This window comes from Parasteatoda tepidariorum, chromosome 10, assembly GCF_982258835.1.
Source record: "Parasteatoda tepidariorum strain Cologne lab strain chromosome 10, Ptep-v5.0, whole genome shotgun sequence".
NCBI classification, from domain to species: domain Eukaryota; kingdom Metazoa; phylum Arthropoda; class Arachnida; order Araneae; family Theridiidae; genus Parasteatoda; species Parasteatoda tepidariorum.
The window spans coordinates 31,299,083-31,371,171 of NC_141764.1; the positions used below are offsets into that span (position 1 = coordinate 31,299,083).

The 72,089-nt window shown below is 29.0% G+C and overlaps 2 protein-coding genes across 5 annotated transcripts in view; both read right to left on the reverse strand.

Annotated features, from left to right (window-relative positions):
- Positions 1 to 4,735: 4,735 nt before the first annotated feature.
- LOC147802484 (uncharacterized) lies at positions 4,736 to 37,867 on the reverse strand. 2 transcript variants are annotated; one of them, XM_087153605.1, is made up of 2 exons: positions 37,709 to 37,867; positions 4,736 to 7,021 (listed from the first exon to the last, which is right to left on the reverse strand). In XM_087153605.1, the coding sequence occupies exons 1-2, from the start codon at positions 37,719 to 37,721 to the stop codon at positions 4,875 to 4,877; spliced, it is 2,160 nt and encodes a 719-aa protein (XP_087009731.1). In that variant the 5' UTR covers positions 37,722 to 37,867; the 3' UTR covers positions 4,736 to 4,874. The 2 variants fall into 2 exon arrangements, with proteins under 2 accessions (XP_087009731.1, XP_087009730.1); XM_087153604.1 differs by having other exon boundaries at positions 37,691 to 37,866.
- Positions 37,868 to 57,828: 19,961 nt separating this feature from the next.
- Positions 57,829 to 72,089, reverse strand: part of LOC139426282 (uncharacterized) — an 18,070-nt gene continuing 3,809 nt past the window's right edge. For 2 of the 3 annotated variants that reach the window (XM_087153606.1, XM_087153607.1), the window contains exon 2: positions 57,829 to 60,111. In XM_087153606.1, coding sequence (XP_087009732.1) covers positions 57,965 to 60,111 — 2,147 coding nt within the window. In that variant the 3' untranslated portion in view covers positions 57,829 to 57,964. Of the gene's footprint in view, positions 60,112 to 68,807; positions 68,940 to 72,089 lie in introns of those variants that run through there. The other variant, XM_087153608.1, reaches the window with a different exon arrangement.

Consider the following 72,089-nt stretch of genomic DNA (forward strand, 5'->3'; position numbering starts at 1 on the left):
TATCACTAACACAAAACTCGCAGAATTGGATTGTATACCATTTTTTCAATTTTCGATGGTTACGGTTTGACGTGCCAAAATTTCGCGACAAACTTTAAGTGTTTGTAAACGTCAATATTCACGAAAAATATCATTCAAGAAAATATGATAGTACAGCTGAGCTACTAAATTATGTTTTTAGTGATTTTGAGTTTTTTTTAAACAGAATACTTATTGAAAAAAAAAATAAAAAGTTTGATAAACACTCTAAGCGACACTCATGAAAAGTTGTCAAATGTAGGATTGAAGTAAGAAATGAAAGCCAAAAGCAAGTCACTCGCGATCAAAACTGTACGTATCTTAAAGTTAGTAATGCGTAGTTACTCCTGTAATTTTATTAGAACTAATTTTTCCTTATTATGTTATATATTTATAAGAAAAGTTTGAAGACACCATAGGTTAAAGGTTCTAGAGATTTGCCCATATACAGTCCCTCGCCAGATTATTAGACACAGCTAGTAAAATCTTAATTATCAGATGATACTATACAACTTTATTGTTTTTACGCAGATCTAACCGTCCTGCACTTGTTTCCTTTCGTGTATCAATTGGTTAACATTGAAATGCAATACGTTAAAAATAAATGCAAATAGGAAGTATATAAAAGGCCTCCTTAATAAAAACCCATTACATGCATGTTTAAATATAAAAGTACAGCATATAAACACGTGCAAAACATGTATTTATTAAAAAACAACAGTGTATCGAATAATTTTGCCTAATTATTATATTGTACTAATATAATACCTGATATAATAAGTAGTCTATATTTATATTATATACCATCTAATTTATCGGATCGTCGAATCGTCTAGTTTAACAAATTGATACACGAACGTAAACAAGTGCAAACCGGTTTCTGTCATGTGACAACAATAAAGCCGCATCGTCAGATGGGTTTACTTTGTGCAACGAGGGGTGACATTGTGCAAACTGTCATTTTTTCAATTTTTGCATAGTGCCATCTCGGGGTATTTTTTGAAACTCGGTATCAACTGATTTGAGTTGTCAACGTAACGAACTAATGGATTACCAAGAACTGGCAATGTAAACATCATCGTTCTTGGAAAATTGTGAGCCCAAGTTACAAACAGTTTCAAAATCGGAGCCTAGAAAGTCTGTGCGGTTGGAGAAATTCTAGTTATTCTGGCCAGGAAGGTAGGCTATACTTTGAGACTTAGTAATTGAGATAACAAATCATGCATAATCTTTTGTTTTTAATTATTATAATGTTAGTTATTTAATAATTAGTAAAAAATTGCACCCTGGGGTGACTTTGTGCAATTTTTTTTTCAGAGAAAAACATGCCAAGGACATATAAAAGAATGCCTGGAGCAATAAATTGTTGTAATTACTACACCAAAGAAGCGTTAGAAAAATGTTTGGCAGAAGTAAAGAATGGTTTATCCGTTGCTAAAGAGTTAAAAAAGTTTGGAATTCACCGAAGCATGATTTCGAACAAAATTCATGCAAAGCATTCAAAATCTCACGATGAATATTATTTTTCATTTTCATATCGTTATTTTTCATTTCAATTTCCATCTGTTAATTGTTTAAGACATTTATTAAGAGACTGTTAATAAGAGAGGATTATTCCGAGTTGCAGAGTTGGAGACAATTTGGGGGCGTTAAATGAGGGAATTCATTCAACTGTTCATTCATGTCAATAGACAGGGACAGTGATGACGTATTTTATGACGTCAAACCCCGCCTCCTTCCAAACAATTTTTCGAACGAACCATTTCAATGGCATTTCCTATGTGAATTTAAGACGGCAAGATTTTTAGTTTATTATTGAAATAAATAAATTTATATAGCGCTTCTAAGGGACTTATTCCTAATTTAAGTAGTTTTCTTTATACGGAGTATCAGTAGATTTTACGAGTTAAGCGCATTAAATGCTATAAAAAAAGTTTCAAAATGGTCAAGTTATCTTTAATTTTGATGTATAAAAATCTAAGCGTCAATATTTTAACTCTTGTTTCATGTTTAAAATAATGTCTTATTTTATTTAGAATTTGTTACATATTCTTGACCTACATCTAATTTTTTTCTTTAGTTATGGATAGGCATGCATTGTTTTAAAACGTTTTGTAATTAATTTTCAATATATAATTAGATTGTATTTATCAATACTAATATGTCTGTTTATTTAATTATGTCTGTTTATTTAATTATGTCTGTTTATTTAATTATGTCTGATGATAAAATTTGTAGTTATTGTAAACTTTGTTTGCTTAAGATTTTCTGATTATTGATGCTAATTCTCATAAGCTTCAGTTTTTAACTACTAAATAGGAATAAATTATGTAACTAACTTATTTAATTTTAAATCTGCACAGAGTTTTAGTTTAAACTCAGATTTATTTTGACTTGAGATTTTATCTTGTTTATATTTGTCAACATAATCATTAATTAGTTTTTAATTATAGTTTTAATTTGAGAAAATTAGGTTACCTTATTATTAGATAATAAGGTATCTATTATCTAATAATAATATTAGATTATTTCTTAACGTTAGTAGTGTAGTGCTATATTAATTTGTAGTGTTATCATAGTACAGTGTAGTGGTATGTTAAAAGGGTCAATATTATGTTTAGTTTCCAAAATTTTAATATATAGAATAGCTGAATTATTTTAGAATTTTAAATTTCTAATTTTCATTTTAAAATATGAGAGGAACAATTTTTTTTAGGCGTTATATATGAATTTATCTTAAAATCTCAGATTCCTATTTTATTCGATAAGAAAGTGCAATATGAATTTTTTTAGAATTCTTTAAAACATACTTATCCCATACATAAACTTTTATTTAACATTCATATTTATTAATCTATGTATTCACATAGATGTTTAAATTTTACTTATTTAATAATATTAATTTCGCATGCATTTCAAATAAATATAATTCAAATTTTTAAGAATTTTTTTAATTTAGAAACTTAATTCTTTAATGTATGTATGCATATTTAGTTATACAGCTTTTATTTTGGCAAATGTTACTGTTATCACTTTTTATAGAATAAAATTTGCATTTGACAGTCTAAATCAAATTTTTTAAAATTACCTTCATAGTAATATTCTATTTGTTGCAGTGAACGTAACATTCAAGTCATCCATATTTATTTCATAATTTGGTTGTAAATATGCTTTAAGACCTGTCAACTCTTTTGTTTATATAATTTTTTTTTTTTACTTCCTATCATTTTAGTAAATTTACCAATTAATTTGAGCTATTTTAAAAACGTGCATCTAAAATGCTTTATAATTTTCACTAATTTATCTGACTTTATTCATGCTTCTTACATAACTTTTTAATTTGTTTTAAAATTCTCATAATTATTTACAATTAATAAGTTGTCTCAATATTATAAAAAAAATTGATTTAATATAATATACATATTTTAAGAAAAATTAAACATAAATTAGAAATAACTTATTCCAAATAATAAAATTCACAAATTTCCGAATTCAGATTATAAATACAATTTATATGGTAAATATTAAATACAAATTCTCTCAATCATATATACAAAAAGTTTTCATAATCATTTGCAATTAATAAGCTATTCCAATTAATATCATAAAAAGAGATTAACGTAATATTAATATATGCAACACTTTTTCTTGCCATGTCAGTGGTTAAATTCGACTCTATATTAATATATTCAAAGCTTTAGTTGACCCACTTTTAACTACATGAGAAACGCCATATTGTTTGCTCCGTTCAAAACTTTGTTTGGAACGAGGAGAGCTTGTGACGTCGTTGATGACGTAGGACTAACCCTGTCTATTCATATCAAATGTTTGATTGCACCTGAAAATCACAAAAAAAGTTACCGATGATTTAATTAATAAAGCAAAATCTAAAATAAGAGACTGTTAATAAGAGAGGATCATTCCGAGTTGCAGAGTTAGAGACAATTTGGGGGTGTTAAATGAGGGAATTCATTCATGTCAATTCATATCAAATGTTTGATTGTACCTGAAAATCATAAAAAGAGTTACCTAAGATTTAATTAATAGAACGAAATCTAAATTGTTACAAAATCTAAAAATTAAAGTTTTTATGTTCATCTTAAGTAGATTTGTAATACATATTTATATGTAATATACTTGTATTGCACATTAACAATGTTAAAAAAATTTTATTAAACGATTTTAAGTCAAAGTGAATGAAAATAACTGAACTAAGTCATTATTTTATTGCATTGCACAAAGCCACCCCATCCCAGGTTAACTTTTTGCATTCGACTAATTGATTGGTTACAATAATAACATTTCAAATCAGGTCTTAACTACGTGCAATTGCTTCCCAGATGGCTAACAACAAATTTTAGATCAGATGCTGCACAATTCAAAATCTTTTATCTGTTTTTTTATTAGGTCAAAGTTGGAAAACTGAAAATTCAAGCACAAAGTCACCCCATCTGACGGTATATAATTAAGATTTTACATAGAATCTTTTAGTGCGACTAATAATTTGGCCGGGGACTGTGTATATACATATATCTACCTAGTAATTGTTCTTTTGGAAAAAGGGATGAAAAGTAAATCACGTAAAATTGCTGGTTTTTCTTCGGGTATAACGAATATAAAAAAATAAAGTTGTTACACTTAAATTAATTATTTAAGTTGTGGCTAATAATATATAGCGGATATTGTTTCATTAACATTAAACAACTAACACTAAAAATTGGAGTTACTGGAGTTACATATTTATTATAAGCCAATTTATCGTTTGACAGTGATTGCGCAGTGCACATGATTTGTCTTTTGACAGAGAATATGATTTTATTTAAATTCATTTTTGATCGCAAAAATATGTACAACTATCATGTAGTATCTTTTTCAACAACATTCTCCAGTAAATCAAGGAGAGCTGAAATCTGTGGATTCAACTCATCTTGGAAAGAGTGGCTAGTCTTTTGCTCCAGAATTAGTGACTTTAATTCTGTGACTGTATTTAGGGATAGAGGTGACGACCACATTACGATTTCTTTCACGTGATTCCAGTCAGCATCAGTTAGTAATTGCTTAAAAATTAGATTATTCTTAATTCCTTTCTCAGATAGTATAAGTTCATTTTTGTATAGCTTCACTTCATTGATATTATCAAAAGATGCATCCAAAAGTAAGGTGGCACTTTCAAGAAAACCTTTACTCAGTGCATATTCTATACAACTACGACAAATAAGTCGAAATTCTGCAACATTTTCAAGAGAAGACAAGTTGTAGTTTATAAATTTTTGTAACACATCGTCTACAATGAACGGCATGTCTATGAATCGCTTGAAATAATAACTATCCCATTTTCGCAAAAAGTCTGCCTTAAATAGTTGAATTTCCTCTTCCGTCTGGAAATACCAATTCAAGAACTGGTCCACGCGCTCATGGTTGGGCAAAAATATTAATGTTAAATAGATAACATCCGGAGACGAAATAGCTTTCTTAAATGTTTCAATTCCCACAGATTGATAAACCCATCTCAAGAAGGACTCAACTGCTTGGATGTTACCATCACATATCCACTCAATACAAATATGCCAATTTCTAAATTCAAAAAGCCACGATATTATCAGTCGATCGTTCTCTCTTTGCTCCATAAGATTGATTTTATAGGGATAACATTCTGCTGGCAAGGTAGATTTTGATAATAACACGTGAAGCGAATTGAGATTGATTGAACAAATAGCACGCTTAAATTCTCTCCGACCAACCATAAAGCAGATAAATTGTTTAATCTCTTCTTTGGAACCATGGTTTAATATCCTATCAGCCATGCTTATATTTTCTAATTGCACCAAACGCAACAACACTTCGCAAAGACATTTATTTTTCAGAAAGGATCGTCTTAGTCTTAAGGGACTGGCACTCCATATTTCTTCAAAAATCATCATTTCATTTCCCCGGGATCTCATCTTAGAACTAATATTCTCCATTATACATGCATAAATGTCTTCTTGCAGATTATCTAATAGTTCAAAAATAGTGGACAAGAATATTCTTCGATATGGCCAACTTTCGAACAAAACTTTTAATACATCAGAATGATTCCGAAAAAATTCGGTCATTTCAGTTAAACGATTGACAAGAGATAATAAAAAACATAAAACATCTAAGGCTTTTGAAGAATTATCATAAGGTACACAAGTCACACGTTGAGTAGCTTGCAAAAGCCACTTACTCAAATGATCGTTTTTCTCCTGCTCCGACAATTTTTTCCAAAAATACTTTAGGCCAACTATGTTACCAATTCGAATCGAGCATGTAATCATATTTACATCAATACTAGCCTTATTATCGTATATTTCATAATCCACCACTCTAGTTAGAAAACTCTCTAAATTATCGTCGAATACACATGTCCAATATCTTATCAAACCATTCCAGTGCCTTCTAAAGCTGTTTCTGTCTAGTTCATGAATTTTCTCCCACAAAACTGAAGCATATTCCTCGAAACAATGAGAGCAGGCTATCTCATACAAATGACAAATATTTAAGCTTCCTAAGCTTCCAATATCGAATAGTTCCTTAAAGGATTTCACTATGTCAACTGTCCCCTCAACTGTCCAATAAATTGTACCACGCTTCATGTAATACTCACAGAGTTTTCTTTGATATCTTGTCCAGCTATAGAAACTACTAAACACTTTCCACAACTGCCACGATAGAGGTCGAATAACGTATGAGATTTCCGTCTTCAGCGATGAGGGCAAAGAGCTATTGGACAATTTGTTTAATATTCTTTTCTCCAACTCATCCATGACTATGACATAGTTTGAGGGTGAATATAAGAAAGAAGATGTCATTTCATTCCTTATATCAGGCTCCGTCCATAGCCCAATTGCAATCGACACTACTGCTATATGCTGCAGGGAAGGAGGCTCAGAAAAATTGTTTATGAAGTTGATTTCAGTTGATTCTGTTTTAGAAGTTTTGAGTGTCCAGCTTCCAGATCTCTTTTCTTTGCGGACTCCATCTGTAAAACACAATTTTTAAATTTAGTTTTGAATTAAAGATTTGAATAAAAAGAAAGAACGTAATGCATACGTAATTTATAACCAACCTAAGTCATATATTTAATATGCATGTTACTAGTTAAGGCGAAATGAAATATTGTTTACAATACTTAGGCTAAGTCAAATGCAATTTAGCAATTTTTTGCTTTTAAACGCAAATTTGTATACTTTTTTTAACTTAAGATATTTTTCAAAAATTCGTTTTTGATTACATTTTGGATTACAAATTATTAACTTCTTCTTTGGAGTATCACGCAGTGGTAATTTCGTGTAGTTCAATCAACTGGTAATTGTAGGTGGTTAGCATAAAATTTGAGAAGTCGCATATTGATATACGTAAGATATACGGTATCATTGACTCTATATTTTGTTTGAACTTGCAGTATGATGAAAGATTTTAGTTATGGACATTACATAAAAAGTGATACGCATTAAGAACTCTTATTAATCGTATTTAGTTATACTAAATGTTATTAATACAGTTTAATAATTTAGAAAAAAAGACGTTGAAGACAATGAACTATGCGCATTTGTGATCCGAAGTACATAATTCTTGTTAGAAATTCAAAGAAAATGCGTTTTAGTGTCTGATTTCGTCACTATAAATATAGCCCTTTTGAGTTCATTTCCTTGAACTATTAATAAGTTATTCAGTGTGATTCGTTTTACCATCTTTTTTACACACTGCATAGTGCGCAGAAAAAGAAAAAAAAATACCTGAATAACTTTCTTTTTAGTGGTCGGATTTTCCCGTACTAGGTTTCAATCTTAATGGTTTCTAGTGGTAACCTCAAACATGAATAAACATAATTTTTTTTTACATATTTGGATTCTTGACCTGTAAAATATAGGGGGTAGCTACGATCTGGAAATTGTGACCCTAATAGTTAGGTCTGGAGAGTGGATGAAATTTTGGTCCCCTTAATGTTAATTTCCCTTCTTGTGTTTTTAGTCATATCTTAATAATTAAGGGAGCAATTTATGTAAAAAAAAAAATTGCACTCACTAATGAAACCTATCTACCGAAAGATAATTTAACTCAAACACTAATTTTTAATAATTATTTATTAATTAATTTAATTGAGGATAAAAAAATTTTGAATTATGAAGTACAATTTTTTTTTTATATACAATATAACCCCGCGTATTTTTCGATAGCAAAATCAGAGTTTAAACTGTCTTAATTTAGTAGAAGCCGAGATAAATTAAAATTAATTACTTTTTAAAAAATGATTTGGCGACAATGTAGAAATATTTAAAAAGGAAGATTGATATTTAAATGTGGTTAACGTACGAGGAACTTGACTTACGCATGCGTAGCGTAAAATTTCATTCATATTTTTTCCGCTGAGAGCCGAATGTTAATTTTCTTTTTAATTATGAAAAACGATGCTTCTTCTTAAGTCATCTGAAAATTTACTCGAAATTTAGCAAAGAGGTTCGAATAAAACATTATATTTAACGAATGTTGAATTTTATAAAATCATGTTTCTGATAAAATAATGTTATACATCTGCTTTTTTTTTAAAAAAAATTCCATTAAGTTCCTTGAATAATTGATACAATATTTTATATACATAAGTATAAATTGATGTGGAATAATATATTTAATAATTACCAAGCAATAACAACTTAAATGAAAATAAAAGAGCTATAAAACGTATTGTTATATCGGATAAAATTATAATATCAACTAGGACTGGTCGATATTAGAAATTATGTATCGTGATGCATCGTCAGTTTTGCATCGCGATATAGCGATGTATCACGATATAGTATTTTTGAATTTCATTTACTTGTAAGGCACAGAAAGTCATATTTCTATCAAAACCTCATACTCAGATTCATTTAAATCAATTTATAAATTTGAAGATATATATGTTTTGCTTAAGAAAGATATTAAATAAATTGACTACAATGTACAAATCTTACTTAAAATATTTATCGTAATGTTTGTTTAGAAATTCATAATACGCGTGAAAAACTTTTTTTAAAGGGTTTTTTACAAATTAATATTTTCTTGTACTATTATGCATAAATAATTACATAATTAGTAAGTTCGATCGTAATGTTCAATTTCTAAATGAAACGTTAAAAATTATTTGTATGTTTAAAACAAAGTGCTAAATAAATTTTAGAAAAAAAAACGCTTTTAAAGCACTATTTTTTGTTATTATTATTTCAGTTATTATAGTTCTATTATAGTTCATTTGCGTCACATTAGAGCTGCACAATGGGCTACAGGCGACGGTCTGGGAAACATCCCTGAGTATGATCCGAAGACATGCCATCACAATTTTGATCCTCTGCAGATGGGATTTCACCCCCGCTTCGGTAGCTCGACGACCTGCACGCGAAGTCGAGCACTTTACGGTAGAACAGTTTAATGAGAACCAATACCGCACACCCTCGGTCCCTACCATAGAGTTGAAATACTGGGTAGAGAGAGTAGAATAACCCCCGACCCGACCCGTGAACAAGATAAAGTCACGTGACTGTAGCCCAAACTTGCCATTCACTGAGAACGCTTCGATTCCCGTCCATTCGTTTAGCATTGCGATCGTCTGATGCAATTAACTGTCTGTCTTTTTAATTCAGAAATAAGAATGGTACAAAAGCCCTGAGCATTTTGCAGCACGGAGAAGTTTTCTAGGGACTTTCCGATAACTTTTTACAAGAAAGGGCGACATTTTTTTTAACTTTTTCTATTTTAAAATTGATTTCAAAATTTTTCGATACTCAGTCATGCTCTGATAATCATGTTTTATTTGCTTTAATAATCAATTACACTAGTTTTTGCTCACTTTTTTGCATTTAACATAAGTTTTTATTGTTTCTTAAACTTTAAACTTATAATGTTTAAGTATATTTCAATATATACTCTATTTTTAGCTGAAATAGCTGCAAAGCTTTGTTGGCTTCCTTGGCGAGATACTTTAGCGCCAAGGAACAGTTAGTAAACTTTCGGTTTTGTTTTAGTTCTCTTTAAATGTCGATATCATTTCTGTATATTCTGAAGATTTTGTATATATTTACCTCTTGATTACTAAAACCCAATATTTATCTTGTTCTAAAATGTTTCCTTTAAATATATATATTTAAATAAAAAATATGGTACATAAGAAGTTGTGTTTTTAAAATTACATAGGAATGCTTAAAAAACAAATTATTTGTATATTATTATATGTTTGATGAATAATTAAATTCTATGAAATATTTCTAGTATTTAAATATAAAATAGTGTATAGTAGTTTTAGTGTTAATTTTTAATAAAATTGTATAATTCTGTTACTATACATAAAATGAATGCAAATTACGTACTATTTAGAAATAAATTAAGGTATATTTAATATAATCATTAAGTACTTGTTTATCTTCTTTTTATTTAAAAATAGTTGCTATATTGAAAATACTTTATTTTACTAGTATATTAAAGCGTGGAATTAGTTTAATTTAGTGCAACAAATTTAGAAAACATAACATAGAAGTGGCTAAGTTGTATAGGAGTAAATTAGTGCAGTAAATTAGCGCATGTGATGCATTGGTATGGAATAAACTGCTCAGACGGCCAAGGCTAACAGCTGGCTGTGGTGCAAAGATTTAACATCGTGAACCTTTCTCGTTCCAAGGTCAAATGTGCTCTTTTCTATCTATCCACCAGCATGTAAAGTTCTCATTTTTGGGGCTCCGGCCTTTACTTTAATAAAATAATATTATTTCTACATGTTCCTGTATCTTTCTCGATAAGCACCGGCCACACTACGAATCTACAATGTTTATGCTTTCAAAGCGTAATATATATATATATATATATATATATATATATATATATATATATATATATATATATATATATATATATATATATATATATATATATATATATATATATATATATATATATATATATATATATATATACAGTAGAGTCCCGATTATCCGAGTTAATGGGGACCGCAACAAACTCGGAAAACTGAAAAACTCGGTTAAAGCGAAGAGTATAAAAACGGAAAGAAAAAGAGAAGGTATAAATGTAATATATTTAAGAAATACAAAATGTATACGAGTATACCACATACTATTCATATTATAATTAAAAAGCTTACTTAAAAACATTTAAAAAGCATACTTTACGAGAATTAAATAGTTTTTACTTAAAAAAAGTCCTTAATCGTTTTTAGTTTTACGTAACTTTGGCGCTTTTCTGTAGTAATGTTTCGCCTTTTTTAGGGATAACAGGAAGGCTGGTGTCGCCTCTTTTTGTTGTTCTAAAAACAAATTACAATACATTCAATAAGGGCCGGGATAGCCTGGTCGGTAGGGCGCTGGGCCCATATCCAAGAGGTCGTGGGTTCGATCCTCGCCGGCCGAAGACTCCCCGTGTAGTAAATGGTGACTGATGCACGTTAAATCTGTCGAGTCTCAAAGTCCTCCATGCTCCCACAACAAATCAATACCTCTGGGGGTACTGATCCAGGAGTTTCCTTGTCTTCTGGATTGGTTCAAAATTACAAGACTACGGAGTTGAACGTAAGTAGTTGTAAACCCATGAAATTGGGTCGGCTGTTCAACGACGGTTATAAAATAAAATTAAATACATTCAATAGTACATTCGATAGCTTTTAGTCCATCTGTATGAGAGATTTTTATATGTTGATTTTGATAATCACTGTCTTCATCATCTTCGCTAGATTCATTATCGACGATATTAACGATAATTTCATCAGACCAAGTTGTTGGATTTTGTTTTTCTGAGTGTTTGGAAGATAAAATTCAGATTTATTTTTCAGCGATTTTTTTAAAAATAAACTAGAACAAAAAAATCCTTGAAATATTTGATAGCTCGGTTAAAGCGGAAAGTCGGATAACCGGGGCTCGGATAATCCGGACTCTACTGTGTATATATATATATATATATATATATATATATATATATATATATATATATATATATATATATATATATATATATATATATATATATATATATATATATATATATATATATAATTATAGTATTATAGAAACTGTATTAGGCTACACTGTTTAAATGTAAATATATATTTAAATTAAAAGATTCCTTAAAATTTTAGTTTTGAAAAATAAATAAAATAAACGAAGAAAGTTGTACAAAAAAAATTTACATTACATATGAGTTAGTTTCATTATCACGTGTCTTTTATTAATTGCTTTAAAAAAAAATTTCATCTTCAAGGTTTAAGGAAGTTTAAATGGTTTTTCTACATAACATATATATCAGTCAGGCATATGCCTTGAATATATGTTCAAGTACAAAAATATAAAATTATAATTATTATTTCAGAAATATTATTTCAGAAAAAACAGTATTTTAGAAAAATTAAAAGGTAATTAATTACAGGTCCATCTGTCTGAAAAATACCACATAACCATCAAAGAATGACTTTCCAGAAACAAAGAATTCCTCTTCGACCCTATTTCATATTTGCGTAAAATACTCTAAGTACAATGTCATAAGAGAACTTAATAAAAATATAAGTTTTCGCATTGATTGACGAGGTTTTTCGAGGATTTTCATTTCTCTTCTTTGAATTAAATTTTTTTAACAACTTGGTTGAATTTTATGAATGTATAGATTCATCAATAATGAATATTCCGGAAAGAAATGCAAACAGTAAATGTAGTTGATCTTGTAACTACTTAACTTCCGAGAGTGACAGTCTCATTCAATTTTTTAAATTTCAATTGCAGACCTAATTGCTTGACATCCTTAGAAAAAATTCTTTTTCAAGATAAGCAGTAGAAAAAATTATTGCATTGATTTTTTTGATAGTTTTCTGACTAAAATTTTTTTTTTCAATCTAAAAGCTATAACCATTTTCTTACCTATAACTTATTTTGATACCGCGTACAGTATTTCACTTTAATATACTGTATTACTAAGTGTTCACGTCACGAAGTCATTCCTGTCTGTCAAGTCTAGAGAATGGGCGCTTATTTCTTACCTCTCGAAAACTGTAAACTTTTATTACCGTGTTCATTCATTGTTTGAAACAAACAATTCATGCGCTCAAAAATAGGGGCCCATTATCAAGATTCGCCAGACGTGAATAAGGAAAACAAAAATAACCTGAAAAAAACCCAGTAAAGTATCTTAAGAAAAAATGGAAAATAAAAGTGAAAAACAAAATTAGAAAAATCGCAGTAGCCGAGAGAGAAACAGAGAATGAATGCGTTACTAGTCCAACTGTCGCTTCATCGCACAAAAGAAATTGGTAGTTAAGTCCGTTATCTAGAATGTGATAAGTATTCATGACCTTTTGTTGTTGTTGTTGTTAATTTACGCCGCACTAGAGCTGCACAATGGGCTATTGGCGACGGTCTGGGAAACATCCCGGAGGATGATCCGAAGACATGCCATCACAAATTTGATCCTCTGCGGAAGGAATGGCGCCCCCGCTTCGGTAGCCCGACGACCTGAGCGCGAAGTCGAGCATTTTACGGTAGCACAGTTTAACGAGGACCAATACCGCACACCCTCGGTCCCTACGCAGACTGATCCAAGTGGTCACCCACCCGCACACTGACCGTAGCCAGTGATGCTTGACTTCGGTGATCTGCTGGGAACCGTGTCTTAACGATCAGTCCACTGCGGGACCATGACCTTTTGGAAATGGTCTAACTTGCAACTGGACATTGAGGAATAAACCACAATAGCAATTGCTTTGCTGCACAAAATTACAAGATTTCGAAACTTGAAATTACAAAGGTATGAAAAAAATGTACAAGGAGTACAATGGAATAAAAACTATTAAATTTTCTTTCGAAAATTGTTCGAATTTTGTTAAACTGGTAAAAAATGTCAGGCTGGTTACTTTGAAACTCAAGGGAATGTAATTGCAAAATTGAAATTTGACGGGCTGAATTTATTTAGTTATTTTCAAAATTCTAATTCGTTTGAAAGTTTTTGTAATTGTATTTTTCTCTCTCCAATTTTTTACTCTTTTTGCTTTGCGATACAATTTGTTTTATTCTGCAAAAACTCACTTGGAAACTTAAAGTTACAAAACGTGAAAAAAAATTTCACGAGAGAATTTTAAAAAATTAACGTTCGTTAAATAGTTCTAGAATTTTCAACTGTTAAAATTGTACTAGGAAATAATTCGTGGGACTCTCTGCAATTTACAGAAATGCATTTGCTGAAAAGTCCATTTTCCTTTATGACTTTAAGGCCGTTCGTTCGCTCGGTTCGCTCTATCGGGAGAAAAGCAACCCCCATGTTATTCTATGGACAGTTCAGTCCTACATAAAATCGTCAATTTTCAAGATAATAACGTTCTGTTTTTTGGAAACGAAAGAAAATAAAAATATCTTTATTAATATGGAGGTAATTAAATTGAAAAAAAATTTTTTTTACTATTTTTTAAATTCAAGAAACTCATTCCAACTTCAAACAATTTTTATCCATAGCAGTTTTTCTCTCATCGAATTTTTTAATCCATGGAAATTCAGATTAAATAAATTCTTATCTTTCATTTAATAAAAAAAGAACAGAATTATTTTGAAATTGGACGAAGAAAAATTGCATTAAGACATCACGAAATTTGAACTTTAAATCTAAGCTGAGTTATTGTGCTGCCACCTACAACGAAGACGTCTATGAAGTGAAAAAAAAGCTACCCCGCAGTCGCCTGGTCATTGATTGGTTTAAGGAATGGCGGAAAGAAAGTAGCCAAAATTTAGCTTCCCCTTACTGGTAGAATAAATAATTTTCCTTACTTGTAGAAATTTCTTAACGTTTTGCGAATTTTATTTTGGAAAACGATTTACGTTTTTAATCTTTCCTTCGGTTTTTGAAGTTCAGGAATGAAAGATAAGAATTAATATTATGGGCATGCATTGAAATCTGGTATTATACAAATAGAAAGACACTATACTTTATTATTATTATTTAGTTAGCAGTTAGTAACCCCACACCGAGCCTCGATATCGAGCTAGGCAGCGCGTCAGTTTCATAATCGCCCCCCCCCCTGAATGAATGATTCTGTATTTCTTTCATTCAAATATAGAAATTTACAAATCGGAAAATCCCCAAAAGTTTTTAATAAATTATTTTTGAGTTATCGGCAAAAGTTTTTTAAAACATTAACTGTGAAATTTTCTGTTTTCAATAAATTCTATTTAAATAGAATTTACAAAATATACATTTGCCCATACATTAAAAACAGGAATTCAGAGGAAAAGTTATATGAAGCTTTATTTGGAATAAATTGATTCTGCGAGTTTTACAACTTCCAGGTTATTAGTAAAATTCAATTTTTTTATTTTTTTTTATTTCAACAAATTCTATTCTTATTTTCTTCTGAAAAGTAAAAATATGTACTGTTATAAATTTTTTTTTATTACTCGCAATTTTTAGAGCAAGACGGCAAACACGCAAAAAAATTCAGAAAAAATATACATTTTCTAATGGGAAATTGTACTGATTATTTAATGGAATAATCCAATTTCGATGGAATGAGAAATTACATGATTTATAATTTTAAAGTAAACTTTTGAAACTAGATACATGAATTTATCTTCAGAAAATAACACATGATTTACACCTTCAATAAATAATACATTTTCTTATTTTTGATCTATAAATAAAACATAGTTACAAAAAAAATATTGTCTAATTTATCGAAGAAAATATTTGAAACATTTGATATGATCCATTCTCTGAAAGGAAGCTAAAGCTTTCTAGCTTTTTGTCTGATTAAAATAATTCCTTATTCCTTAAAATTAGACTAATATCCTACTTTAAATAAAATCTGTGAATGAAAGATAATGAATTGAAAGATGATACTCATTTCGTTCTATTGAAATATCATTTGTTTCGAGATTAAATTTAAACATTTACTTGTAATCCAGACATTACACTTCAATGCAAGCTAATTTCCAGTTCATTTTCCACTTTATCATTTCCAATTTTATTTCACAGATGCTTCTTACAACTACTAAAATAAGTTCAGGAATATTTAATTTCCTGAAATTAAAATAGCAGCAAAAAGCGAGCCTATTAATGTTCGCGCATCAGGGAAAAAAAAAAAAAAAAAAAAAAAAAAAAAAAAAAAAACAGCGAAACTTTCTATTTGGTTAGTTTCATTTTAAGTTTGTGAAAAGTATTGAAATCATACATAATTTACCAAATTACAACCGTGCAAAAAAAAAAGAAAAAAAAACTGAGAAACTTTCTATTTGGTTAGTTTCTTTTTAAGTTTATGAAAACTATTGAAATCATATATAATTTTCCAAATTACAACCGTGCAAAAGAAAAAAATGAAAGAACATTTTAGAAGAACTCAATATGTTTCAAATGCAATTTTAGAATTTTTAGCGAAATGAAAGTAATTGTTTTTGAAGGGTAATGCGCAGGGTAAAATAATATTACCTTTCAAACTTTGTTGCACGATTTACGTAAAGACAAATTATGTTGCCTGTTTTATTAAATAATGTTTTAAAATGCTTCGTAAAACTCTTTAATAAAACTCATTTATAAATCTTTAATCTGTAATATAAGCAAATTTTCCTCCAATACTTGATCGACGAGTTACTTTGTCTTCTGGATTGTGTTCAAAAATACGAGGCTACGGAGTTGGTAGTCATAAATTCGAAATCAGGTCGGCTAACAACAATTATTCAAAAAAAGAAGGGGAAAAAATGGAATTATAGGAAACCGGTAAGAAAATCCTTTCATATCTATAATCCATAAATATCGATATATTTTTAAGCAGTTATAATAAAGATATGGGGCAGTTTTTTTTGCGAAAAAAATAAATATTGATGAATATTTTATAATTACAAATAGTAAGAACTTATATTATTCCTTGTGATCTTAATTTTTTTCCCAGCAGTTGCGAGTTTTTTTTAAAACAATGTTTAATAAAATAAAATAAATCTTTATTGATAAGAATTTCGGAAATAAATAATTTATGCAAATAAAATTTTCAGCTGCATACAATCTTTATTTTTCCCCCCAAGTTTTTGCACCTCGCTTCCTTCTGGCGTTTTATATTTTCGAAACAGTGTAAACAGTAAAAAACGGAAAAAGAAAAGAAAAAAAAAAGAATCTAATTAATGAATAAGAAAAACAAACTTTATCCATCTCTTCCTGTTACTATGGGCTATATGCATAAAACCGGTTTTTTCTGGCTATTCAAGGGACTAATATAGGGGAGAAGACGATCTTTCAAAGCTAAGTCTAATAAAATAAGATGGTGGACTGAAGTCCTACTATGGACCGAAGATGCCTCGCGTGCTTAGTTTTTATGTGTAATAAAACTAAAATAAGACTTTCTGATGCATAATAGAAGAATGCTAAACAACTTTTCAAAATATTAAAAAAATCAGATTGTTTTATAATAAAAGTTTAATTATATTATATATCCATAAAAAATGGAATCATATCTCTCAGCAATTAAAATGTCGATAAACTAATACCGCTGCTTAGTTTTCTTATAACCTTTTAATTTCTGGTAAATCCTTTTTTCATACAATAACTTTAAACTACCTAAGATTGCCAAATATATTGATTTCATGACTGTTCCTACTTTCACATAGATTTTGTTTATATTCTGATTACATATTCATATTTTTAAATATTGTGAGTACATTTCTTACTATAAAGATTTTAAATTTGAAGAAATTTTAAATGAACACGCAGAAAATATTTATCTGCCATTTACTACGCGCAACGATTTGTTTTCAATTTATATAGCAGTCATTCAATACTTTTATAAGTAGTGAAGAATCGACTAATATTAAGTGAATCATGATAGATTAAATTGGTTTGTAAATACGTATATTAATCAGAAATTATACAGCAAATTTTTTATAAAATTTATGTTAGACTTATTTTAATTAGTTATAACTTTTAAAATCTCCTTTAATTTCGAAGCTGATTAATCTATAACAATAAACCAGAATTCAATGGAACTCCTGGATCCAGCATTGGAACAAACTAACCTTCGTAGCTCCATTGAACTAGTAACCGGCATTCACATTATATGGCGAAGAAAACCACAAAAATCTCCCACAATTCACTCATGTGAAAATGGAATTCCAACCCTGAGCCGACAACCACTGAGAATATTTTATATCAGTACTGTGGTCGGTGCGAGCTGGGACCAGAATTCGTACCAACCAGTAACCTCTGGGTTCGAACCTGTTTCTCCAAATTAGAAAGCGTATGCCTTATCCCCTGGGCCTCCGTAGCTCTCTTTATAATTATTTTATTTAATTTTATAACCGGTGTTGAAAAGCCGATGTAGTTCTGAGTCTGCAACTATCATTGTTCAATTTAATAGCCTTGTAATTTTGAATCCAACCCAGAAGACAAGAGAACTCCTGGATCAAGCATTGGGAGAAACTAGCCTCCGTGAAAGGTGTTTTGATGGTACTGACACACGCTTGCGGTACACAGAGAAAAAAAACCACTAAAACGTCTTACGGTTAGCTCAACTGCAAGGGGACTCTAACTCAGGGTCCGTTCACCTCACTGAATATATTTTAAAGCAGTACAGCAGTTGGGGAGACGCCAGGTGCAAAATTAATATCGACCAGCCATAGCTGAGATTCATTGCATTAATTATGGAATTTTTTTATGAGTACCTAAATGTTCGATGAATCGTATTTTATGTCAAATATTTGGATTTAAAAGTAAATTAAATTAGATTATAATTTTTAAATTTTTTTACAAAATTTGAAGAAAAAAATATTAAAAATTAATTTTAATAAGTATGCTTTGTATTGAGTATGCTTTGTAGTAAGTATTGAGACGAAAATAAAAATAATAATATAAAAAAATAATAATGTAAAATAAACTGAAAATAATGAAATATTAATAATAAAATAAACTAATAATATAAAAATAATATTGTGACATTAAGTCACAGCCTAATTTATAAATATTCTTTTTTTAATCAATAATACTAATTCTTTTAATTTTGTAATACATTCTTTTATTTTCATCTTTCTTTAGCCCCTTAAGCGGTAGCGCAATTTGGACATTCTCCCCCTAAAATTCCTTACCAGCTCCTTAAAAGAGCCCCTTTATTTCGAGAAATTTCCACCCTTTTTTTTTTCTGAGAATTCGCAGGGGTTGTCGGCTTCTTTCATCTCCGCGTGTATGTTGTGTTTCTCAACCGTAACTTTTAACGCTTAATCAATTTTTCGTCTCAACTCGTGATTTTTAGGTAATTTAACTTTAACTTGCACAACATGCACTACAACTTCAACTTTAAGTTTTTGTATCTTATAAAGGGAGCGCGCGGAAAGATGACGATAGCATTCGAAATTCGAGAGTATCATACTCCACGTCGCGCTGTTGCGTGATTTTACTTTTTATCCTGTCCTCGTTAGGAGGTGAGGATGGCGTCTCCTTCGCCATTTTTCTGGTGTAGTTTCTTTTTATGAGATGAACATTTTCTTAGCCATTGAAAAATTCCACTGACTGCCTGTTTTTGCTAATATATTGGCCTCAATATGCCTTCAAATCAAAATTTCCGAGTTTTATTGCTGCTAACACCTTGGCTACCGATCATCACTAATTGATTAATGGATAAAATTGATCTCTAAGATGGAGGAGAGTGATCGTCAACATGCAATTCCGATTTGATCTCGTCTAAGCCAGTTATTCATCAAAAATTCCCATGTTCCCGAATTTGATCTAGTCTAAGCCAGTTTCATTCCAAATTCCCATGTTCCCGAATTTGATCTCGTCTAAGCCAGTTTCATTCCAAATTCCCATGTTCCTGAAGTTGATCTCGTCTAAGCCAGTTTTCATCCAATGTTCCGTGTTCCTGAATTTACTACTCTTCACCCACTACTCCACCCCACTATTTTCCTGTCTCTCAACATGGATTCATCTAAATAAAAGAACTATTGGTTTTTTTTACAAGTGACTATTTTTTTGAGTGATTTTATTCCTATAGATTTTCTGGAAGATAACGCCAGGTAAATACTTTGTTTGTTTTCCTGTTTTTTTCCCTTTTTGGGTTATTCGGACACTATGCGTAATTGTATTAATTGTCTTTTTATGTATCGGCCATATTTCTTCTAAATTCAGTTGTTTTTTTATATGCTACTTTTTCATTTTTAGTCTATACCCAACCGTAACAGGGCATCTGGTGCCGTTCCGCTTTTCGGTTGGTGTATATAGTTTTTAATTATATTTATTTTGACCAGTGATTTCAAATTAATTTTTTACTATGAGTAAAGTAAGATATTATTATTCAATGTTTAATACATTTAATTTCAATAAATTTCTTTAAGTTTGGAGTAGGAAATGAACTGTTTATTTCAATAGTTTTTGATAGAATAGCCAAATAAACAATAATAAATTATGCAATGTAATCAAATTTTTTTAATAGACATTATGTTTTGATTAGTTCATTAATATCTTGTTTTGGTTATTTACTAATTTGTTTCATACAATAACCAAATAGATAATTTTTTTTAAGTTGAGTTGATAATAATTATTTGTCATAATTTCTGTAATTGAATATTACAATTGTTTTATAATAGTGATTAAAAATAACGATTTTGATTAGGATGATTAATATAAATATTTTTGATTAAATAATAAGTAGTAATTGGATAAGGTTTGGTAAATAATTTTTCATATAACAATTTAAAAATAAGATTCCTTTTATTCTATAAAATTGATGTTTACTTAAATTATTTGAAAATTTTTTTTTCACAGCAATTGGTTAATATAAAAATTATTATTTAATAATTGGTAAATTTTCTGTGAACTAAATATTTTGCTTATTATGCTTTTGAAATAGGTCATGTTTAATAATTTAATTGATTATTTTGTTGAAAGGTTATTGAATTGATTTTTAATAGGTATTGCCAATGTCTTACTCTCCTATATTGCTAAATTATTAGTGTTCCAATATATTATACTACAATTGATTGGTTTTTGAAAATGTTTGGGTATTTATTTGCACTTTGAAATAATTAATGACAATATTGTTTTTTTTCTAATGGTTGATATTTCTTGTTTATGCAAGTATATCGTTATATGATTAATTTGAAGGGTTACATAATTTTTTTAATTGTGTTTTTCTTGGTACTAAAATTTATTATATTTCAATGTTTATATTATTTTCATGAGGTTACCAAATGGTTACAATTAGTAATAATACTTGTTTAATTGATACTATCATTTACTTAATATTTTTCATTAGATGACCCCAATTCAAACCCGTAATAGAACTTATTCTAATCCAATAATTATGCCTGACAACGTAAATAACATAGAGGCCAATAGGCAAACCCCTAAATTCAATTTCAATAGTCCAGAATTTTCTGGAAACTCTCAGAATGTAGAGTGGTTCCTGAACCAAATTAAAGATCTAGTAAAATTAAATCAATTTGATAATTCGGCTGCTTTATACTTATTAAAATCAAAATTGTCTGGGGCTGCTCTCACTTTTTTTCAGAATTCACCTGAATGTAGGGTGGTCACAAAGTTCGAGGATGCATGTCAGCTGCTTCAAAATTTTTTCAAACAAGAAGATTCTTCCTCGGCTGACTTGGCAAAATTTCAGGCAATCAGCCTTTTGCCCTCTGAAACTATCAAAAATTTAGAATATAGGATAGATTCTCTTGCCCATAAGGCATATAACTTTATAAATGACCAAAATGCTTTGTCTCGGATAAAAGCCATGCAGTTCTTATCTGCAATCCCTTTGCACCTTAAGGAGACTATTCTCATTGAGGGAATACAAGGCTACCGCGAGATGGTCAAAAGGGCCAATCATATTGTGACAATTCAACAATCATTAGCTGGATCGGCTACTCCTTTAGTCGCAGCTCATGCGGTGACTCAGTGTGCTTCTGCTGCACCTGATCAGCTCACCTTAATTTCAAAACAACTCGAAATGTTGACAACAAAAATTGAGACTATGCAGTCTAATTGTAATATATGTTCGAAACCCCACAGCACTAAATTATGTCCCCTTTTACTTCACCCTGTACAGAACCAGGATCGGGTTGGACATGAACAACCTCGACCAACTCCAAACCTTCACTGTGTTTTCTGTAATAGGTCTGGGCATATCATGAGTGTGTGTCGAACGTATCTCAGACATTTAAGACAAAATTCATTCGGGCCATTGGCGATGCATTCTTTTCCGCCACAGTTCCCCATGGTTTCTCCCAGGTTCACTGCACCGCAGTATCCACCACCACCGATTCCTAGTCAAAATGACCAATTTAGACCGAGGGTTAATAATAATACTAATCATAGAGGTAACAATCCTTTAAACTCTCGCAGGAGGCAGTAGGGGATGGCCCTGTCTTCTCATCCACCAAACCATCCAAAATCTTTGATATAAATGAGTTTATGTCAGAATCTATGTATAATTCAAATGTTACTATTAGGGAGTTTTTGACTAACTGTAAATATAAAGAAAATATTGAACACATAAATATTGTTTCACATGAAATTAATCTTCCTACAATTGCTTCTAGCTTTAAAAATGTTAAGGTAAATTTTCTACTCGATAGTGGGTCGTCAGTCTCATTATTGACATTAGATACTTTCAATGCAATTAGGGCTCATAATAAAGTAAAATTCTTATCAAGAAAAGTCCAAATAAGAACAGTTAATTCTCAGCTTCAATTTTCGGCGTGTGCGGAAATTTCCTTTAAAATCCATAATAATTTTTTTCGACATCAATTTTTTATTGCAGATATTAAGAGTGATACTTTTCAGGGAATTCTAGGTTTTGATTTTCTAAGAACACATAATGTTCTTATTAAATTCCAAGACGAGTTGGTGCAATTTAGTAATTTTTGTATTCCTTTAAATAATTTTGATAAGTTAGCTTCTAATCATACCAATAATGAACAGATTGATGTAGTTTTAAAAAATAAACTCACAATTGAGCCAGGCGAGACTGCCATTGCCCATTTAAGAATTAATTCTTTTGCTAATCAAACAAATAAAGAAGTGTATTTCACACCTACTTATAATTCAAAAATTAATATTCATCCTTCTATTAATGTTGTTGACAATAATGTGTTTAATACAATAATCCAAAATAATTCTGATAACACTGTTCATTTAAATAAAGGCTTGAATATAGGTTATATTATTTGTAATTTTGTTGTACAAAATAGTAATGATGGTAATAATGTAGATTTAAATGATTGTACTCATCTAGAACAGTGTAATTTAATTACTGCTTCTCAGGATATTTTAAATTTAAGAAAAGATGAACTAAAATCTACTGATTTTGATTTAGCACATTTAGACACTGATCAAAAATTAATTCTTCAAAACATTTTATTGGAAAATTTTGCTGCATTTTCTAAAACCATAAAAACTTTAGGATGTACTGATCGTGTGGTTCCCTCTTTAACATTGAAAAATGACAATGCTATAAAAACCTTACCATTTGAAATTCCATATGCTTTAAGGGATGACATTAAACAAGAATTAGATGAATTAGTGGAAGCCGGGATTATTCATAGGCATGTTAGCCATTGGGCTGCTCCACTAGTCCTGGTCAAAAAGAAAAACTCAGAGAATAGTCAGGGAAAACCTAAGTATCGGTTAGCTTTGGACTTAAGATTACTTAATGCAGTGGTAGAAAGCTCCACTTACCCTTTGCCTAAAATAAGCACGATAATTAATGAAATTTCTTCTTATAAATTTTTCACAAAGTGTGATATTCGAGAAGCCTATAGGCAGGTTATGCTTCCTGAACACCTACAGGACATACTAACTTTCACTACTCCTTTTGGATCCTTCGCTAATAGACGACTCGTTTTTGGCCTCAAAACGGCAGCGAGTACTTTCCAGGCTTTAGTAGACCTAATTATTGAGGAATTAAATACTGAGGGTATTAAAGGTATACATGCTTATCAAGACGATTTCCTAATCGGAGCAAATTCCTTTGAAGAAATGACTAATAGAATATCAGCGTTACTTAAAATTTTAACTAAATATAACTTAACTTTAGCTCCTAATAAATGTTCTTTCTTTAAAGATTCTGTTGAATATCTTGGTTTTGTAATTTCCCATAAGTGTATAACCCCTACTTCATCCAATATAGCCAAAATTACTTCATTTGCTACCCCTCGTAGTGCCAAACAGGTTAAGAAGTTTATAGGTGTGTGTGGCTTTTATCGCCATTTAATTCCAAATTTCGCCCAATTAATTGCTGTCTTGACTAAAGTTGCTACAAAGCAATCTAAATTTAAATGGAGTGACGAACAACAGCGGGCATTTGATGCATTACAGAATGCATTTTTTTCGAAACCTTTTGTTCAATTACCAGATTTCAGTAAACCGTTTTTCCTAAATACTGATGCGAGCAAATTAGGCATTTCAGCAGTTTTGATGCAGGAGCATGAAGGATCTCTTCGCCCTGTCTCTTTTTTTAGTAAGGCTCTGTCCAAATCTGAGAAAAACTATCCCGCCATCAAATTGGAGCTTTATGCAATTTTTAAGGGTGTTACAGCATTTAAATCTTACCTCTATAATAGAAATTTTACAATTCTGAGTGATAGTAAACCCCTAAAACATTATCGCAAGGTTACATCACCTGCTGATATTATCACACGTTGGTTGCTTGCTTTGAGTGAATATACCTTTGAGTTTATACATATACCTGGTCATGAGAATGTGTTAGCCGACTGGTTTAGTCGTTCTCCTGATCCAAATTTTTGTCAACCTGCTTTAAATAGTAATGATTCTGAACTAATTTTACCTTTCACTGATATAAATGAAGACCATGTAATTCATGCTTTAACTAATAATGACTCCCCTCTTGAAATTTCTTTAGACACATTTAAATCGGAACAATGTAAAGATCAAAGTATTCAGGAAATTATTTCTCTTTTAAACAATCCCACGTTAATTAATCAATCTAAGACTGAACATTTCTTTTTAAATGATGGTATATTAATGTATGCTACTGAGGTTTTTCCTCATAAACACAGAATTGTAGTTCCAAATTCATTAAAATCTAAAGTGTTAAATATTTGTCATGTTTCCCATTCTGGTATTCAAAAGACGTATGAGCTTGTGTCTAAAAGATATTTTTGGAAAAGTTGTTACAGTGATACCTGTAATTATGTTAAGTCTTGTGAATTATGTATTAAACATAAACAGTCTGCGAGCAAGCCTGCTCCTTTAAAATCAATGTGGCTACCTCAGAGGCCTGGACAATTTGTCTCAATGGACATTGTAGGACCCATTAAGAATTGTGGATATATTTTAACTTTCATAGATCATTTCTCTAGACATTTAATTTTAAACCAACTAGTCAATTTAACCACTGAGACTGTTTCTAAACATTTAATGAATTATATTACTCATTATGGTAGAATGTTATACCTATTAACAGATCTAGGCACTCAGTTTAAAGCTGAGGTTTTTGAATTAATCAATAAGAAGTTAGGCATAAAATTAGCCCATAGCAGTGCTGCTCATCCTCAAAGTAATGGAATGAGTGAACGCATTAATCAAGCCATTAAGTCTTCTGTTTTAACTTTACATGAGAAAGGTGTTTCATTTGCAACCAGCCTATTAATTCACCAAAATATATACAATGGTTCAATTCACTCTTCAACTAAATTCACCCCTAACTTACTTCATTTTGGTCGTAATTTGGCCTTAATTTTTGATTGTTTTGAAACTAGTGTTGAACCAATACATTTGGATAAATCTCACTATTTATTGGAGACCTTAAATGAGCTCAATATTGCATATGAAAATGCTTACCATAATTCTGAACGAGCTCAAGTCAGACAAAATTCGAGACAAGGTGCAAAAGCAAAATTAAGATCACTAAATATTGGTGATATTGTCTATTTAAAACATACTAATGTGTTTAAACCTAAATTTGATGGTCCGTTTACTATTTTGTCAAAATTTAATGATGTAGATTATGTAATCCAACTTTTGGACAATACGAAGGCACCTAAACTAACTGTTCATATAGACCGTTTACGTCTATGTCCTCATAGGAGGCAAAATTTGCTTTTTCATCCCTCTTTGAATACCTCCCCTAGTGTAATAGATAGTGATATGACTCTCCCTAAGGCTTGTCCTTACAATTTAAGAAGTAAATAATTTTTTTCTAAATAAATTTGTTTGAATGTAACATTGATATGTGTGATGGGTGTTATTTGGGTATCGGTGTATATGATGCTGGCCGTCATATCCGCGGAACATCGGGATCCTGTTGTACTTGTCAGGCAATACCAGTGATTTTTTTGGTTAAATTTTTTTGATATACAGTTCTTGTAACTAATTTTGTCAATAGTTCTAACATTTTTTTAATTGAATGAGGTATTCAAATTGTGATATGGTTTGTATGGTGGATGATGAGCAGTGCCCTCCTTTTTGCGACTCTACAAACTTTATAACTATGGGTTCGTGTTTGTGGTTGTTCATGTCTAACTGATTGCAATTTTTTTAACAAATATTTCATGGTAATATTTGTATTTTTTTAAATTACTTAAACACATAATTGTAATTAATTAATGACGTCTGATTTTCGAATGCCAATTTTTTTGTTTTTCGACCCTGTAGTTCTGTACAGTATTTTTTTTTTTTTCCTTTTCTAGTATGTCATAAGTCACTATTATTACATACAAATTTTTTTTGGATTTTTTTGCAGAGTGTGAATTCTCTTTGCATTAGTAATGTATACAAGTACACCTCATTGTACATCTCAAGGTGTCACAACGGTTGTTATGATTTTTTATTGTTTTGTGTTATGTTGTTTTATACAAATTGTTGATGCTGAGTTTGTTAATTGTATATTGTTCAGCAATTTTTGTTAGGTAATGCTTTTTGTAAGCAATGTGTCAAGGCCTTGTTTTTTTGTTTTGTTTTAGCAGTTTTTTTGGTCAAAGTTCTGTGAGTCAATTTGTTGTTTTTTAAGTGTTAAAATTCCTTGCAGTTTTTGTTAAGTTTAATGTTTTGCCTAGGCTTTTCCTGTTACAACTAGTAAATTTAATTGCAATTTTTTTTAAACTTTTTTTCAAGTCTAAAATTAATAATGTTAATGCACTTATTGCTCTCACTAATGACTTTGATTTGTTTCAGGTATACATTTTGATGTGTACTAATTTTTTTTGTCGTTTTAACTCGGATTACTACTTATCAATCTTGTTTGATTGGTTTCAATTTGTTTTCTCAAAGTTCACTTAATGGATTGATGTACAAAATGTTGTACAAAGTTTTTTTTCGTTTAAGCTCGGAGTATTGTCAGTCTACAATGGTAGCCTGATTTTTTTTCGTTTGTTTGCAATTATTCAATTTTTTTTCATAATAATTTCCAGCAAACGAATCAATTTTTTTTCAATTCCTTCTTACAAGGAATAATTTGAGTTAATGTCCGTTATCTCAACAATTGCTTTTCCACTATTACTAAGTGAGATTTTTTTTGAATAATCAATTATCCATTTTACCTCCTTAATGTTATTTTCTTTGGAGAAGATTTTCTCAGTCTACTTCATGTAGCCTGAATTTTTTTATACGGGTGTTATTGCACTTATAGGCATTCACATGCATCAAGGCATATGTTGTTTAAGTTTAATTTATAGTACATGTGTTGACGATTCTGTGTCAAAGTGTTTGTTTTCATTTAGCAAACAATTAAGATTGTTTTGTGTTTTTTTTCGTCCATTTATCAAACAATTAACTTTGTTTTGCCTTTTCACTAATCAAGATGCAGCCATGTAAAGCTGCTTATATGTATGTGTTGTTATGTGTTACTAATTTTCGTATGTCTTATGTTTGAGGCACAGCTTTTCTCATTTCAGACTCTTACTATCAAAAGTTTTGATATAGATTGTTATGTAAACATCTGACTATTTGTAAGTGGAGTAGTGGTGAACTGGAGTTGCAGGCTGTTAGAACTTAATTTCATTTATAAATTTTTTTGGCTTAATATTTTTTTGGCAAAAACAAAAAAAAAAAAAAAAAAAAAAAAAAAATTTTTCTTCAAAATTTTTTTTCTGCAGTGGTGGGTATAATGTGACATTAAGTCACAGCCTAATTTATAAATATTCTTTTTTTAATCAATAATACTAATTCTTTTAATTTTGTAATACATTCTTTTATTTTCATCTTTCTTTAGCCCCTTAAGCGGTAGCGCAATTTGGACATTCTCCCCCTAAAATTCCTTACCAGCTCCTTAAAAGAGCCCCTTTATTTCGAGAAATTTCCACCCTTTTTTTTTTTCTGAGAATTCGCAGGGGTTGTCGGCTTCTTTCATCTCCGCGTGTATGTTGTGTTTCTCAACCGTAACTTTTAACGCTTAATCAATTTTTCGTCTCAACTCGTGATTTTTAGGTAATTTAACTTTAACTTGCACAACATGCACTACAACTTCAACTTTAAGTTTTTGTATCTTATAAAGGGAGCGCGCGGAAAGATGACGATAGCATTCGAAATTCGAGAGTATCATACTCCACGTCGCGCTGTTGCGTGATTTTACTTTTTATCCTGTCCTCGTTAGGAGGTGAGGATGGCGTCTCCTTCGCCATTTTTCTGGTGTAGTTTCTTTTTATGAGATGAACATTTTCTTAGCCATTGAAAAATTCCACTGACTGCCTGTTTTTGCTAATATATTGGCCTCAATATGCCTTCAAATCAAAATTTCCGAGTTTTATTGCTGCTAACACCTTGGCTACCGATCATCACTAATTGATTAATGGATAAAATTGATCTCTAAGATGGAGGAGAGTGATCGTCAACATGCAATTCCGATTTGATCTCGTCTAAGCCAGTTATTCATCAAAAATTCCCATGTTCCCGAATTTGATCTAGTCTAAGCCAGTTTCATTCCAAATTCCCATGTTCCCGAATTTGATCTCGTCTAAGCCAGTTTCATTCCAAATTCCCATGTTCCTGAAGTTGATCTCGTCTAAGCCAGTTTTCATCCAATGTTCCGTGTTCCTGAATTTACTACTCTTCACCCACTACTCCACCCCACTATTTTCCTGTCTCTCAACATGGATTCATCTAAATAAAAGAACTATTGGTTTTTTTTACAAGTGACTATTTTTTTGAGTGATTTTATTCCTATAGATTTTCTGGAAGATAACGCCAGGTAAATACTTTGTTTGTTTTCCTGTTTTTTTCCCTTTTTGGGTTATTCGGACACTATGCGTAATTGTATTAATTGTCTTTTTATGTATCGGCCATATTTCTTCTAAATTCAGTTGTTTTTTTATATGCTACTTTTTCATTTTTAGTCTATACCCAACCGTAACAGGGCAAATATTATTAATTATAAAAGCATTAAAAAATTTAAAAAAGAAATTACTATGGATAATCATTAAAATAATTATTTTTATTCCCTTAGTTACAAGCTCATGGTTCTGATTGAGGCTGGTCTCCAAAAGCCTTCTTGGCATTTGTTTGGAAACAATTCTTAGGGGGTCGGGGGTCAAGAACCAGTTTTACTCTCCCCTCAACTAGGAGGAGGAGGCAGTGCTACTTCCGCGTCATTGTAAATATTCTGAGAATAAAATAATAAAGAAAAGAGGATACCCTTTTACTACCTGCTAAACATTTTTATTTGGAAAAGTACGCCTGGAATACGTAGAGTTTGTTTAAAATACATTATTATCAAAATGATACTATTATATGCATAATTTCGTTTGAGAAAATTACTTGAATGTTTCTCATCTAGTTTTTATGATATATTTTAATTTGTATAAACTGTTTTACTTATTTTTTTGCTTTGTGAAGTATTTAAATCAAACATGTTTTAACACAACTCTACAGAGTAGTTTTGAAAATTAAAGAATCAAACAAAAAGGGTAAATAAATTAATTAAATAACTACGATAGTTGTTTAGTTAAGTAAACACGTAGTTGTTGACATGGAAAGATTGAACGAAAATGGTTTTTAAATAGCAGCAAAATAAGTCATGAAAAACTCTTTAATTTGTACAAAGAATTTTGTTTCATTTGAAAACTACGTAGGCGATAGTATCAGTGGTTCTTACTTCTTCTCTGCTGCGAATTATAGGATGCGTTAAAATTTTTGTAATAAAAATAAAAAAACTATATTGAAAGAGAATTTTTAATTTTTGGTTTTAAGGTTGACTACCGAAATAGTGTACTCGTTTTTAGTACATAAATGTTCGGCTTTTTCCTAATGAAACGAGGCAATGTGTTATAAAAAGCGCAACTCGCGTAACAGTTTTGTTAGCTTTTTTTCATCTACAAAATAAAAGCATGCTGAATGCAGAAAAGTTTACAAAATTATTAATTTAAAGTTAAAGGAAATTAATTGTACTTAATTTTGAAATGATATATTAAAATATATTTTTCACTACTATTTTTTAAGATCCAGCAGATAATAAAATTAAGATAACTCTCATGTCAAAACATCATCCTCTAACTCGTTGTTACAAGTATTTTTGAAGAATCCAATTCAAAAACTGGAGTAAGTAAATAATTTTGTTAGCTAGGACCTCTCGAACCAGTTAGATATATAATTTTTTTTCATTTGCTTGTTTTTTATTTTGCTCGTAAACTTATTAATGTTTACATTTGAAAGTATATGCTACATTTTATTCATTTGCTAAAGTACCACCTGTGATTGTTAAAAATTGTAGAGGTCTCTGATAAAATGCTTGTTCCTTGATTTTCGTTAATTGTAATTTAATGGTAACTATACTCTAGTTCTGTTTGAAAGATTTTAAAACAAAATTCTTGTCTTAGAATTGCAGCACTAATTCATTATTCAAATGATAAAGATAGTTTTAACAAAAAAAACTTCTATTATAACGGTTTATGACTGATAGCATGTAAAAAACTAGTTCGTAGTATTGTTATTACATATTGTTTTACAAAATATACGGAGCACACATTTAAGAAATTATGCTATTTCTCTTTTATACTTTATTTAAACTTGGATTTTATGAATTATTATTTTGTTTAGATATTGTAAAAATATTAATTTCACATTATGGTGTATTTTCTTTCAATCCTTAAATGAATACTGTGTTATTTTAAAGTTGCTCTTTTTTTTTTTAAATAAAAAATTTTGTATATGTTAAAATGCATTGATTTTTTGAAAGTTTATAATTTAATTTTTCAGTTGTATTTTTTTAGAATAAAAAACTTAATGCAAAGAATGTTTTTTTAAATCAAATTTATGATAATTATTCTTAAAATGTTACATAATTAAACATAAAAAATGAAGTTTATTAAAACCTAACAGATGAAATGGCTTGGTCATATCAATCGATAACCTTGTAAAAAATATCATTTTATAAGCTAGAAGAAAAAAAGAAAAAGAGACTGACTTGTAGATAATGTGGAAAAATGTCTGAAAAATGTGAGTCAATGTAAAGGAACAAAAAGAAAAATGATAATTATCTCGTGCATTTAATTAAAATCTCAACAATTCAAAGATCCGAACTTACTTTCCGTCTGTACTAACTACACTAATTATGCTTTCTACTTTATCAAAACATGAACAATATATTAAATATTAAAAAATTTAATTATTTGAGAGAAAAAAAATCTATTTGAAACTCCAAGAGAATGTAGGAAAAGACATTAAGATTTATTCGTCGTGAATCATGAAAAATACAGTTTTAAATTTTTCAATAACATCAGAAATATAAAATAACCCGTTAAATATACCTTTAAGGATCACCATTAAATGCAAGTTAATATTCCCCCGTTTAGTAAAACCCTTGCGCACTTTAATTCTTAAGTAAAATATGGTCTGAAATATTCGGAGATGCAATATAATATTTATTTGCTGTTGAAGTTTCGCAGAAAGAAGATTGAAAGCCCCAAAACAATTTATACAAAATTATTATTAGCCAGACTGTTAATATTTATAATATAAATCTTTTTCTAGAGCAGAGTAAATGTTTTAAAGCATTCCTAATATGAAGGAATAAATAACAGTGTCATACATTATTTTAAATTTTATTTGATATTACCAATATTTGGAATGATGATGAAATATGAATGGTGTAAAAATAATAAAATATAAATAAGAGGAGTAACAAGGAATCACACTATCTCCGTTTTATACACAAAAAAAATTGAAAAAGTAATAAGTATAAATGCGTAATCAACGTTTGAAGCACCCTTTAAATATTGAGTTTTGCCAAAAAATGCAACTCCGAACCTAACTCCATGGGTATAGTAGTTGTTTCCAAAGAATATATAGGGGTATAGGGGTTGGTTGTTTCATCCTTGGGTCCAGGTTTTCATGTTCCCTACCCGTCCATATGATTCTACTGCTTAGCCCGTAAACTAGCTTGGCGCGATTATCGCTGCTTTTACACCAAATGTTGTTTGCCGATGAAGCTTATAGAGCAGGGGTTTCCAACTGGCGGACCGGGGGCCGTACCCGCATTCAGCCCTCGAACCCTTTTTTAGTGGCCCGCGAACTAAAATATTTTTTGCGGACAATTTTCGTAAAAAAATCTATATGGGTTTAAAATACTTTTCTCGTTAATAGAAACCTAATTTCTTCGTTTTTATGAAATTTAACATACCAACGGTGCAAAGAAATTTATTTTTTCAGGTTTTGCATCTAAGAAAATATTTATTTAAATACAAAAATAAAAATAATAAATTTAAAATGTAAATATCTATTCTCTGGTGGTTGCAGCAGATAAACCTCAATTTTCTCATTGAATATTTTGTGTGCTACTATGTAAGTTTTAATACAATTATTACATTAATTGTTTAATAATTGTTTAATTGTTGAAAGTTATCGTAGCCCGAATTTTTATCATTCATTTAATATTTTTAAAAGTATTATTAATAACAATTAAATATTTTTAAAAATCTACTTCTTATAAATTGATTTGTAATTCAATACTTTTGCTTTGTACAACTTGATAAAACTCTGACAGTAATATTTAATGTTCCTTCAAACATAAAAGAGTCCTACAAAAAATTTTGATAAAGGTGTGGCCCGCCATTTGATTTGTGTTTTTAATTGTGGCCCCCGGCCTCATATAAGTTGGAAACCCCTGTTATAGAGTAAGATATATAGCGAGGAAAAGTATGACGCTCTTCCTCATATTTGGCAGGTGCGCTTGTAACCGTTTCAGCAATTTCTTGAGGGGGGGGGGATTACAAGATCATGTACTTACTTTGTTTGAAACTGAAAGGGTAACTTATAGTATTATGTCTTCAGCAATCAAGATGTTAGAGACATGCTCCTTTAAATTTTATTTTTAAAAACAATATTTTTTAAAAGTAAAAGTTCGTTTTTTAAACAGAAATTTAATAGGAATTTCTTGTTTTTAAAAACATGAGCATTCTTATTGAAGGAATTTTTATTTTTAATAACATTATTTATAAGTTTAAGGAAATTCTTATTTTCAAAAATCTAAATTTATTTTTTAAAACAGTTATTTATTCTTATTATTGGTTGAAGGGAATTATTATTATTATTTATTTAAATATTGCTTTTTTATTTAAAGGAGATCAAATTTTTATTTAAAAAATTCTTATTTTGTTGCATATTATTTATTTTCAAAAAACATTCTTTGTTTTAAAAGCATTTAATTGTTTTTTAAAAACGTTATTTCTATATAAAAACATTATTTTCTATATTTAAATTTTTCTTAAAAGAAATTCTTTATTTTAAAATATAATTTATTTTTTGAAACTATTACTTGTATGGAGATCTTAATTACATGGTACATTTATAAGTAAAAAATTTAGTTTTTTAAATCTTATTTTACTCTTCCTGTTAGCGATTTTTCTAGTAAATGTTATTCAAACATTTGTTATAGATTTCCTCTTCTAATATTAATTAATATTTTATATAAATATTTTTAAAATATTAATATATATATCTTAATATTTTTAAAAACTATTATCTTTATTTATATTGAAACGTAGCTAAATTAAGTTAATAAATTTTAAAAAATTGCGGTTAAATATTAAACTTTTAATCAAATTAGACTTTGAGTTTTCTATACATGGGATGTCAAAAACTGCGCAGTGACCTACCTCTTGATCTAAGGGTTAAAGAAACATGATTAAAATTGAAAATATTTTTCAAATTAAGTTAGTATGGTATAATAGTTATGATTGCGTGACTTGTTTTAGTAAGTTTTTAGAACATTTTTAAACTTGTTTCACTGCTTAAACCTAAAATTAGAAAAATGCTCTTTAAGTACTTTTATACTTAATTCTTTTATACTTATAATTTATTCTTTTTTTACAGACTATTGTCTGTAAAAAAAGTTTTTAAAAAAAACTGGTAAAATTTACCCAAAAAAAAGAATTAAAAAAATCTTTTACTACTTTCTTTCTCACAAAGAAATGGGAGAAAGAAGTCGTCTGCATAACATCTTAGAAACCACAATAAAAACTTTCTCACGAACATAGTTGCAAACTTAACTCAACTGCAAACTAATGAAAATTAAATAGAACTTCACTAAACTGAATATTTCATTCTTATGATAAGAGCCATGAGGTCTCGGGAAAATAGCGTTCGCCTTCAAATTAGATGAACAGGTTTCAAATCCCACGGATGGCTGGTTGATTCGGATTCCGCACCCGGTTTGCACCAACCACTGTGCAATATCCTCAACGGAATATATAACCTAAGCGAATCAAGGGTTAGTGTCCCCTTGCCGTCAGGCTAACCGTGATATGTTTTCGTGGTTTTCCCCTCCGTGTAACAAAAATACGGGTTAGTTCCATCAAAAAGTTCTTGACGAAGACAAATTTCTCCCAACACTTTGTTCAAGAGTTCCCTTGTCTTCTGGATTGGTTTCAAAATAACAGGGATACGCAGTTGAAGTGGGACTAAGCATATGAGAAGTTTAAAATTGAAATACCTAAGAATGAAAGATTTTTAAATGTAAGCGCCTCTTAAATGGATTGCATTATAAAATTTATTCTTATTTGGCTTAAATTATCCAAAGCTATTTGCATTGAAAAATGTATAAATGAAATGCATTGATAGAAATAAAATAGTTAAAATTAATGTTTAATTATTTTTCCAAAGTTTATCTCGAAGTTGATGGTTGACAGTTAGCAATTTTTCTTAAATTTGAAAAAAGTAATGAAAATTTTACTTCTATTTAATTTTTTTTTGTTGAAATATTTAAACTTTACTTAATAACTTTTACTTAACTTTTACTTAATAATATGAAGCATAATTATGAAAATTGCTCAAGGAAAATAAGAAAAAAATTAAAACACTGAAATCTCAGTGTTTTAATAATACTTAATTAAGTAATAATACTATTTTATAATTTTTGTAAAGTGTATTTTCTTGATACTTTGAAGTATGAAAATATTGAAGTTATTTCAGTTAAAATTCAAGTTCGGTCAAAATAAATATTAGTTGAAAAAAAAAATATCGAACAATTTTATATCATATTCTAAATTTTTAATCTTGTTTTATACTCACTTAATCATTTTTTCTTAACTATAAACGGATGGATTTTTAGTAATAAATAAAAAAATATATTATTTCTTCATTTTGAAAAGTTTTTTATTTATAATTAATTCCTTAATTAGTCAATTTTGACACCTAAAAAATACTATTTATTAATATACTCTAAAAAAAAACAAAAAAATGAAAATCTATTTACATATTTATTTCGCCAATCTTCCTTTTTCTAAACTAAGAAAATTCTACTACTCATGAAGCGAAATTATGAAAGTTGCACCTACTAATTTTATTAAGAAATTACGAAGTTTATTAAGAATTTATTAACATATTACGACATATCTTGGTTCTCGCAATCAAAATATAAGTCAGTGAATAAGAATTAATCTAAAATAATACAGCACAAAGTAAAATTAATATTTGACTCATGCACGTCATACGCTTTTATCATGCACTTTTAAATATACAAGTGTTTTGCAAAAATTTTGAAATCTTAAAATTCCAACTCACAAAATTTTTTACCTATTGGAATTCGAAATAAAATATTCTTAGATCAAAAAATCACGACAAGCAGGCAAGCCTTTATTGATATGTAATATTAATATATAGTATAAAAAAGGATTCATAATAAGTACTTGGATAATGAATTAGAGCTGATAAAAATAAAGTCAAGATTAAGGTATGAGTAAGAATCAGCTTCAAAGGGTACCTCTATATAGAACCGAGTCAACAAGTGTTATATACTACTGAATTGGTATATTTAATATTATTAGTGACACATTTTCTTATTACTTTAGGTACTAGTGTACTAATATTCTAAGAAATTTATTTCTAATAAATACCTGGTATACATCACTAACAAAATATGAGTACATTGTTTTTTAAATTAATTAGTTTAATTAAAAATTTATGTCACAAATTATAATTCATTGCGGCAATTAATAAAAGTTCTTAGGATTCATGGGGCATTTAATAAAAAAATATTTAATGTCATAAAAGAAATTAAATATATCTTTATTCTGATTGGTAACAGGAACAGGGGTAAGATATAATTGCATAACATGAGCAACGTGAATAACATAAAAGTATAAAAATAACATAACGTGTTACTTTTATACTTTTCCAACGTAACCATGTGTAAAAAGATTAAAAAGTTCTGAGAAAAAAGCCTATTTTAATACTTATACACCTGCATAAACTATTTTATTTAAAATAAATATTAAATTTAAATGTTGAATTCTCTTCTCAAGTACTGGAAGTATAAAATAACTGCATCGGAACTTTAATAAAAGGTAAAAATGCTTTATTAAAAAACAACGTACGGCTGATGTTTCAGGATTGAAAAAATTTGTTTTAGGCATTTAGTTCTCTACACAGCAAAAAAAAAGAAAAAAAATTAAAAGCTGTAAAATATGAAACAATTAAAATTATAAACAATTTACATAATAATTCTTATGAAATTGGACTTAAATATCTTATTTACGTAATATTTTAAAATAATGTAATGCAATTAATCTAATTGTATTTCTTACAATTTTTTGAAACCTTGTCGCAATAGCTGATATATAACAATTTTGATGATATATAACAATTTTGATGACGTGATAAATCAGCAAATGAAGATTAGCAATGTGTTCATAAACTATTAAAATTAAATAATGACTGAATAATAATAATTTCGATGGCAATAAAATATTTCAAAATATCACATTTGACTTTGAGTTCATGTTCAATAATTGAAGTCAATTAAGTAGTTTGCATTTTACTTCTTATTAAAAAATTGAAATATTATTATAATATATTTACTTACAATGAAATTAATCTAATTGCATTTCTTAACATTTTTTGAAAACCAGTCGCAATGGCTTATACAAAAAAATGTTAAACACGTGTGTGACTAAATCAACAAATGCATATTTGCAATGTATTCATAAACTATTAAAATATGAATTCGCATTCCCGATTGCAATAAAATAATGGCTTATTTTACCAAAATTTTTTGTTATATAATCTGCATTATACTTTTAAAAAAAATGTATTGTATATATATATATATTTATACTTCAAAAAAGTCTAAAAAAGCTCTTTTTACAAAGTTAATAAGGAAATACTAATATTTCGCATTACAATTCAGTAAATTTTATTACCGAAAATCGCATTAAAAATTATTTATTAGTATCTTATTATATTTCCGTTAACTATATATAGAATGAGTATAAGTACTTACCATTATCATTTCCTATACCATAACTTTCCATCCTTACAATTTTAAACACCAACTCACTTTCGTCTGAGTACACTGAACTATGTTTCTTTTCTTGAGGATCCTTGCACTCATATGACTAAACCCCTTACATTTCAGAGCAATTTATTCTTAAGTGCATATGTTGCCCATTCATCAATGTCGAATGCAAATTGTTCACTACCTTCAATAACCACACCTTACTAACTCTCAAATGAATGGTTTCTTATCTACTTTTTCTATTACTGCTTTCTAAACCAAAAATACTTGCTTACTAGTAAATTCACATTTATTCTGAATACTTTTGAGAAATGGAAGCTGTAACTGAGGAGAATTTCTTTATGGCAAATTCTCAGAAAATAAATCATTATTTGACTGTGTAATTTGTTTTCTAAGCTTAAATAGAAAAAAAAATCATTAATAGCTATAAAAACTAGTTAATTAAAAAATTATTTGCAATGAGTTGAATAAAACTATAGTTCCTGGCCAATTATTTTACGCACTGAAGATTCTATGTAAAATCTTAGTTATGAGGTGATACTATACAGCTTTTGTTAAATAAACACATTACATGTATGTTTAAATGTAAAAGTATTGCATATAAACACGTGCAAAACAGATAATTTTTAAAAAAACTACAGTGTATCGAATAATTGGGTCGAATTATTATTAAATACTAATATAATACCTGATAAAATAAATATTCTATATTTATATAATATACCTTCTAAACTTATCTTATTTTATAATTTAATTAATTAATACACGAACGTAAACAAGTGCAAACCAGTTTCAGTCGCGTAAAAACAATCAAGATGTATAATATCACCAGATAATTATAATTTATCTTAGAATCTTATAGTGCGTCCAGTAGTTTAGCCAGGAACTGTAAGCAGCTCATAATTTGTCATTTGATATTATATAAAAATAAAAGTAATATTTATATAGAAACCAAACTTATTAGCAAAATGCGATTAAAAAAAATGCAAGAATAGAAGATAAATGGTTGGAAACGAACAGGATTAAATAGCCAATTATAATAAATTTTGCTTTATTTTATATTTCATTCCTATTAATGAGTGTAAAATGATAGTTATTGTTCCAATGCAATAATAAATGATAAATAACGGTTAATTTTAATTATTTATGGCGATTTTTTCCTCTTTTTTATCGGAATAGTTTTCTTCCCCCGGTTTTTTTGTTATTTTTATTATTATTTTTCTTTTTTTCCCTTTCTCCATTGTTCTGTAATTTTCCCCATGTTTTCTCCACATTTTGAATATATATATATATATATATATATATATATATATACGTAAAAACAATAAAGATGTAACATAGTATCACCAGCTAATTAAGATTTTTCATAGACTCTTATAGTGAGTCTTTAATTTGGCCATAGACTGTAAAATAAAAAATAACAGATCCTGAGTAATTAAAAGAATATATATATATATATATATATATATATATATATATATATATATATATATATATATATATATATATATATATACAACAAAATAAATAAATACAAAAAAAAAACACGAAGAAAGTTAAGAAATTTTGCGCATTTATTGCGCATAAGCTGCAAGTAAACAGAACTCATTAGATAAGTTCAAAATGAAGATGAAACAAAGCAAAATTATAGACATATGAAAAAAAAGGGGGGGGAATAATAATGAAAAAAAAATAACAAGAAACTGATTTTAAAAAAAATGATTATTTTTTTTTATTTTAAAAAACCAGAAAATAAAAGATATAATCTTTTCTTAAGACATAATCTTTAATAATTTTTTTTTTAATCAGTTGTTCGTTATTTTTTTTTCATTATTTCCCCCCCCCCTTTTTTTTCATATGTTTATAATTTTCCTTTGTTTTACCTTCATTTTGAACTTATCTAATGAGTTCTGTTAACTTGGAGCTTATGCGCAATAAATGAAACTTAATATATATCTTGTTATAACTCTAGGAGAGAACCGTTTCTACATGTTATTGATTTGTCAAGACCTATCCTTATTATGAAACAAATGGGGATCCAATTTTTATTTTAGTGAAAAATGAACTAAAACTGTTGTTTCCGCTTTAAATTCAGTCGATATTTTATCGTTTCAAAATTTTATTGTTAATCGAATAGTTTGCATATCAGTAGACTAGTCAGTAGACTAACATTAGACTCTCGTGTCAATAATTCCTTACTAAATCTAAAGGTATTAGTCAAAAAAAATGTTCCAATACATCGTTTTTTAAGGATATTTATTAATGAGCAGTCAATAATTTTAAAGCTATCTGGTTATTGAATTGGTTACTGGATATAAATCATTTTATATAAACTACATATGAGAGAGTAATCAAAAATTTTGAAACGTATTTCTTCATCCACGGTTTGAAACAACATTTTCCGCATCTTCTAAACATAGTAAAATCGAAAAAAAGATACTAAATAAATTTTATCGAGTTAATTTAACAAGGTATTTTTTCCCTGTAAATACATGGAGCTGTCTAAAATATTTTGAAGGAAAAAATTAGGTAGACTAGATAAGATTGCCCCCGGTTTACTTGAAATTTTTAAACATGCAAAAGTTTTATCTAAATTAATTAGTCCGATGCTTTTTTACACAATAATTAATTTTTTAAAAATAAATTCAGGACATTTTAAAGTAAAATGGATTCAAGTCTTACAATTATGCACCATAAAGCACACTGAAAGTTTTTTTTTCCCCCTTTTATTTCTTCTTCCTTAATGTAACGTTCCTTCTTTATTGTGGCTTATTAAATTTAAAAAAGACAAATGTTTGATATTCTTTCCTATGCAAGCAAAAACAAAATGGTATCTCTTTTTTTTTTTTTTTTAGAGAAAGAACATCCAAAACACATCGAAAAATATTTGTAAATAAACAGAAAAAAAATATGTATCTTCTTAAGGCCTTGAGGTGGACCGTAACTTCAATAAAAGCCAACAGATGGCGTCACTAGATCTAAGAAAAAACATTATTTTATTTACTCATTCTTTTTTTTACACATTCATTTTATTCATGAATTACTAATTTCGAGTAGTCAGTTGTATTTTTTCATTATTAACTTTAAAAATTATTGTTATTAAAAAAATGGTTTAAATTAAGATTTTTTATTGTTCCAATAATTAAAGCACGCAACCTTAAACAACTTTAATTATGTTTTCAACAGTTCCAATTTGGTGTTCGATCTAGAACACCTAAAGTGGTGACGACCGGACGAAAGAAATGGATTAATACTTTGTTTATTCTGTGCTTATACCGATGAATCCTACAAAAAACAAAATTTCAGCAAATGGATTATATATATATATATATATATATATATATATATATATATATATATATATATATATATATATATATATATATATATATATATATATATATATATATATATATATATATATATATATATATATATATATATATATATATATATATATATATATATATATATATATATATATATATATATATATATATAATAAATAAATTAATACAAGAAAACACTAAGAAAGTTAAGAAAAACAATAAGTAACATTTATTGCGCTTAAGCTGCAAGTAAACAGCACTCATTAGATAAGTTCAAAATGAAGAATAAAACAAAGAAAAATTATAGACATATGAAAAAAAAGGGGGTGGGAAATAATAAGTAAAAAAACAACAAACAAAATTTTATTTAAAAAAAAAAAAAAAAAAAAAAAAGTGAAATGATAATTAAAAAACCGGAAAAAAAGCCGGAAAAAAATAAGATATAATCTTTTCTACAGCCCACACGATTATATCCGCAAAACAGAGTGCTTTCTGATATTGTATCAATAAAGCCAAAGCAAAATATATTAATACAATAGTGTGAGGAGCACTCAAAAAATTTTTTTTTATAAAATAACTACATAAAAATAGATCATAAAAAGTAAATATAACATGTAAAAACAGATAATAAAATAAAATAAAAAGAATAAATAAAATAAAAATAAAAAACATTAAAAAGGGGGGACTATAAAGCGAGTAGCAAAATCATAACAACTTACATGGACAGTTATTTTTAAAATGGACAGTTATTTTTAAGAATGATTTAAAAATGTTTTCGCAGAAAGATTGCCAGATTACAAAATATGAAAACAAAAGCGCAAATTGAGTGTAACAAAAGGGTTCTAAAGTGTCGTTCTTACTGCACTGCTGAAGTGATTTGTTATTCTGAGTTTTGATTTGTTAGTTACCAAGGATGGGCCCGAAATGGATGTGCACAAGGTAATATTATACTGGATAATTTTAAAAATTGATCATAAATAGTTTTAGAAGATGGATGTTTATTTAAGAAAAAATATAAAATAGAAAAGAGAAACATAAATTGCCTGCTTTGCAAATAATTTTAGCCGCGGATTTGCACGATATGGATTAGTACATAGAAAAATTATTTAAATTATCAAAGAAAAAATTTTAATAGATAATTTTTAACACGGATTTGCCCGAAATGGATTTGCACATGGAAAAATTAACAAAGAAAAAATTTTTTAGCAGATAATTTTAACCACGGATTTGCCCGAAATGGATTTGCACATGGAATTGTATAAATTAATAAAGAAGTTTTTAGCAAACAATTTATCCACGGATTTGCCCGAAATGGATTTGCACATGGAAAAACTGTATAGATTAACAAGGGAAATTATTTAGCAAAGGAATTTTTAGTAAATAATTCTAACCACGGATTTGCCCGAAATGGATTTGCACATGGAAAGATTAACAAAGAAAAATTTTAGTACATAATTATAGCCACGGATTTGCCCGAAATGGATTTGCTCATGGAAAAATTACATAAATTAACAAAGAAATTATTTAGTAAATAATTTTGGCAATGAATTTTGGCCTGAAATGGATTTGCACATGGGAAAATCATAAAAATTAACAAAAAAAAAAAAAAAAAAAAAAAATGTTTAGAAAATATATCCACCAAAATATACGATTAATTCAATGATTTTATATAAAATTTTATTACATTAGTTGGGTATCCATTGTTTTTCATCAGATTTTGAAAGAGTTTATCGATTTGTATTTTGGATAAATAAATATTACTACATATTCTTTTAATTCTGTTCATTTCATTAAAAGTGGTATTTAAATAGATGCTCCTAGAAACATTAGAATTCCAAGTAACTAGTTTATTAATATTAAAATTAAAATCATTTCTTTTATCGTATAAATCAACAAAGCAGATATTTTCAACTTTCATAATACCCAAATCCAAAAAATTGAAATTAATATTATCATCATGATTACGAAGTAAGATTAATTCCTCAGGGTATATATCACTCAATAAAACAGTAAAATCTTCGAAATTAAAGATAATTAAGTCATCAATATATCTAAAAACAAATTTAATACTCAGAGTAAAATTTTTTTCGTAATAATGCAAAAATAAGTTAGCTAAGAGAGATGAATAATTAGATCCCTGTGGTATTCCATTAATTTGAAGAAAGATATCCCTTCCATTGTAAAGATAATTACTAAAAAGACAAAAATTAATCAGAATTTCCCAATAATCAAAATCGCAACAAAGGATATTTTTAAAATCATGGTAATAATTCAAAAGGACATCTTTTAGTTTAGAAAGGGGAATGCTATTGAAAAGATCCTGGAAATCAAAAGTCGCAATAGAATTAATTTTATTATGTTTAATGAAATCTAAAATCGGTTGATTATTAGTGATTATCCATGAGAAACCTTCTTTAGTAATATAGTTAATAATCTTATTTAAGTAGTTAGAGAAAATGGTGCCAGGTTTAGTTAAATAAGTATTCGACCCACATGTGATAGTTCTAAATTTTACTGGAATTTTATGAAATTTAGGACTGATAATTAAGTAAGGAAATTGTATATTGCTAATTTTAATTTTTAATCTCTTGTAAAAAGCTAAAATTTTTTTAATGGCAATATTATTATTGAAATTACTAAGTTCAAAATTTTTACTATTTTTTAATTCCGTATTTAAAAGTTCAGCATAGAATTTTTTACAGAATATAGCATAATTATTGTTAGCTTTGTCTATGGGAGTAATTACAAAATTTTTTTGAAGTTGCTTAATTGATTGAACAATATTAGAAAAATTTGTTGAATTGTTATTCTTATTTAAATTATCCTTATTATTGAAAATAAAGTTTTTAAAGTAATAATAAACTTCCCATTTCCATTCTGTTAGCATACCTAAAGGTAAAGAGAATCTATTTGATATCTTTAAACAAAAACTATTGAGATCATTAAGAAAGTATTTTAGAATCTTATTGATTGATATATGGTAAATGGGTCTAAATTTTGTGCCTTTTATCATTAAATTCCTAAGTTCCAAGTTTTCTATAATATTTAAATTACCAGTGATAATATGTTTATGATGTTTATCAACAAAATCAAAATATTTGTCCTCCTCACAGTGACATTCATAATCGGATATATTAATACTCCCTAAATTTTTGCTTATATCATTATAGTTAAAAATGGAATGGCAAAGCAGGCAATTTATGTTTCTCTTTTCTATTTTATATTTTTTCTTAAATAAACATCTATCTTCTAAAACTATCTATGATCAATTTTTAAAATTATCCAGTATAATATTACCTTGTGCACATCCATTTCGGGCCCATCCTTGGTAACTAACAAATCAAAACTCAGAATAACAAATCACTTCAGCAGTGCAGTAAGAACGACACTTTAGAACCCTTTTGTTACACTCAATTTGCGCTTTTGTTTTCATATTTTGTAATCTGGCAATCTTTCTGCGAAAACATTTTTAAATCATTCTTGAAAAATAACTGTCCATGTAAGTTGTTATGATTTTGCTACTCGCTTTATAGTCCCCCCTTTTTAATGTTTTTTATTTTTATTTTATTTATTCTTTTTATTTTATTTTATTATCTGTTTTTACATGTTATATTTACTTTTTATGATCTATTTTTATGTAGTTATTTTATAAAAAAAATTTTTTTGAGTGCTCCTCACACTATTGTATTAATATATTTTGCTTTGGCTTTATTGATACAATATCAGAAAGCACTCTGTATTGCGGATATAATCGTGTGGGCTGAAGAAAAGATTATATCTTTTTTTTCCGGCTTTTTTTCCGGTTTTTTAATTATCATTTCACTTTTTTTTTTTTTTTTTTTTTTTAATAAAATTTTGTTTGTTGTTTTTTTACTTATTATTTCCCACCCCCTTTTTTTCATATGTCTATAATTTTTCTTTGTTTTATTCTTCATTTTGAACTTATATATATATATATATATATATATATATATATATATATAGGTAATCACTGAATTTACTTTTAGCATCTTTTTTTTAAATTAAAAATAACAGCCCAAATAGAACAGAAGCAAATTTTATGGTCATTTAGGATGTATTTTTCTACAAACTAATTGAAAATGTAATGGTAGAAGGCAGTATGGGGGAGTGTTTTTGGTAATATATATATATATATATATATATATATATATATATATATATATATATATATACACATATATATCTTCCTAGTGACTGTTTTTTTTTTTTGGAATAGTGAGGAAAAATAAATCACGTAAAATTGTTGATTTTTCTTCAGGTGCAACAAAAATGAAAATTATAAAGTTGTGACAAATAATATATAACGGATATTGTTTCATTAATATTAAGTAACTAGCACTAAAATATGGAGTTACATATTTATTATAAGGCAATGAATCTTTTCACAGTGATTGCGCGGTGAACATAATTTGTCTTTCGACAGCAAACATGATATTATTTCCATTTGCTCTTGATCTCAAAAATATGTTGAAGTAACAATTCATCTTGGAAAGTGTCACTAGTCTTCTGATCCAGAATTAGTGACTTTAATTCTGTGACTGTATTTAGGGATAGAGGCGACGACCACATTACGATTTCTTTCACGTTATTCCAGTCAGCATCAGTTCGTGATTGCTTTAAAATTAAATTCCTCTTTATTCCTTTCTCAGATAGTATAAGTTTGATTTTGTATCGTTTCACTTTATTGATATAAAAAAAAACATTCAAAAGTAAAGTGGCACTTTCAAGAAAACCTTTACTAAGTGCATACTCTATACAAATACGACAAATAAGTCTAAATTCTGCAACGTTTTCAAGTGAGGACAATTTGTAATTTATAAATTTTTGTAACACATCGCCTTCTCCTTTTGATACAATGAACGGCATGTCTATGAATCACTTGAAAAAATAATTACCCCATTTTCGCAAAAAGTCTGCTTTAAATTTTTGAATTTCCTCTCCCGTCTGGAAATACCAATTCATGAACTGGTCCACACGCTCGTAATTGGACAAAAATATTAATGTTAAATAAATAACATCCGGAGACGATATAGTTTTCTTAAACGTTTCAATTCCCACAGATTGATAAATCCATCTCAAGAAGGACTCAGCTGCGTGGATGTTACCATCGCATATCCACTCAATACAAATATGCCAATCGTTAAATCTAATAAACCCCGATATTATCAGTCTATCTTGCTCACTTTGCTCTATAAGATTGATTTTATAGGGATAATATTCTGGTGGCAAGGTAGATTTTGATAATGAGACGTGAAGCGAATTCAGATTGCTTGAATAAATAGCACGCTTAAATTCAGGCCGACCAAACATTATTATCATTATTTTTATTAAGATTTTAACAAATTGTTGCAATTGTAACTAATGCACTAATGATCACCTACAATTGTAACAAAGACACTAATGATCCTCTATTGTTAGCAAAAGGATTCAGCTCGATTTTTATTATGTTTCTGGATTAACGGTTATTAAGGTATAAATATTTGTCTGATTGAGCTCGGTCCATCCTATATTAAATACCCATCCTACATATTTGGTCCATCCTATATAAAAAAAAATATATTAAATATAAAAGTTACCTCAATGCATTAATTTGTACCATCATGAAGAATTATTAATTTTTAAAAAAAAAATAAATTGCTGTTCTTTTTCTAGTCATTGTAAGCGATCAGTGGCGTACGCAGAATTTTTTAAAGGGGGGGGGTTCATAATTTTCAAAAATTACTAAAAGAAATTCGAGTATGTAATAAAGCACTATTATTTCCCTAATTTAGACAGCTAGACAATTTTGATTTTTTATTTAGACAACATTGTTTAGTTAAATTTTGTTTTCATTTTTTAAGTTTAAGAATATAATTTTTTTATAATAAGAGGTAAAATATTTTATTTTTATTAAGAAGTAGGAATAAATCAAGCCAGAAAAAACTACTCATACTGTAACAATAATAATAATCGTATAAATGTGAATATTCCATAGAAAAGCAATGAATTTAACCAAAAAATAACTTACCTGCAAATAGGGAATTAAACCAGTATACAAACAAGCTAAAAATTTCTTGATTTATACAGTAATATCCAAACGACGGGGTTTTTTTGCAAGTTCGTTTAAAATGTCTTCTACAGCTGGGGTAAATTTTCTATGAATACTTAAGAGCGCCAATCCATTCATTCTATTATTTCCCGTTGAGTTGCGTAAATAAGTCTTCAAACGGCGTAAAGTCGAAAAGGATCTTTCGTTTGCACTCGTTGAAACAGGTAGAACGACCAATATTTCTAGGAGTTTGAAAATGTTTGGTGTTATATCTTTATTGCACATTCCAAGAGCATCCGCCGCAGTTTTTGGAACACTACCTCCGTCTTCACTAATCCTTTTTAATCTTTTATACCAGAGTTTTAGTTCAGACTTAAGGCTTTCTTTACTGGTATCCAAATCTTTAGCGTAAAATTCCACTAATGCTTCATAAGCCTTTATATTTGAAGGTTGGCAAATGAAAGGATCAGCAGGTAGAAGACACTGAAATCCTTTCAAAATATCACGATGCGATACAAATCTTAAGTCTAATTGTGTTATAAAATTTTCTATAAGTGGAATAAAAATACTAACTCTGAAATATGTTTCCGGTGTCGATGAGGGAAAATTATCGCGATTTCTCTGTCTTCCCGTTACTCTAGGGATTTGCATGGAAGTGGAAGATTCAATGCTTGTTAGCATAAGAGAAGAAGAGCTGAATATTTCAGAGAATGCTTCAGTGGTATTTTTACGCATTAATTTTAGATCTTTAATGACATCTTCTGCGAGACTCACTGCCTCTATCAAATCTATGCTTGTTTTTTGTAGGTATCTACAGAGATGGATTGTTATGGTGAAAACTTTGTAAATGCACAAAAGAGATATTACGAACTGGCAATTAGATACTGTGCACAGTAAAGAATTAGTCTGGGTAGCTGATTCCTTATCCTTCTATTCTGATATTTTTTGTAGTGTTTCGGCGATAGGCTCGAAAAGTTCCACCACAGCGGTTACTGAGTCGTATCTTATCATCCAAAGGGTAGCACATAGCTGTTTAATTTTCTCCCTCTTAGAGCTGGTTTCCATCTCCTCTATTGCTGAAGATAGGACATACTGTCTTTTTGGCGTATTTAAAAAGTCGTATATTGTTTTAATTGTCCCAAAGCAATTTCTAATGCCAGTTATTTCGCATGCATTTGATACAGCCAAATTGAGGCTATGAGCAGAGCAATGTACATAGAGTGCTGATGGGACAATACTTCTTACGTGGGCTTGTACACCATTAATTTTCCCACTCATTGATGCAGCACCATCGTACCCCTGTCTAAGTAACTTTTTTATATCAACTTTCATAGACTGTAATTGGTCTAATATTGCTGTTCCTATTGCTTTTCCGGTTAAGTCATGCATCGGAATGAATTGCAAAAACTGTTCGTTGATGTTAAAATTTTCTTTATCGACATATCGAACGCATAACGATAATTGCTCTATACCTGCAATATCAGTTGCTTCATCTGCAAGAATGGAAAAGCAAGTTGCATCATTAATCTTGCTGACTAGTTTTTGCAGGATTAAAATATTGCAAACCTCAATAACTTCGTTCTGAAATCGAGGGCTGGTATACTGAGCATTTTTTCTGCTTGACTCTAAAATGTTCTTAAGAGTCGAATCGTTCTTACTCCGGAAACGAAGCAATGCCCGAAAATTTCCGTCGTTCTCTTCATCTGGTTGCTCAGCAATTATTCCCGAATCGTTATGTCCTCTTAGAGCGAGACCTTGATTTCCACAAAATAGGATGGTTTCAATGATTGGAGTAATGTTTTTTCTATTTTCTAATTTTCTTCTGCTTGCTGCACTGTCAACTTGTTCATCCACAGGTTTCATCTTTCCAAGTAAAATATCGTTTAATGTCCCAGCAGTTTCGATCGATTTTTTGTGATAATCGATCGAAAAAAACAAAAAACATGTACAGCATTTTTCCAGTTGTCAAATTTTACATTGCACAGTTGGCCTAAAGGTTGCTTTCCAGAACCGGCACCACTTGGGGCGAAAAGTACACAAAATTTGCAAAAAGTACCACCCTTAACCTCTGAATATGCAAGCCATTTCCAGCGATAAAGCCATTTGTACTGAAATTTCAATTTTCTTTTTCCTTTTTCAGGAAAAACAAATGCTGGATTGGGTTCCCAAACATTTTTAAGTATATCCAGTTTTTTATCCTCGCATGTATTATCTTCTGAAAAAAGTCCAATGTCATATGGGTGGGAAGTAACACTTTGAGGGCCGCTTTCACATTCATCAGATTCTGTTACGCTAGAAACGTTTTCTTCAACGAAAGTATCACATTTCTGTTCAACAGAAAAACTTACATTGGTACTAGATGCGGTCACCTCACTAATTTCAGGTCGTGATTTTTTCTCAAAGTAATTAAAAATTGTTAAATTCTTGCGTTTAGACATCCTAAAGATCCAAGAACAGCAAAAATATATACATATATATTGGCACAGAAATATCCGCTAAGCTACGATCTCAAAGCATCGAGCTGGAATGAATAACTTCAACGAGCACAGTGTCTCCAAAACAAAACAGATTTAGAAACAAGCTCCGAAAGACAGACAAGCGGCAGAGATAGCTCTTAGTTTGACTAACTAAATCCACTGTACTCCGTTCCCCCTTTCATATAATTTTTTTTACCGCATCTACAAAATTCTCGAATTGTCTCAAAGACGACAGAACGTCTAGGATTCCAGACCTCGTGAATGCCAGCCAGTCTCGAAAACTATCGCGACTGGCAGGACAGAAAGGAACCAGCGATCGGAGCTCGCCCGTAACAGTATCACGTGAATTTGGTTTCAAAAGTACAACCCTATAATAGTAAATGTTTTTTCAGTATTCTGAGAAATACCGTGAGAAAAAAAGTAGGCATAAGACAAATAAAAATATATAGTCTTAAAAAATAATAGCCAGCATAATTTCTACTGATATTTTTATTTCTGTCTGTATTATTTTGTAAATTAACTTTGTCTGAGCTCAAGGGGGGGGTTTAAACCCCTAACCCCCCCCCCTTGCGAACGCCCCTGTAAGCGATGATAGTTCAATGAATAAGTCACTGAACTGTCATAGTGTGAAACTGGGGTTCGATCCCCAGGGGCAGCTTTAGATGGATGGACATTACTGGATGGACATAGTCAACATTACTGGATTTTCCAGTAGATTATTGGTTTTTGGTAGTTTCTCCTAATCTACTGGTTTAATAAAAATTCCTCTGGTTTTTGTATATTTTAGAAAATTCCCTAAAAATAAGCAAGTTAGCTAAAAAATCCCTATTGGAAGGGAAATTTTGCACAGATTATTGCTAACTTGTATATTTAAGTAAATATTACTAATATATAATGAAGCAAGACTCATTTATAGAAACCAGTTTAAAGTTTTCTTTGTTTTAAAATGTTCAGTTTATTTTTATTCAGAACTCCCTTTCTAAATTAAATTAAAAAAAACTTAATTGCTTTGTACGAATTAAATTTCTATTATTATTCAAAATTATTAGTAAACATGATTCATAGCTTTCCAAGCATATTTAATGCCAATAATGAAATGCCAGCGCTTAAAGTTGTCCTTAAATAATTTTAAAAAAAGAACATGTTCTTAAATGTCCTTAATTATTAAACAATTCAACAAATGTTCTGAAAAATTTTCTTTATCTAAAAAAAGAATTAAAGAAAATTTCAAATTCACAAAATATGCTATGAGAAAGTAAGAAACAAAATGAAAGACTAAGTCTTCATAGCGCCATCAAGTGCGATATGATTCTACTTCCAGTGTTAGAAACAATTACCCTTTATTTAATACGTAAAAGCATTCGACGTGGGAGATATATGTAAAAGGTTCTGATCCCTCTACTCCCACCTCATCACTATATCTTATTTTACTGTTTTTCACAAGAGAATCCTCATATTTTGCTACTATTTGACATTTTTCCATATTTAGACTATTTTCTCTCCTTTTTTGTTTCTTTAAAATAATGAGAAGTGCATAACTTAAATCGATTTTTTTTACATTTTTTTCCCACTCAAGTGCAAAAACTTCTAAAATTATTACCAATTGCAAATCTGCGAACCCACGTTGGTATTGTACAAATTGCTCACATGAGAGAATCGGCATCCTTAAACTGTTCTTAAGTTTAGAGGCATATACTGTCCTTAATTTATATATTTTGGACTTCCAGCTCTGATAATGAGTGCAACGTGTTCTTGAAAATATTTTTAAATTACATACTTATTTTAATTAGTATCTGATTTTTTTAATAAATTTATAAATACGTATACCAGTTTATAATTTTCTTCATAAAGAAAGCTAAGACGAAATAGGATTTTAAGGACATTATTTTTCCTTTTAAGGTCATTTCTTATGGGTTTGTTTTAAAACCCTTTTTTGCATCTTATGAGAATTTTCAGAATATCTTAGCCCTGGTTAATATCATTATTTTTATTAAGTTATTAACAAATTGTTGCAATCGTAACTAATGCACTAATGATCACCTACTTTTGTAACAAAGACACTAATGATCATCTGTTGTTAGCAGAAGAATTCAGTTCGATTTTTATTATGTTTCTGGATTAGTGGTTAATAAGGTTGGTCCATAAATTGGCCTAATTGTGGTTGGTCCATCCTATATCAAATACAAATAATCTCAATTTGTAGCATCCGGAAGAGTTATTAAAACTTTTAAATAAATTACTTTTTTCTTTCAAATAATTGTGAGCCGTGATGGCTTAATCATAGTTGCTAACTCTACTAACTTTTCCAGTAGACTACTGGCTTTTACCAGATCTACTGGTTTATTAAATATTCTCCTGGTTTTTGTACATTTTAAAAATATCCCTAAAATAGAGTAAGTTCCCCTTCAAAAAAGTGCTGATAGAAATTGAATTCTTGCGCAGATATTACTTGCTTGAATATTTAAATAAGCGTCACTGATGAAGCGAGCTTCGTTTATAAAATTCACTTAACTATTTTTGATGAAATAGATGCCTTTTACTATTCAAAATTATGAATAAACATAATACTTAACTTTTCAAGATCATTTAATTAATTTCATCATAACTGGAAAAACAATCATAACTGGAAAATATTTATGCATGATTTGGTTACTCTACCAAAAGTATAGCAGTATTTTTTTTAAAAAAAATATCTAAGCTCAATTGTTTTCCCAGGTATGTTCAGTAGAAGTACAAATTCGAGAACTGAGCTTGACAGTTGAAAAAATTAAAATTATATGGGCTAAAATTCCAACAGATTCTAACAAATCTGAATGCAAATTATACAATTACGAATGCAAAAATTTTAATACTGCGAAAAATAATAAAGTTTTTCAATTAGTTGCGTTATAAATGTTGCTTTCATTTTAATTCATCAAATTCATAATTCTAATTCATCAAATCGAGAAGTTCTTAAGTACCACATATATAATCTCTGAAACAAACTACCTTACTAAGAGAAAAAATGCAATTTTAAAATTAGAGTCTCAGATTCGACGAATTTATCGAATCCTTTAAAAAGAAATTTGCGAAAGTCACGAATGCATGCAGGAAAGTCTGAGGTGTTTGCAACAAGAGTATGCAATATACATTTCCAATTCGTAATAATAGAAAATATTCAACAATTCACATTTTTTTATACTCATAAATAAACTTTATACTGCCTAAGTAATAATAGTTCTAATGCTACGTAAGAAATAGGTAGTTTAGTCACTATTTCCACATTCCTATTGAATTCATGATGTTTCACGTCTATTGAATGGTAACACCAAAAGTAATAGTAGTTTGACTAATTTCCTCCAAGCTTTTTTTTATCCGTGGACTAACTCTCCCAGAAATAATGTCAGCTGTCAACATGCAAAAATGCTAAACACCTTTTTTTAGAGATTTCCTGGGAACAGGCAAGAAAACGAAATTCGGTCGTTATTTTGAAATGTGTGGTTAAGTTTAGACGGTCTAACGGCCATTAAAATAATTCGATTTGTATTTGGAAGAAAAAATGGAACTTCATGGATCGGTCGTTATAATTGTAGAATTATGGAGAGGAGCATCGTACTGAGGAGCGTAGCCTATATCTATCTATATATATAGTTATTATTATTAAAGATAATATATATCTATATATACAGTCCCTTGCCAGATTATTAGACGCACCTAGTAAAATCTTAATTATTAGGTGATACTATACAACTTTATTGTTTTTACGCAGATCTAACCGTCCTGCACTTGTTTCCTTTCGTGTATCAATTGGTTAACATTGAAATGCAATACGTTAAAAATAAATGCAAATAGAATAAAATATAAAAGGTCTCCTTAATAAAAACCCATTACATGCATATTTAAATATAAAAGTATAGCATATAAACACGTGCAAAACATGTATTTATTAAAAAACAACAGTGTATCTAATAATTTTGCCTAATTATTATATTGTACTAATATAATACCTGATATAACAAGTATTCTATATTTATATTATATACCATCTAATTTATCGAATCGTCGAATTTATATTATATATCGTCTAGTTTAAAGGCCTGTTTAGACGATCCAATTTCTTGGACAGAGATTGATTGATATTGATGGAAACTTGTTTTGCTTTGAGCTTTGATCGTGTAAACAAACATCCAAGAACTTGGTCCAACTTCTTGGACGATAGTAGAGCATGTTCTACTTTCCATCCAAGTTTTTTCTCCCTTAACCAATCAGCGTCATAGGTTTTGTGACGTCAACAATCAGGCAGCAAATTATGTTCTTCTTCTTGTCTGTTTTCATATATTTTAGTCCAAATAAATTGATCTGTAGCGGTTTATTTGTGTTATTATGATTTTATTTGAATTTATTTAGTAATTTTAAACTTATGTAAGTATTATTTTAAAATGTTGAATATGAACAATGCGCAAGTTTTTCTTTCAACGAATCAGCGACATTCAAGAACTTGGATGGTGTCAACGAATCATCCAATTTCTTGGACAGAGAAATCTGTCCAATTTCTCGAATTCAAGAAATCGGACCGTGTAAACAGGCCTTAACCCATTGATACACGAACGTAAACAAGTGAAAACCGGTTTCTGTCATCTGAAAATAATAAAGCCGTATCGTCAGATGGGTTGACTTTGTGCAATGAGAGATGACTTAGTGCAAACTGTCATTTTTTCAATTTTTGCGTAGTGCCATCTCGGGGTATTTTTTTAAAACTCGGTATCAACTGATTTGAGTTGTCAACATAAGGAACTAATGGATTACCAAGAACTGGCAATGTAAACATCATCGTTCTTGGAAAATTGTGAGCTCAAGTTACAAACAGTTTCAAATTTTTAACGCCGCAAAATCGAAGCTTGGAAAGTCTATGCGGTTGGAGAAATTCTAGTTATCCTGGCCAGGAAGTAGGTTATACTTTGAGTCTTAGTAATTGAGATAACAAATCATGCATAATCTTTCGTTTTTAATTATTATGATGTTAGTTATTTAATAATTAGTAAAAAAAATGTACCCTGGGGTGACTTTGAGCAATTTTTTTTTCAGAGAAAAACATGCCAAGGACATATAAAAGAATGCATGGAGCAATAAATTGTTGTGATTGCTACACCAAAGAAGCGTTAGAAAAATGTTTGGCAGAAGTAAAAGATTGTTTATCCGTTTCTAAAGCGTTATAAAGGTTTGGAATTCACCGAAACATGATTTCGAACAAAATTCATGCAAAGCATTCAAAATCTCACGATGAATATTATTTTTCATTTTCATATTGTTATTTTTCATTTCAATTTCCATCTGTTAATTGTTTGAGACTTTTAATAAGAGACTGTTAATAAGAGAAAATCATTCCGAGTTGCAGAATTGGAGACAATTTGGGGGCGTTACATGCCAAGGACATATAAAAGAATGCCTGGAGCAATAAATTGTTGTGATTACTACACCAAAGAAGCATTTTCATATTGTTATTTTTCATTTCAATTTCCAACTGTTAATTGTTTGAAACATTCAACAAGAGACTGTTAATAAATAAGAGAGGATCATTCCGAGTTGCAAAGTTGGAGACAATTTGGGGGCGTTACATGCTAAAGACATACAAAAGAATGCCTGGAGCAATAAATTGTTGTGATTACTACACCAAAGAAGCGTTAGAAAAATGTTTGGCAGAAGTAAAGAACGGTTTATCCGTTTCTAAAGCGTTAAAAAAATTTTGAAATTCACCGAAACATGATTTCGAACAAAATTCATGCAAAGCATTCAAAATCTCGCGATGAATATTATTTTTCATTTTCGTATTGTTATTTTTCATTTCAATTTCCAACTGTTAATTGTTTGAAACATTCAACAAGAGACTGTTAATAAATAAGAGAGGATCATTCCGAGTTGCAAAGTTGGAGACAATTTGGGGGCGTTACATGCTAAAGACATACAAAAGAATGCCTGGAGCAATAAATTGTTGTGATTACTACACCAAAGAAGCGTTAGAAAAATGTTTGGCAGAAGTAAAGAACGGTTTATCCGTTTCTAAAGCGTTAAAAAAATTTTGAAATTCACCGAAACATGATTTCGAACAAAATTCATGCAAAGCATTCAAAATCTCGCGATGAATATTATTTTTCATTTTCGTATTGTTATTTTTCATTTCAATTTCCAACTGTTAATTGTTTGAAGCATTCAACAAGAGACTGTTAATAAATAAGAGAGGATCATTCCGAGTTGCAAAGTTGGAGACAATTTGGGGGCGTTACATGCTAAAGACATACAAAAGAATGCCTGGAGCAATAAATTGTTGTGATTACTACACCAAAGAAGCGTTAGAAAAATGTTTGGCAGAAGTAAAGAACGGTTTATCCGTTTCTAAAGCGTTAAAAAAATTTTGAAATTCACCGAAACATGATTTCGAACAAAATTCATGCAAAGCATTCAAAATCTCGCGATGAATATTATTTTTCATTTTCGTATTGTTATTTTTCATTTCAATTTCCAACTGTTAATTGTTTGAAACATTCAACAAGAGACTGTTAATAAATAAGAGAGGATCATTCCGAGTTGCAAAGTTGGAGACAATTTGGGGGCGTTACATGCTAAAGACATACAAAAGAATGCCTGGAGCAATAAATTGTTGTGATTACTACACCAAAGAAGCGTTAGAAAAATGTTTGGCAGAAGTAAAGAACGGTTTATCCGTTTCTAAAGCGTTAAAAAAATTTTGAAATTCACCGAAACATGATTTCGAACAAAATTCATGCAAAGCATTCAAAATCTCGCGATGAATATTATTTTTCATTTTCGTATTGTTATTTTTCATTTCAATTTCCAACTGTTAATTGTTTGAAACAGTCAACAAGAGACTGTTAATAAATAAGAGAGGATCATTCCGAGTTGCAAAGTTGGAGACAATTTGGGGGCGTTACATGCTAAAGACATACAAAAGAATGCCTGGAGCAATAAATTGTTGTGATTACTACACCAAAGAAGCGTTAGAAAAATGTTTGGCAGAAGTAAAGAACGGTTTATCCGTTTCTAAAGCGTTAAAAAAATTTTGAAATTCACCGAAACATGATTTCGAACAAAATTCATGCAAAGCATTCAAAATCTCGCGATGAATATTATTTTTCATTTTCGTATTGTTATTTTTCATTTGCATTTCAATTTCCATCTGTTAATTGTTTAAGACATTTAATAAGAGACTGTTAATAAGAGAGGATTATTCCGAGTTGCAGAGTTGGAGACAATTTTGGGGCGTTAAATGAGGGAATTCATTCAACTGTTCATTCATGTCAATTCATATCAAATGTTTGATTGCACCTGAAAATCATAAAAAAAGTTGTTCACTGTTCAACTGTTCATTTATGTCAATTCATATCATTTGTTTGATTGCACCTGAAAACCACAAAAAAGTTACCGATGATTTAATTAATAAAACAAAATCTAAAATAAGAGACTGTTATAAGAGAGGATCATTCTGAGTTGCTGAGTTAGAGACAATTTGGGGGCGTTAAATGAGGAAATTCATTCATGTCAATTCATATCAAATGTTTGATTGTACCTGAAAATCATAAAAAAAAATACCTAAGATTTAATTAATAAAACGAAATCTAAAATGTTACAAAATCTAAAAATTAAAGTTTTTATGTTCATCTTAAGTAGATTTGTAATACATATTTATATGTAATATACTTGTATTGCACATTAACAATGTTAAAAAATTTTTATTAAACGATTTCAAGTCAAAGTGAATGAAAATAACTGAACAAAGTCATTATTTTATTGCATTGCACAAAGTCACCCCATCCCGGGTTAACTTTTTGTATTCGACTGATTGATTGGTTACAAATAATAAACATTTCAAACCAGGTCTTAACTACGTGCAATTGCTTCCCAGATGGCTAACAACAAATTTTAGATCAGATGCTGCACAATTCAAAATCTTTTATCTGTTTTTTTATTAGGTCAAAGTTGGAAAACTGAAAATTCAAGCACAAAGTCACCCCATCTGATGGTATATAATTAAGATTTTACATAGAATCTTTTAGTGCGACTAATAATTTGGCCGGGGACTGTGTATATACATATATCTACCTAGTAATTGTTCTTTTGGAAAAAGGGATGAAAAATAAATCACGTAAAATTGCTGGTTTTTCTTCGGGTATAACGAATATAAAAAAATAAAGTTGTGACAATTAAATAAATTATTGAAGTTGTGGCTATTAATATATAGCGGATATTGTTTCATTAACATTAAACAACTAACACTAAAAAATTGAGTTACATATTTATTATAAGCCAATTTATCGTTTGACAGTGATTGCGCAGTGCACATGATTTGTCTTTTGACAGAGAATATGATTTTATTTAAATTCGTTTTTGATCGCAAAAATATGTACAACTATCATGTAGTATCTTTTTCAACAACATTCTCCAGTAAATCAAGGAGAGCTGAAATCTGTGAATTCAACTCATCTTGGAAAGAGTGACTAGTCTTTTGCTCCAGAATTAGTGACTTTAAATCTGTGACTGTATTTAGGGATAGAGGTGACGACCACATTACGATTTCTTTCACGTGATTCCAGTCAGCATCAGTTAGTAATTGCTTAAAAATTAGATTATTCTTAATTCCTTTCTCAGATAGTATAAGTTCATTTTTGTATAGCTTCACTTCATTGATATTATCAAAAGATGCATCCAAAAGTAAGGTGGCACTTTCAAGAAAACCTTTACTCAGTGCATATTCTATACAACTACGACAAATAAGTCGAAATTCTGCAACATTTTCAAGAGAAGACAAGTTGTAGTTTATAAATTTTTGTAACACATCGCCTACAATGAACGGCATGTCTATGAATCGCTTGAAATAATAATTATCCCATTTTCGCAAAAAGTCTGCCTTAAATAGTTGAATTTCCTCTCCCGTCTGGAAATACCAATTCAAGAACTGGTCCACGCGCTCATGGTTGGGCAAAAATATTAATGTTAAATAGATAACATCCGGAGACGATATAGCTTTCTTAAATGTTTCAATTCCCACAGATTGATAAACCCATCTCAAGAAGGACTCAACTGCTTGGATGTTACCATCACATATCCACTCAATACAAATATGCCAATTTCTAAATTCAAAAAGCCACGATATTATCAGTCGATCGTTCTCTCTTTGCTCCATAAGATTGATTTTATAGGGATAACATTCTGCTGGCAAGGTAGATTTTGATAATAACACGTGAAGCGAATTGAGATTTCTTAAATAAATAGCATGCTTAAATTCTATCCGACCAAGGATAAAGCAGATAAATAGTTTAATCTCATCTTTGGAACCATGATTTAATATCCTATCAGCCATGCTTATCTTTTCTAATTGCACCAAACGCAACAACACTTTGCAAAGACATTTATTTTTCAGAAAGGATCGTCTTAGTCTTAAGGGACTGGCACTCCATATTTCTTCAAAAATCATCATTTCATTTCCCCGGGATCTCATCTTAGAAATAATATTCTCCATTATACATGCATAAATGTCTTCTTGCAGATTATCTAATAGTTCAAAAATAGTGGACAAGAATATTCTTCGATATGGCCAACTTTCGAACAAAAACTTTAATACATCAGAATGATTCCGAAAAAATTCGGTCATTTGAGTTAAACGTTTGACATGAGATAATAAAAAACATAAAACATCTAAGGCTTTTGAAGAATTATCATAAGGTACGCAAGTCACACATTGAGTAGCTTGCAAAAGCCACTTACTCAAATGATCGTTTTTCTCCTGCTCCGACAATTTTTTCCAAAAATACTTTAGGCCAACTATGCTACCAATTCGAATCGAGAATGTAATCATATTTACATCAATACTAGCCTTATTATCGTTTATTTTATAATCCACGACTCTAGTTGGAAAACTCCCTAAATTATCATCGAATACACATGTCCAATATCTTATCAAACCATTCCAGTGCCTTCTAAAGCTGTTTCTGTCTAGTTCATGAATTTTCTCCCACAAAACTGAAGCATATTCCTCGAAACAATGAGAGCAGGCTATCTCATACAAATGACAAATATTTAAGCTTCCTAAGCTTCCATTATCGAATAGTTCCTTAAAGGATTTTACTATGTCAACTGTCCCCTCAACTGTCCAATAAATTGTACCACGCTTCATGTAATACTCACAGAGTTTTCTTTGATATCTTGTCCAGCTATAGAAACTACTAAACACTTTCCACAACTGCCACGATAGAGGTCGAATAACGTATGAGATTTCCGTCTTCAGCGATGAGGGCAAAGAGCTATTGGACAATTTGTTTAATATTCTTTTCTCCAACTCATCCATGACTATGACATGGTTTGAGGGAGAAGATAAGAAAGAAGATGTCATTTCATTCCTTATATCGGGCTCCGTCCATAGCCCAATTGCAATCGACACTACTGCTATATGCTGCAGGGAAGGAGGCTCAGAAAAATTGTTTATGAAGTCGATTTCAGTTGATTCTGTTTTAGAAGTTTTGAGAGTCCAGCTTCCAGATCTCTTTTCTTTGCGGACTCCATCTGTAAAACACAATTTTTAAATTTAGTTTTGAATTTAAGATTTGAATAAAAAGAAAGAACGTAATGCATACGTAATTTATAACGAACCTAAGTCATATATTTAATATGCATGTTACTAGTTAAGGAAAAATGAAATATTGTTTACAATACTTAGGCTATGTCGAATGCAATTTAGCAATTTTTTGCTTTTAAACGCAAATTTGTATACTTTTTTTTAACTTAAGATATTTTTCAAAAATTCGTTTTTGAATACATTTTGGATTACAAATTATTAACTTTTTCTTTGTGGTATCACGCAGTGGTAATTTCGTGTAGTTCAATCAACTGGTAATTGTAGGTGGCTTGCATAAAATATGAGAAGTCGCATATTGATATACGTAAGATATACGGTATCATTGACTCTATATTTTGTTTGAACTTGCAGTATGATTAAAGATTTTAGTTATGGACATTACATAAAAAGTGATACGCATTAAGAACTCTTATTAATCGTATTTAGTTATACTAAATGTTATTAATACAGTTTAATAATTTAGAAAAAAAGAAGTTGAAGACAATGAACTATGCGCATTTGTGATCAGAAGTACATAATTCTTGTTAGAAATTCAAAGAAAATGCGTTTTAGTGTCTGATTTCGTCACTATAAATATAGCCCTTTTGAGTTCATTTCCTTGAACTATTAATAAGTTATTCAGTGTGATTCATTTTACCATCTTTTTTACACACTGCATAGTGCGCAAAAAAAGAAGAAAAAAAAATACCTGAATAACTTTCTTTTTAGTGGTCGGATTTTCCCGTACTAGGTTTCAATCTTAATGGTTTCTAGTTGTAACCTCAAACATGAATAAACATAATTTTTTTTTACATATTTGGATTCTTGACCTGTAAAATATAGGGGGTGGCTACGATCTGGAAATTGTGACCCTAATAGTTAGGTCTGGTGAGTGGATGAAATTTTGGTCCCCTTAATGTTAATTTCCCTTCTTGTGTTTTTAGTCATATCTTAATAATTAAATGAGCAATTTATGTAAAAAAAAAAAACTTGCACTCACTAATGAAACCTATCTACCGAAAGATAATTTCACTCAAACACTAATTTTTATTAATTATTTATTAATTAATTTAATTGAGGATGAAAAAATTTTGAATTATGAGGTATACATTTTTTTTATACCATATAATCCCACGAATTTTTCGATAGCAAAATTAGAGTTTAAACTGGTTTTATTTAGTAGAAGCCGAGATAAATTAAAATTAACTACTTTTCAAAAAATGATTTGGTGACAATGTAAAAATATTTAAATGGGGAGATTAATATTTAAATGTGGTTAACGTACGAGAAACTTGACTTACGCATGCGTAGCGTAAAATTTCATTCATATTTTTTCCGCTGAGAGCCGAATGTTAATTTTTTTTTAATTATGAAGTACGTTGCTTCTTTTTAAGTCATCGGAAAATTTACCCGAAATTTAGCAAAGAGGTTCGAATAAAACATTATATTTAACTAACGAATGTTGAATTTTATAAAATCATGTTTCTGATATAATGATGTTATACATCTGCTTTTTTTAAAAAAAATTTCTATTAAGTTCATTGAATAATTGATAAAATTTTAATATACATAAGTATAAATTGATGTGGAATAATATATTTAATAATTATCAAGCAATTACAGCTTAAATGAAAATAAAAGAGCTATAAAACGTATTGTTATATCGGATAAAATTATAATATCATCAAAGATTATGTTTAATCGTGTTTTGATATTCTATGTCACCACCAAGAGAATAAAATTACCAAATCCAAGATTTTTAAACATCTTAAAATTTCTCAACATGTTATACATCGTCTTAATCTTAAAATAATTTTTTTAATTTCCGGGCAGCGCGTGTTGTCAGCGCGTGTTGTTTCCGGGCAGCGAAATTGTCGTGTTTCACACGACAATTTCACCAGATAATTCATTATATTTTCTCATTTTTCAAAACTTTATTTGATACGCTACTATGTAGAATATTTTTTCAATAATATACTATTTTTTTAGCATTTTAATTTAGGTTTTATTTTAAGTTAAATGCTTGTTTTCAAATTATCATTAACCACCTAATAAAAAAAAGCTAAGAATTGTTGATAATCAAACTTGTTGTGAAATTCAAAAACATCCTGCTGTATTTAAATTACTGGATGCAAAACAGCAGATTATTATTATTATATTTTTTTTTTGCGTGCTATTTTTTCAACAAATGAAGAAAAATTATCGATTGTTTCTTTATTGTTTCATATTTATTTGCAATAGCTATCGTAGTTGTTTCATCCTTGGGTCCGGTTTTTATCTGCCCTTCCAATGAACTCAAAGCCTCTTATGATTCCTGACTGTGCTTAGCAGGTAAACTAGCTTGGCTCGATTTATCAACAAGGAATTATTGCAAATGAAATATATAGAACAAAATATAGAGGAAGATATGAGATGCAATCTTTTCAGCTAATTTTTAGTTATGAACTATCCTACTTAGAACTGTGGCAGGTATTAAGAAGAAAGAGATTACAAGATCATACGCTAAGGATATTTAAACATCAGAATTATATTTTCAACAATCAAAAAATTTATGCACATTTTTCTTAAAATTTTATATTTAAAATCAATATTTATTTTTGAAAAATAAATGTTAGTTTTTTTTAACAAAGCATTTTTATTGGAATTTCTTGCTTTAGAAAATATATACATTCTTTTAAAAGGGAATTCTTATTTTAAATAACATAATTTATATTTTTAAAAAATTCTTATTTTCAAAAATCTTATTAAATTCTAAATTATTACTTATTTTTTAAAAGAAATTATTATTTACAAAAATATTGTTATTTTTTTTAAAGAAAGATGTAATTTTTAATATTGTTATTTGTTAAGGAACTTCTTATTCTTATGAATATTATTTAATTTTGAAACATTCTTCGTTTTTTAAAATATTTAATTATTTTTTAAAAATGTTATTTATTTTAGAAACATTATTTAGTATATGTATTTTCAAAAACGTTTTTTCTTATTTTTCTTTTAAGAACTTCTTTAAAAAAGAAATTACATTTTTAATATAAAAACATTATCTCTTTTTTAAAGTGAATTCGTATTTCAAAAAAAAAGAAAGTAAGAAAATTAATTCATTATATATATATATATATATATCATAATTGAGAGTATTACTCTTGAGATGAAAGCAATCAGAAACTATATTAGGCTACACTGTTTAAATGTAAATATATATTTAAATTAAAAGATTCCTTAAAATTTTAGTATTGAAAAATAAATAAAATCAATGAAAAAAGTTGTGCAAAAAAATTACATTATGAGTTATTTTCATTATTATGTGTCTTTTACTGATTGGTTTAAAAAAAATTTTCATCTTCAAGGTTTAAGGAACTTTAAATGGATTTTCTACATAGCATATATCTCAATCAGGCATATGCCTTGAATATATATATGTTCAAGTACAAAAATATAAAATTATAATTATTATTTCAGAAATATTATTTCAGAAAAAACAGTATTTTAGAAAAATTAAAAGGTAATTAATTCCAGGCTCATCTGACTGAAAAATACCACATAACCATCAAAGAATGACTTTCCAGAAACAAAGAATTCCTCTTCGACCATATTTCAAATTTGTGTAAAATACTCTAAATGTAATGCCATAAGAGAACTTAATAAAAATATAAGTTTTCGCATAGACTGCGGCTCGAGAATTTTCATTTCTCTTCTTTGAATTAAATTTTTTCAACAACGTAGTTGAATTTTATGAATGTATGGATTCATCAATAATGAATATTCCGGAAAGAAATGCAAACAACCATTTATAATGTCATATGTTTGGTTCAAGATGTAAAAGCTTTTTACAAGCCTAGCAGATAGAACAATTTACACTTTTTAATTACCATCTAATAAGTAGTGAAGAATCGACTAATATTAAGTTAATCATGATAGATTAAATTAGTTTGTAAATACGTATGTTCTTCAGAAATTATACAACAAATTTTTTATAAAATTTATGTTAGACTTACTTTAATTAGTTATAACTTTTAAAGTGTCCTTTAATTTCGAAGCTGATTAATCTATAACAATAAACCAGAATTCAATGGAACTCCTGGATCCAGCATTGGAACACACTAAACTTCGTAGCTTCATTGAACTAGTAACCGGCATTCACATTATATGGCGAAGAAAACCACAAAAATCGCCCACAATTCACTCATGTGAAAATGGAATTCCAACCCTGAGCAGTCAACCACTGAGAATATTTTATATCAGTACTGTGGTCGGTGCGAGCTGGGACCAGAATTCGTATCAACCAGTAACCTCTGGGTTCGAACCTGGGTCTCCAAATTAGAAAGTTTATGCATTATTCCCTGGGCCTCCGTAGCTCTCTTTATAATTATTTTATTTAATTTTATAACCGGTGTTGAAGAGCCGATGTAGTTCTGAGTCTGCAACTATCATTGTTCAATTTAATAGCCTTGTAATTTTGAATCCAACCCATAAGACAAGAGAACTCCAGGATCAAGCATTGGGAGAAACTAGCCTTCGTGAAAGGTGTTTTGATGGTACTGACACACGCTTGCGGTACATAGAGAAAAAAACCCACTAAAACGTCTTACGGTTAGCTCAACTGCAAGGGGACTCTAACCCAGGGTCCGTCCACCACACTGAATATATTTTAAAGCAGTACAGCAGTTGGGGAGACGCCAGGTGCAAAATTAATATCGACCAGCCATCGCTGAGATTCATTGCATTAATTATGGAATTTTTTTATGAGTACCTAAATGGTCGATGAATCGTATTTAATGTCAAATATTTGGATTAAAAAGTAAATTAAATTAGATTTTAATTTATAAATTTTTTTACAAAATTTGAAGAAAAAAATATTAAAAATTAATTTTAATAAGTATGCTTTTCATGCTAAAGTATTGAGACGAAAATAAAAATAATAATATAAAAAAGTAATAATGTAAAATAAACTGAAAATAATGAAATATTAATAATAAAATAAACTAATAATATAAAAATAATATTATAAATTATAAAAGCATTAAAAAAAATTACTATGGATAATCATTAAAATAATTATTTTTATTCCCTTAGTTACAAGCTCATGGTTCTGATTGAGGCTGGTCTCCAAAAGCCTTCTTGGCATTTGTTTGGAAACAATTCTTAGGGGGTCGGGGGTCAAGAACCAGTTTTACTCTCCCCTCAACTAGGAGGAGGAGGGAGTGTTACTTCCGGGTCATTGTAAATAGTCTGAGAATAAGATAATAAAGAAAAGAGGATACCCTTTTACTATCCACTAAACATTTTTATTTGGAAAAGTATGCCTGGAGTACGTAGTACGTAGTTTAGTACGTAGAGTTTGTTTAAAATACATTTTTATCAAAATGATACTATTATATCTAATAAAAAGAGATAAACTGAAAACTGCCGAGATCTGTACTTGGGTATTAATAAAGCATAATTTCGTTAGAGAAAAATACTTGAATGCTCCTCATCTCGTTTTTATGATATATTTTAATTTGTATAAACTGTTTTACTTATTTTTTTGCTTTGTGAAGTATTTAAATGAAACATTTTTTAACACAACTCTACAGAGTAGTTTTGAAAATTAAAGAATCAAGCAAAAAGAGTAAATAAATTAATTAAATAACTACGATAGTTGTTTAATTAAGTAAACACGTAGTTGTTGACATGGAATGATTGAACGAAAATGGTTTTTAAATAGCTGCGAAATAAGTCATGAAAAATTCTTTAATTTGTACAAAGAATTTTGTTTTATTTGAAAACTACGTAGGCGATAGTATCAGTGGTTCTTACTTCTTCTCTGCTGCGAATTATAGGATGCGTTAAAATTTTTGTAATAAAAATAAAAAAACTATATTGAAAAAGAATTTTTAATTTTTGGTTTTAAGGTTGACTACCGAAATAGTGTACTCGTTTTTAGTACATAAATGTTCGGCTTTTTCCTAATGAAACGAAGCAATGTGTTATAAAAAGCGCAACTCGCGTAACAGTTTTGTTAGCTTTTTTCCATCTATTTTCATCTACAAAATAAAAGTATCTATACCTGAATGCAGAAAAGTTTACAAAATTATTAATTTAAAGTTAAAGGAAATTAATTGCACTTAATTTTGAAATGATATTGTGGAGCATCGTTTATACGACGCCAAAGGGACCACCGAAAAACGTCGTATAAACGATAACGTCGTATAATCGATTTTAACTTCTGAAATTGAAACTAACTCTGTTTTCAGTTAATTTTAATGTTTAACGTGTTGATTTACATAAATTTCTAAATTAGACAAAGCAAAGCAAACAAATAACCAAAGAAGAAAAATTGCAGTGAGCAATTTGAATGTATGTTACCTTTAATTATATTTTCCTGCTATTAGTCTCTACAATGCTTTGAATAGCGAGTTGAACTTACTGCTTTCTATGATGCAATTTTAGATTTTTAATCACTGCCAAATCTAATGGCTGAAGCGCACTTGTGCAATTTGCAGGAAAAAAGGGAGCTTTTACATTTTCCGAAATAATTAGTATCGATGGGTGCGCTGGACATTGGTCGATGAATAGCAAAATTTTTCGTTTTTCCTTCTTCATAACATTGTCAAGTTTTTTCAGTCATCTAGTAAAAATTACGGTCGTCATCCAAGCATTCTTGTTTTCACCCTTTTCTGTATCATTCATGTTGGCAAATTCCGCCCTTTTTTAAAATACACAAGTAAAAATAAAAAATTAAATAAACGTGAACAAAATCTAAAAACCGACGTATAACCGATTTTGTGCGTCGTATAAACAATATATTTTTACATTAAAATGAATAGGAATGATTTGGGACCACACTAAAACGTCGTATAAATGTAAACGTCGTATAAGTGATCGTCGTGTAAACGATGCTCCACGTATTAAAATATATTTTTCACTACTATTTTTTAAGACCCAGCAGAAAATAAAATTAAGATAACTCTCATGTCAAAACATCATCCTCTAACTCGTTGTTACAAGTATTTTTGAAGAATCCAATTCAAAAACTGGAGTAAGTATATAATTTTGTTAGCTAGGACCTCTCGAACCAGTTAGATATATAATTTTTTTTTCATTTGCTTGTTTTTTATTTTGCTCGTAAACTTATTAATGTTTAAATTTGAAAGTATATGCTACCTTTTATTCATTTGCTAAAGTACCACCTGTGATTGTTAAAAATTGTAGAGGTCTCTGATAAAATGCTTGTTCTTTGATTTTCGTTAATTGTAATTTAATGGTAACTATACTCTAGTTCTGTTTGAAAGATTTTAAAACAAAATTCTTGTCTTAGAATTGCAGCACTAATTCATTATTCAAATGATAAAGATAGTTTTAACAAAAAAAACTTCTATTATAACGGTTTATAACTGATAGCATGTAAAAAACTAGTTCGTAGTATTGTTATTACATATTGTTTTACAAAATATACGGAGCACGCATTTAAGAAATTATGCTATTTCTCTTTAATACTTTATTTAAACTTGGATTTTATGAATTATTATTTTGTTTAGATATTGTAAAAATATTAATTTCTCATTATGGTGTATTTTCTTTCAATCCTTAAATGAATACTGTGTTATTTTAAAGTTGCTTAATTTTTTTTTAAATAAAATTTTTTGTATATATTAAAATGCATTTAATTTTTGAAAGTTTATAATTTAATTTTTCAGATGTATTTTTTTAGAATATGAAACTTAATGCAAAGAATGTTTTTCTAAATCAAATTTATGATAATTATTTTTAAAATGTTACATAATTAAACTTAAAAAATGAAGTTTATTAAAACGTAACACATGAAATGGCTTGGTCATATCAATCGATAACCTTGTAAAAAATATCATTTTATAAGCTAGAAGAAAAAAGAAAAAGAGACTGACACGCAGATAGTGTGGAAAAATGTCTGAAAAATGTGAGTCAATGTAAAGGAACAAAAAGAAAAATGATAATTATCTCGTGCATTTAATCAAAATCTCAACAATTCAAAGATCCGAACTTACTGTCCGCCTGCACTAACTACACTAATTATGCTTTCTACTTTATCAAAACATGAACAATATATTAAATAAGAAAAAATTTAATTATTTGAAAGAAAAAAAATCTATTTGAAACTCCAAGAGAATGCAGGAAAAGACATTAAGATTTATTCGTCGTGAATCATGAAAAATACAGTTTTACATTTTTCAATACCATTCGAAATTTAAAATAACCCTTTAAATATGCCTTTAGGATCACCATTAAATGCAAGTTAATATTCCCCCGTTTAGTAAAACCCTTGCGCTATTTAATTCTTAAGTAAAATATGGTCTGAAATATTCGGAGACTATATACACGCTATATTACATAGTTACGTGAGTGAAAGAAAATTCAAAATGATATCGAGTCTGTAATATTTATTTGCTGTTGAAGTTTCACAGAAAGAAGAAGATTAAAAGCCCCAAAACAATTTATACAAAATTATTATTAGCTAGACTATTAATATTTATAATATAAATCTTTTTCTAGAGCAGAGTAAATGTTTTAAAGCATTCCTATTATGAAGGAATAAAGAACAGTGTCATACATATTTGGAATGATGACGAAATATGAATGGTGTGAAAATAATAAAATAAATAAGAGGAGTAACAAGGAATCACACTACCTCCACTTTATACACAAAAAATAGTGAAAAAGTAATAAGTATAAATGCGTAATCAACTTTGGGCGCACCCTTTAAATATTGAGTTTTGCCAAAAAATGCAACTCCGAACCTAACTCCATGGGTATAGTAGTTGTTTCCAAAGAATATATAGGGGTATAGGGGTTGGTTGTTTCATCCTTGGGTCCAGGTTTTCATGCTCCCTACCCGTCCATATGATTCTACTGCTTAGCCCGTAAACTAGCTTGGCGCGATTATCGCTGCTTTTACGCCAAATGTTGTTTGCCGATGAAGCTTATAGAGCAGGATTTTCCAACTGGCGAACCGGGGGCCGCACCCGCATTCAGCCTTCGAACCCTTTTTTTGTGGCCCGTGAACTAAAATATATTCGTTATCATTTTTTTGCGGACAATTTTCGTAAAAAAATCTAAATGGGTTTAAAATACTTTTCTCGTTAATAAAAACCTAATTTCTTCGTTTTTGTGAAATTTAACATACCAACGGTGCAACGAAATTTTTTTTTTCAGGTTTTGCATCTAAGAAAATATTTATTTAAATACAAAAATAATCGTGTATGTTGCTCTTTTTTATTTCGTTTTTATCGCATTTTGTGAATATAATTTATCATGTTGCGTATCAGAAATTTTATCGAAGAAATTCTCCAATTTAACTTTTTGAAACCACTCATTTTGTACGAAAATATTTAAACACACATTTGAAAATTTAAAATGTAAATATCTATTCTCTGGTGGTTGCAGCAGATAAACCTCAATTTTCTCGTTGAATATTTTGTGTGCTACTATGTAAGTTTTAATACAATTAGCAGATTAATTATTTAATACATAGGGGCTCACTTGAAAGCTATCGTAGCCCGAATTTTTATTATTTATTTAATATTTTTATAATATTATTAATAACAATTAAATATTATTTAATATAATTAAAATTATTTAATATTTTAAAAATATTATTAATAACAATTAAATATTTTTAAAAACCTACTTCTTATAAATTGATTTGTAATTCAATACGTTTGCCTTGTACAACTTGATAAAACTCTGACAGTAATATTTAATGTTCCTTCAAACATAAAATAGTCCTACAAAAAATTTTGATAAAGGTGCGGCCCGCCATTTGATTTGTGTTTTTAATTGTGGCCCCCGGCCTCATATAAGTTGGAAACCCCTGTTATAGAGTAAGATATATAGCGAGGAGCGCTTGTAACCGTTTCAGCAATTTCTTGGTGGGGAGGGGGGGGGAGATTACAAGATCATGTACTTACTTTGTTTGAAACTGAAAGGGAAACTAATAATATTATGTTTTCAACAATCAAGAAGGTAGAGACATGCTTCTTTAAATTTTATTAAACAATATTTTTTAAAAATAAAAGTGTTTGTTTTTTAATAGAAATTTAATAGAGATTTCTTGTTCTTAAAAACATAAGCATTCTTATTGAAGGAATTTTTATTTTTAATAACATTATCTATAAGTTTAAGGAAATTCTTAATTTCGAAAATCTAAATTTATTTTTTGAAACCATTATTTATTCTTATTATTGGTTGAAGGGAATTAATATTATTATTTTTTTAAATATTGCTTTTTTATTTAAAGAAGATCAAATTTTTATTATTATTTATGAAAAAATTCTTATTTTGTGGAATATTATTTATTTTTAAAAAACATTCTTTGTTTTAAAAATATTTAATTGTTTTTTAGGAACTTTATTTCTGTTTGAAAACATTATTTTCTATATCTAAATTTTTTTTTAAAAGAAGTTCTTTATTTTAAAATAGAATTTATCTTTTAAAACTTTTACTTGTTTAGAGATCTTAAATACATGGTACATTTATAAGAAAAAAAATTTATTTTTTAAATCTTATTTTACTCTTCCTGTTAGCAATTTTTCTAGTAAATGTTATTCAAACATTTATTATAGATAACTTCTTCTAATATTAATTAATATTTTAGATTAATATTTTTAAAAACTATTATCTTTTTTTATATCGAAACATAGCTAAATTAAGTTAATAAATTTTAAAAAAATTGCTGTTAAATATTAAACTTTTAATCAAATTAGAGTTTGAGTTTTCTATTCATGGGATGTCAAAAACTGTGCAATGAATACCTCTTGATCTAAGGGTTAAAGAAACATGGTTAAAATTGAAAATATTTTTCAAATTAAGTTAGTATCGTATAATAGTTATGATTGCGTGACTCGTTTTAGTAAATTTTTAGAAAAGTAACCTTTTTAAACCTTGTTTCACTGCTTAAACCTAAAATTAGAAAAATGCTATTTAAGTACTTTTATACAATAGTCTGTATAAAAGTTTAAAAAAAAAAAAAACTGGTAAAATTTACCCCAAAAAAGAATTAAAAAAATCTTTTACTACTTTCTTTCTCACAAAGAAATAGGAGAAAGAAGTCGTCTGCATAACGTCTTAGAAACCACAATAAAAACTTTTTTACGAACATGGTTGCAAACTTAACTGAACTGCAAACTAATGAAAATTAAATAGAATTTCACTAAACTGAATATTTCAATCTTAAGATACGAGCCATGGCAACGTTCGCCTTCAAATTAGATGAACAGGTTTCAAATCCCAGGGATGGCTGGTTGATACGGATTCCGCATCCGGTTTGCACCAAACAGTGCAATACCCTCAGCGGAATATATAACCTAAGCGGTTGACGGATCAATAAGGGTTAGTGTCCCCTTGCCGCCAGACTAACCATGATATGTTTTCGTGGTTTTCCTCTCCATGTAACACAAATACGGGTTAGTTCTATCAAAAAGTCCTCGACGAAGACACATTTCTCCCAACACTTGCATTAGGAGTTCGTTGTCTTCTGGATTGGGTTCAAAATAACAAGGATACGCAGTTGAAGTGGGACTAAACACATGAGAAGTTTAAAATTGAAATACCTAAGAACGAAAGATTTTTAAATGCAATCGCCTCTTAAATGGATTGCATTATAAAATTTATCTTTATTGGGTTGAAATTATCCAAAGCTATTTGCATTGAAAAATGTATAAATGAAATGCATTGATAGAAATCAAATAGCTAAAATTAATGTTTAATTATTTTTCCAAAGTTTATCTCGAAGTTGATGGTTGACAGTTAGCAATTTTTCTTAAATTTGAAAAAAAGAATGAAAATTTTACTTCTATTTACTCTTTTTTCGTTGAAATATTTAAATAAAACTTTTACTTAATAATATGAAGCATATTTATGAAAATTGCTCAAGGAAAATAAGAAAAAAATTAAAACACTGAAATCTCAGTGT

What these genes read in the sequence shown, in the direction of transcription:
- LOC147802484 (XM_087153604.1), bottom strand. Translation starts at nt 37,721, where the DNA reads ATGGAAAGTTATGGTATAGGAAATGATAATG. An exon ending in TGGTATAGGAAATGATAATG is followed by an intron (nt 7,022 to 37,690) that starts GTAAGTACTTAT and finishes TGTGTTTTACAG; the next exon opens with ATGGAGTCCGCAAAGAAAAG.